Genomic DNA, 68,348 nt, shown 5'->3' on the forward strand with positions numbered 1-68,348 from the left:
AGTGGCTTCTGGAAGATTGTATGGCCTTCTTGTAAAGCATGTGATTTTTCTCTAGAAATGAAGGAGACTCTCTGGGGCAACACAGGCACAGATGTATCATCAGAGATGCTCAGTTGATTAACCACTTCACCTTAAATGACTCTCCCATAGAGGCCCTGGGATACTTGGAAACCAAAGTCCAGGTTGTCCATCCGATGGCTCTGTAGTTATGGCTGCCTTATGAAATATTAACTGCCCACAGAGTTTCAGTTAGTGGATGGCTCTCGGGCCAGCAGGTACCCGGGGAAGGAGCACTGGATGGAGCTTACTGACATGGCGGACTCCATCTTCTTCCTGTCTAAGACTCCCCTCTGGGGCATGGCGGGTGTCAGGACTCTGTGGTAGCTGGCTCTCATGGAGCACTTCCTACTGGCCAGGCTCTGGGAAGACAGTGGTGCAGGGGCTGGAGGTCTGAGCCCTCGCAGTGTGCAGCCCTCAGAAAAAGCCACGGCATGGAGACTCACTTGTGCAACTACCTGTTCTGAGGTCCACCGTGCCAGCTGCTCTGGAGGAGAGGCCCCAGTTACGTTTGCGAGTGTGTCACAGTGTTCTGACACAAGGGGTGACACCTTTCCCACAGCGTCATAGAAACTGACAAGGTTGGGGACCTCCCTGAGCCTCGGGTGCCTGGCACTGCTGAGTGGCCCCCTGCAGAGGGCAGGAACAGGCCAAGGAGTAGGTTGTGGGCAGGAGTCTGGAAGATGGGCAGTGTTCCCAGGGAAGGAGAGGAGGGGCTAGTCAGGCAGAAGTCTGTGGACAGACCCGCGCCCCCACCACTGGATCAGACACTCCAGGACCCTCTACATTCCCTAACTGTGAGACCACCAGGGCTCAGGAGTGCCAGCAGGGCATTTCCCGCTGATGTTGGGGAAGAAGGCAGAATGGGTCTGTGGGGTGAAACATTGGTGTCTGGGTGGCCTGGCTGCTTTGGAAAGCCACTATGACAACGCAGTCCCTGACATTCCCCCAGCTAGGCACAGGAGCCCAGCAGTGCAGCCCCGTGGCCAGAGGCTGATGGTCGTGTAAGCGTGATCTGGCTGGCTTTTTCTGCCCATCCCCGGTATGACAGACCTGGAAAGCAGGACCCGAGGCAGCCCCACTCTTGGGGTCTCAGTCTCAATCCCTGGGAATGGTCTCTGGCTTCAGGTCACCACCTGTGTGAGGCTGCTGCAAAGGTCTTTGGGCAGGGCTTCCTGAGGCCATAGTGGGGCCACTCACCCTTGCCCAGGTGCTCCTGGGACGGCCCTGTCTCTCCCCTCCCCCGAGCGGTTCAGGGTCTGGAGGCCATCATTGCAGTCCACATGTGCCCTTCCAGAGACATTTGCCACTGACCCCGGGAAGGCTTGAGTGCCAGGTCCCAGGGTGAACGGGAGACCAACCGCAAGTTGGGGCGGTTGGGGAGAACTGTTCACGACTCTTCCCGGCTGAGTGACGCAGAGTGCGCTGCGGGTGACTCCGACTGCGCCGGATACAGGGCGCACGCACGCTCGGCGGGGAGATGCGGGTGGCGCGGCAGGGCCCGGGCAGCGGTCCTGCGCCGCGGTGCGAGTGAGGCCGGGACGCCGAGCCTCCGGCAGGTGTGCGTGTGCCCTGGGACTCAGCGCGGCAGGTGCAGGGGCGCGAGCCAGGGGTAGGGAGTGTGGGGCGGGTGGAGGCACGGGCCGGGGAGGGGTTGTCAGGGTGCAAGGGAGCGGGAGGCGGGGGTAGGGCGCAGGGTGCCGGGAATGATGCTCCGGCGCGTTGCAGTCTGGGCGCTGGTGCAGGGGCGCGGGCCTGGGTGGGGGAGGGTGCACCCTTCAGAGACACAGGGCGGGTGAGTTCAGGGGCTGGCGGGCGGGGTCCAGAGGCACCCGCTGCGGTGCGGACCCCGCGCGTGGTCTCAGTGCCCTCCAAGGCCATCTGTCTGCAGACCCTGTGCAGCCCCGGCAGGGGGTTGGTGGGAGGATGAAGGGCACAGTTAATCTGGATTCCTGCTCTGGATCCCCGCGTCCTGTGCCCTCCACCTGTGCTCAGCTATTCCCTGTCCCCCAGTGCTTCTACAGCCAGGTGTTGAGGATGCCCAGAGACCTCCCAGAGAGGGCAAGAGGCCACAGAGTTTACAGTGAAGGGGCCAGTCAGTGCCCCTTCTATGTCCTGGTGACTTTTTTGGGGGTGGGGTAGGAAGCCCTGGGTTTGTATAAGGTCTGTGGTCCCTGATGGTGGGGGTGGTCTCGCAGGCCAGGCTGGGGCTGGGGAGCTGCTGCTCTGTGGCTACTAGGGGAGGATGTGGCAGTGCCCTGCCCCCCAGCAGCTGGGCTCTTTCCTGGGGGCTCCGCCAGCACATGGGCCGTGACCCATGCCTCCCTACTCTAGTATAGCAGCTTCCAGCTCCTGTCAGGCTCTGGCCGGGTGCATTTACTGCTGTTTGTGGAAGGTCCTGAGACCAAGCAGGCATGCTGTTGAATCCCCTGTCTACACAGACACCTGTCCAAGTGCCTACGGAGAAGCTAGCTATCAACCAGGGTGGCGGGGGCTGCTTTCAGGTGGTCCATGAAGAAAGCCTGTGACTCCGAGGACAGAAGAACCCAGAGAAGGGAGCAGAGCTTTCACATGGTTGTTACCAGCCCTGGGTCCAGGGCTCTCCCAGCCCACCCTGCTGCCCTGGTTCCTGTTGGGCAGCGGGAGAGGTGTGCTGCTGGCCGTTACAGTGTGGCTTCTGACCTGGACTGCTGTCGGGGCAGTGAGGCTGGACGTGCCCCAGGGCTGATTGCAGCTGGGGTTGGAGGAATGGGCTTGAGACCCCACAGATGTGCGGGGGTGGCCAGCAGTCTGCAAAGTGGGACAGTGAACGCAGGCCCTCCAGGGTCCTCACAGGCAGGGTCCTCCGTCCTGCGCTCTTCCCACTTCATCTCAGGGAGCGGCCTCTAGTCCAGGCCCTAGGGGCTAGCGCGGATGGGCTGCTTTCCCTCTTTGTCATGCCTCCCTCAGCAGTGGGTTGGGAGGCAGGTGGCTGCTCTGCAGGGGAGCAGGGGGCTCTGAAAAGGCCACCCTGGGAATAGGTGGCTCCTTGATCTCAGAGCTGCACAGGGCACCTGGTGGCTGGCTGCCTTCCCGGGTCCAGGGTTGGGAGTGCAGGGGCCCAGGGGTACCTGGGGAGGAGAAGGCAGAGCCGTGGCCCAGGAGCCTCTGCCACGGTCAGCAACCAGTGGTTGAACCCCCAGACCTGACCCTGAACTGTGGGCCTGGAGAGTGAGGGACTCAGGGAGTAGGGACAAGTAGGGGTCAGCCTGCCCAGGTCACCATGTGTGGTGAAAGTGATGTGTCCAGAAGGGTTCCAGGACAGGGGGGACAAGATTTGTAGCCAGCCCTCCCTCCTGAGGGTAGGGTTGTCTTCACAGATGGCCTTGAGAGGACGCCTGGCGACAGCCTGGCCAGGTGTGGGCACATCTGTTGTGGGAAATGAGGACAGTCACCCAGTGGCCTTCTGGAGCTTTGGCAATGGGACCCCAGCCAGGGAGAAAGGCCTCAAGAAAATGAGACTTGTCCTAGCCAGTGCCCTGTCCCCAGCATGGTCTCTGCAGTGCTTCCTGAACCTGACCTGGGGCCGCAGGGGCTTTCCTTTTAGAAAACGAAAGAGGGATGTCTGGAACACGAGACGCAGGGTGCACCCCAGGGCAGAGGCTCTGACTTCCCCCCGCCACCTTCTGCGCCCCCTGAGTTCACACAGGGAGCAGGGGGATGGAGCTGGACAGGGGTCTGAGGTTGCAATCATCATGAAGGCCCCTGTGAATGGGCCTGGGGAGTCCCGTTGTGTGTGCCCTTCCAGGCCTCCCAGGGACCTGGCTGGGCCACAGAATCGGCAGGCTGGGAAAACGTGTGACCCAGTGAGGGAGAAGCGGATGAGGCTTCCCTGTGAAGAAACATGTGGCTGGGTCCTTTCAGAACATCCGTCTCCTCTTCCTCTTTCTGATCTATTTCAACAGCCTCCCGTGGCGTGTTTCCAGAAACCCCAGCCTTGCAAACCTCCTTAGGGAGGAGGCAGCAGGGTTAAGCCAGAGTCGGGGACCAGGATGGAGCCTTTGGCCCCAAGGAGAGCTGGCTCTGAGCAGGAGGAGGGCTTCGGGGTGCCACCCAGGAGGGTCGCTGATCTGGGTATGCTCCCCCATCTCCGGCGAAGCCACAGCAGCCTTTGCAAGAGCAGAAGACTGCAGTGTCACCTCAGCAGCAGTGAAAAGGTAGGCTTCTGCCTGGCCACCTGCAGCCAGCCTGTGTGACCACAGCAGCAGCCAATATACCACCAGCCGGGTCAGCCAAGCCTCATGTGACCACAGAGATGGCCTGTTTCTTTCCTGGACCGGGGTCTGCTGACCGTGGGGTCAGCCCAGAAACGTGCTTTGGGAGAGGAGAGTCAGGGAGAAGGAGAGGTGGCTAGGCTTACTCACCCTCTGCGATCACACAACCATTTCCCCTTGTCTGCTCCGAGGCCGCTGGGAGAAGGCTGAGCTCCCGACTAGCACCGTGGAGCCCCTGCCTCTCCTTACCCACCCCAGTGATTTCATATCCCTTACCAGGTTGCCTGGGGCAGGGCCCTCGGGTCCTAGGCAGCTCCAGGTATGCACTGTGTTGAAAGCGCTGCTGGAGTTGGGCAGTTGCCACATCAGGCAGGCAGCATGGGGTCTGCCAGTTTCTCCATATCGGGGCCCAAGTCAGGTGCCCAGGCTCTCACCCTCGCGCCTCCCCCATGCGGGGTTCCCAGGTGACGCTGGCCTGTGCACTGGGCAGTGCTGTGCCTACTCGGATGTTCATTCCTCTCTCCTGAACCCACGCCCAGAAGCCCTTGGCAAGGGCACTCCTAACCTTCAGTATGGCCCTGAGTCCTCACAAGCCCTCAGGCAGCAGAGCCATGGTGCACCCGAGGGGGTGAGTGGTCGGTGGGCTCTGGGTCTCAAAGGGTCCTCTTTACCCCCAGCAAGAAAATCTCAGTTCATGGATCCCTGAAAACATCAAGAAGAAAGAATGCCTGTATTTCGTGGAAAGCTCCAAACTGTCCGATGCCGGGTGAGTGCTGTGTTTTGGGACTGAGGCCTCCCTCTCCTTCCTCTGGTCCCATGGAAGGACCCTGTGTCCAGGCCAGGCTGAGAGACCCTGAAGCATCTCCATTTCACCCCTGGAGCCTTTTGGGGGAACAGGCTGAGCCTCATCCTGCTTGGCAGATGGGGAGACCCCAGGGCAGAGGGTTTGGGTGACTTGTCCAGGGTGGTGATGTGGCTGCCCTGGACTGAGGCCCAGGTTGGGGCTTCAGCTCTTGCCCCAGAGCATCTTGTTTCCTTGGAAGAGAGAGCAGTGGCGTCCAGGAATGGGAAAGGGTCCTGGGGGACGTCCACAGTCCAAGTCCCCCTTGGAGGTCGAGGGGGCCAAAGTCTAGAGAGTCCCAGCTGCCACAAGGGCCCCTGCTACCTTCCCCTCTCCCTGCTGGAGCCCACTGCTTGGGTGGGGCCGCCACCCCATGTCCAATGCACTGCTGGGTGGACAACTCCCCAGCAGGGGCTGCCCATGAGTTGGTGAGCAAAGGGCATTGTGAGGCAAACGGCAGGTCCATTCCTGTGCCCAGGACTGCAGAGCACCCGGCAGCACTGCCCACTTGGGGTGCCTCCCTCCAGCCCTGCCCTGCTGTGTGCTCCTCTCCCTCCTCCCTGGGGAATCACACTAGTTCTCGGAGGCTGGTTGCATATGCCAGTTCTGCCATGTGGTCCCCTAGACCACCCAGCTGGGCAGTAGTAGCCCCCGCACATGTGTCCTCTGCTCTTATCTCCGTGGCCACTGCCCTGTGGCTGGGGCTCAGCAGGTGTCAGTCCTGCTAGTTGCAAGCTCTGTTGAGGCTGGGACCAAAGCAGTGTCACTTTCTATGCCAGGTGTCTGGCTGCTACTTACAACTGACTCAGAAGGAGCCATGTCCTGTGGTGGGAAAGAGGAGGAGCAGGGTGCAGAATCAAACGTGACACAATAATGTCACCCCAGGCTCTGTGGTTCGCCCAGGTGTGGTCACTGTGAGTGCCTGTACACCAACCTTGCTCCAGCCTGGCTCCTCTCCAGATAAGAGCCACAATTCTCCCCAGGTGGTGACAGGGACAGGTCCTTGAGGGTGAGAAGTTTGCCACCAAGCTCACCTCATAGCTTTGTGGCCAGTTCCCTGAGTACTCCTGGCGCTTCACAGGCGTGTCCAGTTCACTGCCGCTGGGTCTGATGGTGCGGGGTGGCTTTCCATGGTCCCAGGTCTCTCATCCATTCAACCAACCTCAGACGGAAAACATTTGAAAAAAGACATTCCACCTGTCCTGAACACTGCAGGTTTGTTCTTGTCTACGTCTTAACCGTACAGTGTAACGACTATTTATATAGCGTTTGCATTGTATCAGGTGTCATAAATAACCCGCTGACTTAAAGCACACAGGGGATGGCGAGGTTCTATGCAAATGCTGCCCATTTTGTCAAAGGGACTTGAGTGTCTCTGGTTTTATGGGAGTCCGGGAACCCACCCCCCATGGATACGGGGGCCACTCTGCAGGAGAGGGTAAGGGGTCCCACAGGCAGGGTCCCGACAAACCCAGTGAGGATGCACGGCTGCTCCCAAAAGCTGGCTTTGTCAGAGGTGGAGCAAGAGAAGCCCTCATCCCTCGGGACAGGCGGGTCCCAGAGAGAAGGGCTGTGGATTGGGGCCAAGGAAGGCCGTGTACACTTGCTTCTGGGTCCCCTCGGCCACACCACATGTTCAGTGACCCACTGAGACTCGAGGGCCTCTGTGGTTGTGGTCAGGGCTGAGGTTCGCATCAGCAAAAGCTCCCCGATCCAGAGGTGAGTGGGAGCAACTTGTGGACAGTTGGCCGCAGCCCAGGTGGGCACTGGGCTGGTCAGGTAGCTCTTGCCAGCAACCACCCAAATTGCCGGCTCCCAGAAGGAAATAGGTGTTCCGCATGAACCACGTGGGCTGTGGGAGCAGGCTGGGCCCCATGAACACGGGGGCTGGGGGGCAGGCCCCCTAGAGATGGCCGAAGGCCTGCTGCCTGAGCTCTCTCCTGCAGAGTCTCTCTGCCCTCTCCGTCAGGGGGCCAGGTGCTCTGCACTGCCCTGCCCTAGGAGTGGATCAGAGCTCCCTCTGTTCTGCAGACAGACAGGAGCGGAGGAGCTGTGCCCGTCCTTCCCAGCACGCAGCTGGGGTCGCGTCTATTGATGTGCCTGGAATGTTTCCGCCCCCTTCTGACGGCCCTCAGCTGGGCACCGTGTGTCTCCTGTCCTTCTGCACCTCTGCCCCTCGTCTGCATCTCTCCTTCCTGTTTTGTCACAGTTCCTCTGACCTTGGTCATGCCTCCTGACACCAGCAAACACAGAGGCCGAGGTGGGGCTCTGGAGGGTCTCTGACCACTTAATTTGGTCAACGGTCCTGGTGCAGCTCCCTGCCCTAGCCCCCTGGGGAACACCAGGGATGAGCTCTAACCTCCTCAGAGGCCAAGAGCCTCTGGGTCCTCATCCCAGGGACTTGTTCCGGCCTTGACCAGGACACCCTCCGTAGAATGAGGTCATGTGGGTGTTGGCCAAGATCCTCGCCAGCCTAAACCTGCCCCTTCTACCTTGGTCTCTACATTTTGTAGGGTGGGGGCCAGGAGTGTATTAATTTTAATTGTCATGATGGGGAAATTGAGAGTCAGAAGCGCCCAGGACCCCATAGTGGACAGTGGGCAGGACCTGGTTCTGTTTCTCCTGGTTTAGTTGGTTTAGTCGGCTCGCCCTACACTACGTGGGTCCGGTTTCATCTGGGTTAGGTTTTTTTCTTTGAACTCTGTATTTAGTTAACTAGGTCATTTGTTAGCAGCAAAAGCAGAAATCTAAAATATATGTTGATTCTCAATTTAATGAGATAAAGAGCAGTGAGTCGATCTCTTCTTGCTCCGGAAACCCTAATGAATAGCAGGAAAGGAGTAAAAAGATTCCATCTTAACCTGAAGCTCTCCTGAGGGAGGATCCTGGCCTGGGGGTGGGGGTTGCAGCTCCTGGCTGCTGGCAGGAGGGGTGCAGTTCCCTCCCCGCCGGGCCCTGCTGTTGCTGTCTGGCTGGAGGCAGGGAGCCTCCTTGCTGCTGGCCACGTAAGTCCTGGCCCTCCCTGGGCCCTCTGTCCCCCGGGAGCAGGCGCCTCACTCCTGCTGGTGGCTGTCTTTGCAGAAAGGTGGTATGTGAGTGCGGCTACACACGGGAGCAGCACGTGGAGGAGGCCACCAAGCCCCACATCTTCCAGGGCAAGGAGTGGGACCCAAAGAAGCACGTGCAGGAGATGCCAACCGACGCCTTTGGTGACATCGTCTTCACGGGCCTGGGCCAGAAAGTGGGGAAGGTTGGTTTTGCCACTCTGGTGCACCTCACTGGGTGGAGCAGGTGACACGTGGGTGAGGGTGGGAGCCCACCACACTCCAGGGACGGGACGGGCCAGGAGGCGCAGCTGGAGTGGTGTGGGAGTTAGGGCTGGGTGACCCTGAACGGTGTGTTCGTTAGGGTTTGGAGGCTGTGCGGAGTAAGGAGAGGAACCCAGGATGCAGGCAAACTTGGGGTGTGCTAGTGAATGGTGGTGAGGGCATGGGAGGGCAGGGGAGGCTGGGACTCGGAAGGCCCCGCGTTGGAAGCAGAGGCCCTGGGCAGGGCAGAGAGGAGTCTAGTTGAGCCTTGGGGCCTGCACAGGCCAGGAAGGACTGCTGGGGGCAGCCCTGCCCCGGCCAGGTTCTGCAAGACCTCCACCTCAGTGTGGTGCCCACTGAATCCAGGCTCAGCCATTTGCATTCCAGCAAGGCTTCCGGAAGCTTCTGATGTAGCAGTCACCCCCCTGCCCTGCTGAGATGGATGCTGGTGCCATTTATTTTTTTGCTGGGGTTCTGGAACCCCATGGTTTCTTCATGGTTGGGTGGGTCTTTCCCCTTGAATACCCTGAGTGTCCCTCATGGTGATGTCCGCTTGGCTGAAGATGTTGAGCAGGGGGGGTTCCAGGCCGGGGACCATGCAGCCTGGGCTTCCTGGGCAGCCGCCAGCTCCTTAGCCACCCTGCATCCCAGTGTCACATGTGGGTATTCCCAGTCCCCTGCTCGTCTGTCCTTACGTCACGGGGAAGGCAGTCCTGATGTCTGGCTTCTATGAGGACAAGAGGCATGGAGAGGCCCACCTGTCACTCACAGCCGCGGAGGGCAGCAGCGACAGGGGGTGGATCTGAGCTCAGCTGAGCCTGAGCCAGTGTCCTAACCCAACACCCTCCTGGCTCCAGGCTCCTCCTGGCAGCCTCTAACAGGGACAGTCACCAGCCAGGGACAGTCAGTGATACGAAATGCTGCTTGTGGCAGTGAGTGAGAAGCCTGGAGGTACAGGGGACTTGGACTGAGTGTCCAGAGAGTGGCTCCACAGTCCTCTGGGGCCGTGTGGTTCAAGTTCCAGGAGTGAGTGGCCATGGGCCTGCCCTGGGCCTGCTCTACTCTGTGGGCCAGCTGCCCTGAGGGGTGGCAAGCAGCGACCACTGTGGTGTCCGTTTGAGCTTCAGTTGCAATGTGTGACCTGTTTGCTTTGGGGACACCCTTGGCATCTGTCTGAGTCCCCAACCACTGAGCCCCAGCCCCAGCCCCACCGACCACTTTTCTTGCTGGGTCTGGACCAAGGTGCATGGTGTCCCCTGCTCAGTGGGGCCTCTCAGGCACTGCCTGTGCCAACGGGTGCTCCTGCCCCTCTCGCTGTGCCGTTGGGCCCTGGGGCATGGTCGGGCGGGCCAGGGCAGCCCCATGCCGTGTCCAGTGGGAGGCTGCCACCCCTGCAGCAGGCCCCTCCCGTCCTCTGCTCCCCTGCAGTACGTCCGGGTCTCCCAGGACACACCGTCAAGCGTGATCTACCATCTCATGACCCAGCACTGGGGTCTGGATGTCCCCAACCTTCTCATCTCGGTGACTGGCGGAGCCAAGAACTTCAACATGAAGCTGAGGCTGAAGAGCATCTTCCGGAGAGGCCTGGTCAAGGTGGCCCAGACCACAGGTGGGCACTGAGGCCCCGTCTGCAGGTACTGGGGGTGGGCAGGTCGACAGGGCTGTGCTGGAGGGCCGGGGCCCCGGGGCCAGAAGAGCTCCAGGTGGCTGAGTCCCCATCCCAGGTCAGGTCAACTCCCCACGCCTCAGTTGTCCATATCTCCTCCCTCATGTCCAGCTGCCTCTGGGCTGGCCTTGGGGCCAGGGCTGGCTCCGGGTCATAAGCTGCCAGCGATCAAGGCCTTGGAGTCATGAGTATCCTGAGTGACCGGGAGGGGCCGGGCGAGGCCAGAGCAGGTGGGCTGCCGTGGGAGTGTGGGCGAGGGCCCGTGGGAGTGTGGGCGAGGGCCCGTGGGACTGTGGGCGAGGGCCCGTGGGAGTGTGGGCGAGGGCCCGTGGGACTGTGGGCGAGGGCCCGTGGGAGTTGGGCTGTCACCCAGACTCCCTGCAGTGTTGGGGACGAGGGCTTCCCCCGCCTTTCCTCCCGGAGCCCGGTCACCTCCCAAGAGTGCCCTGAGTGCCAGCCGAGCAGGGCCCAGCCCACCTGGAGGGTGCGAGACACACGGTGCCCTGCCACACCGAGTTCAGGGGCGGGCGGGCCACAGGTCCTCCAGGCTCCCTGGTGCCCTGGGCGAGCAGACACAGCTGTGCCTCCAGAGCTGGGCCCGTCTTGGCCACGGCAGTGTTCACGGGGGACTGGCCAGGGGCTGGGGTGTTCAGGGCACCTCCAGCTGGACAGGCTCTTTCAGCCGGCCCCAGGCCCTGCACGGCTCGCCTCGTCGCCTGCTCTTTAGCTCTCACCACGGCTTCCTTGTCGCCGGCTTCCGGCCCCAGAGCCACAGCCACGTTCTGAAAATATCTTTTTTAGTTGTAGATGGACTCGATATCTTTATTTTTATTTGTTTATTTTTATGTGGTGCTGGGGTGGAACCCAGGACCTCACGCATGTGAGGCAGGTGCTCTACCACGGGCACAGCCCCAGCCCCCACAGACACATTTTAGGGGTGTGTGTGTGTGTATGTGTGTATGAGTGTGTGTGGGGGGGATGAGTGTATATGGGTATGTGTGTATGTGTGTGTTTGTGTGTGGGTGTGGGTATATGTGGGTGTGTGGGGGGATGGGTGTGTGTGGGGGTGTAGGTGTGTTTGTGTGTGTATGAGTGTGTGTGTATTTGGGTATGTGTGTATATGGGTGTGGATGTGTGGGTGTATGTGTGTGTGTGTGTCTGGGTGTGTGTGTGAGTGTGTGGGTGTGTGTGTGTCTGTGTGTGTGTAAGTGTGTGTGGGTGTATGGGTGTGTGTTGGTGTGTGTGGGGGGGATGGGTGTATGTGTGTGTGTGGGTGTGTGGGATTGTGTGTGTGTGTGGTGTGTGGGTTTGTATGTGTGTGTGTATGTGTGTGTGTGTATGTGTGTCTGGGTGTATGTGGGTGTGTGTGTGTCTGTGTGTGTGTGTGTGTGTAAGTGTGTGGGTGAGTGGGTGGGTGAGTGGGTGTGTGTGTGAGGGGATGGGTGTGTGGGGGGATGGGTGTGGGGGGGATGGGTGTGTGTGTGTGTGTAGGGTGTGTGTGTGGGGATGAGTGTATGTGGGGGTGTGTGTCTGTGTGTGTGTTGTGTGGGTGTATGTGGGTGTGTGTGTGTGTAAGTGTGTGGGTGAGTGGGTGGGTGAGTGGGTGTGTGTGTGAGGGGATGGGTGTGGGGGGGGATGGGTGTGGGGGGGATGGGTGTGTGTGTGTGTGTGTAGGGTGTGTGTGTGGGGATGAGTGTATGTGGGGGTGTGTGTCTGTGTGTGTGTTGTGTGGGTGTATGTGGGTGTGTGTGTGTTTGGGTGTGTCTGGGTGTGTGTGTCTGGGTGTGTGTGGGTGTGTGTGTCTGGGTGTGTGTGGGTGTGAACGTGTGTGTGTGTCTGGGTGTTTGTGAGTGTCTGTGTGTGTAAGTGTGTGTGTGTGGGGGGGTGTGGGGGGGATGAGTGTGTGTGGGTGTGTGTCTGGGTGTGTGGGTGTATGTGTGGGTGTATGGGATTGTGTGTGTGTCTGGGTGTTTGTGAGTGTGTGTCTGTGTGTGTGGGTGTGGGGTGTGTGGGGGGGATGAGTGTGTGTGGGTGTGTGTCTGGGTGTGTGGGATTGTGTGTGTGTCTGGGTGTGTGTGTGTGTCTGGGTGTGTGTGTGTGTGTGTATGTCTGAGTGTGTATGTGTGGGGGGTGTGTGGGGGTGTCTGGGTGGGTGGTGTGCGGCAACACCACACCCAGCTTCTCAGCACTGACTTCTGAGGCTCTGGTCAGCACGTCACCCAGCCTGCAGCAGATGGGTCCTGGCTCGCCGTCAGCACTGGGTCCACCCACGGCTGTCTCTATTCCGTCACAGGCTGGGCCAGCAGACCCCGCCTGGGAACTGAGGCTTTTGAGGCACAGCCAGTGTGTGCTCGGGATGCTCATCCTGGTGTCCTTCTACCTGCCTGCATGCAGTGACCAGGCAGCCACCTGGTCAGATGGACAGTGGGCAGGAAGAATGTCCCCTGTAGGTGCCACTGTGAGCCACGTGGCAGTAGGCAGCATGTGTGGTCCTCCAAGGGAACCGGGTGGGGGATCAGGAGCAACCTCACTCCTGTCCCTGCCTGGATACTTGGTCTGCTGATGTGTTGGGGCGCCCCTGAGTGCTGAGGAGCCGGCCTTGCCAGCCCAGAGCACCCTGGGGGTCAGTTTGTGGGTGGTGGGGTATGCATCAGGACTTACGGGGCCTGCCCATGCTGTCTCCTTTCCACAGGAGCCTGGATTATCACGGGGGGCTCGCACACTGGCGTGATGAAGCAGGTGGGCGAGGCGGTGCGGGACTTCAGCCTGAGCAGCAGCTACAAGGAGGGAGAAGTGATCACCATCGGAGTGGCCACGTGGGGCACCATCCACAACCGGGAGGGGCTGGTTCATCCCATGGTGAGCACCTACCTGCTCCTGAGGTGGCCGGCTCGGTGGGAGGGAGGGGCTGTGCGAGATCTCCCCAGACCCTGCAGGGAGCAGGCCACCAGCTGGGCAACAGGGACACTGTGGCCGGAGGGCAGAGACTGGACGGGACGGGAGGCAGGAGGCCGCTCAGACCCCGTGCACACTCTCCGGGTGTTGACCTGGCAAGGTGACGTCCTGCTCTGCCTGCACCTCCTCTCCAGGGGGAAACCCAGACGCAAGTCACTGGACTTGGGCTCCTGGCTGGAGCACTTCGGCCACCTTTCTGCCGGTGCTGAGCTCAGGCTGCCCCTTCTCTGTGGTGGTGGGAAGGTGTGCCTGTGCCCCGAGGCCACCCCTAGATCCCTCCCCTGGGGCTGGTACTGAAGAACAGAAACCTAGCGCCCACAGTCACGCTCTGCAGTCAGGTCCCGTGGCCACAGCCAGGGGCACGGGGCAGCGCCGAGGCTCCGGGGAGGTCCTTCCTGCCGCTTCCAGCTCTGGTGGCTGCTGGGACCCCTGGGCTGGGGGCTTGTGTCGTCGTTCTCTGTGTTCTCTGCAAGAACACTTGTGCTGGCCTTTGGGCTCCACTGAGATAATCTGGGCTCACGACTGTGAAGAGCCCTTTTCCAAGGAAGGTGGCCCTGACCCCTTCCGGGGACGAGAGCTTGGTGCCTTTATGTAGCCTTTATGTCCACCCCACACGCAAAATAGATTCACCCTGTGGTTGGGCCCCCAAATTATCAACCCATTTAGCATCAACTCAAAATTCAGAACCCCGTCTCAATGTCGGCGGCTCACGAATCCCGTCACTGGCCTCGGGCTCCTGGGGTCCGTTGTAGAAATGAACCTGGGCCCAGAGAAGTTAGGTGCCGGCGAGGCCTTTCCTCAGGGACTGCTGCTAGAGCCAGAGGGGAGTCTCCCTAGGGTGTCCAGCTGGCTCCGGCAGGGGACAAGGGCACAGCTCCTGCAGCCTCCTCGGTGGAGGCAGGGGTGCTCCTGGTGTCCCCTCCCGTCCAGGACGCTGTGACCTGCTTCCCTGCTCCCACCCTCTGTGCTCTCCTGTCTCATAGGCCTCCGTCTCCACCCAGGGTGTTCTTTTCCCTGCTGACAGGGTGGGGGGACTCTGGGTCCCTTTGTGAGTGCTCTGCGATGGCCTCCCCCACCACCTGGAGCCCTCCTCTGGGCAGCCTCTGCTATTCCAGGACAGAGTGGACCTGCTCCGTCTGGCTGCAGCTGGCACTTCTGCCCACACGAGGCTCAGAGGGCTGAGCGGACGTCCCAGCCCCCTCCTGGCTGCTGACTTGCTCCCCAGCCTTGAGGATGGTGCACCCTCTAACCCTAATATTCCAGTGTGGCTGCTAACGCCACGCGTCCAGGGGCCGGCCTGGCTGTCTTGTTCCCCCAGACATGTGCCTCGCTCGGTCCTCAGGGTCCCTGACTGTGTCAGTCCCAAATCTCCATGTCCCTCTCAGGTGTGGTGACACTGTGGGATTGGTCCTGGGCAGAGTTCCTCTTCCTGTGAGCGCCTGTGTGGCTAAACAGCCACGGGCTTCCAGACACAGCGGGGGACAGGCATTGTGGTCATCATGGGCTTATTCTAAGGGGGCCATGGAGGGAACAAAGGGACCATAGATCCCAATCAATTCCAAAATCCAGCATGGAAAGCGTACTAGGTTATGAAACCCGGGGAATCCTCCATGCCTGGAGGCTCTGCCCAGGGCCTCGGCTCGGGCTTCACCTGGGCACCATTTTCTCTCCTCCTCCTCCTCCTCCTCCCCCTCCTCCTCCCTCTTTCCTCTTTCCTCTTCCTCTTCCTCTTCCTCTTCTCCTTCTCTTCTTCTTAAATATCTTTTAGTTGTAGATGGACACAATAAACCTACTGTGTATTTGTATGCGGTGCTGAGGTTGGAACCCAGTGCCCACACATGCGAGGCAAGGGCTGCACCCCTGAGCTACAAGCCCAGCCCCTGGACAGCTTCCTGCCCTCGAGAGCTTCGTTTCTCCTTCAGGGCCATCAGCCTCTTTCTGGAGGGTTTGGGGGTCTGACCGCCTTCTTCATGTTGTCCTGCCCTCGTCCTTTCAGGACAGGTTTATTTATTTATTTATTTTTTAAAGAGAGAGAGAGAGAGAGAGAGAGAGAGAGAGAGAGAGAGAGAGAGAGAGAATTTTAATATTTATTTTTTAGTTTTTGGCGGACACAACACCTTTGTTGGTATGTGGTGCTGAGGATCGAACCTGGACCGCACGCATGCCAGGCGAGCGCGCTACCTCCTGAGCCCCATCCCCAGCCCCAGGACAGGTTTTTACTGATGCACATTTGCAGAAGCCTGGGGGTCTCCTGCGCATGTCGCAGGATTTGGCCTCAGATGGTTCCTGGTGATGGCTTCTCTACTCCTGGCTTGTGCTGCATGGTCGTGTGCCCACAGTCACACGCCTGGCCCCTGCACCCATGTAGAAGGCTGGTGGCTCCCCCACCCTCTCCTAACAGGGACTCTCTTAATCCTTGAGCTCTGCATGAAATGGAGATAGACCCAGCATCTCCTGAATCATCAAGTCCTGGTTTTCTGCCTGTCAGTTTTCCCTTCAATTTATCCCCTTTTCTGTGCATTTTATGAGAAGCAGCTAAAAGAAACCAGGCCACACCTTTGACACTTGGCTTGGGGAATTCCTGAGCCACCCGAGGGCATCGTGCACAATGCTGCCTCCCACAGACCCCCAGCGCGGGTGCTGCCGACTCTCTTCCCCCAGTTCTGATAAAAAGCTCTCGTTTCCTTTGGAGGCTCCACGCTTTCATGTTTATCCTTCTATGAAAGTTCAGAGTGCGCTACGTATGTGTTCCCTGAGACAAGGAAGACTCAGGCCACGCTCCTGCTCCCTCCTGAGCGCTGACCGCGTCCTCAGCACCCACGTCCTTACCGATAGACTCTGCAAGGCAGTGAGGCCTTTCCTCCTGTGCCTGGACCCTTCCTTCCTCTGCCCCCCACCCAACTCCAGAGCCACGTGCACCTTTGGGGTATTTTTTGTAGCAGCGCCTCACCTCCTGGTCCCAAAGTCTGTATTAGTTTCGTGTGATGCTAGAACAAGTTACCACAAACCTTAGAGCAGCAGAAAGGATAGAAGGACTCTGAAGTCAGTGCCTTTTGGCCAGAAGCAGTGTGTGGCAGGGACCCCCCAGGCTCAGGGAGAACTGGTTTCTTATCTCTGGCAGGCTCAGGGAGAACTGGTTTCTTATCTCTGGCAGCGCCAGGCTTTCTCTGGCTTGTGGCTGCACCTCTGCCCTTGGCCTCTGTGGCCACATGGCTCCCTCCTGGTCCCTGTGGGTCTCCCTCTGCCCTGCCTTTGAGGAGTGCCAGAGATGGCACTCTGGGTGCACCCAGCAACACAGGTCCGTCTTCTTGGGTTACGTCCTGAGCCGCATCTGCCAGGCCCTTTCTCCAAATTAGGCAGCGTCCACAGGCTCCCGGGATGGGGGCTTGATTTCCCTGGGGGTGCGTCATCCAGCCTGCTGCCCCCACCCCAGCTATCACAGCGTGGGACTTCTGCCAGTCCACCTGATGCTTCCCTGGCCACCCTCAGGGCGGCTTCCCGGCCGAGTATATACTGGACGAGGAAGGTCAAGGGAACCTGACCTGCCTGGACAGCAACCACTCCCACTTCATCCTTGTGGATGACGGGACGCATGGCCAGTACGGGGTGGAGATCCCCCTGAGGACCAAGCTGGAGAAGTTCATATCGGAGCAGACCAAGGAGAGAGGAGGTGAGTGGAGTGGGCTTCCAGGTCTCCCCGGGCAGAGAGCGCCGGCTGGGCAATGCCAGGGACACAGCTGGCCTCACTGGCCGTTGGCCTGCGGGTGCTTGGAGGTGTGATCACGTGGCCTGCATTCCTTCCCCAGCCCCTTCCCTACTCCAGCAGGCTGCCTGCTCTTCTCCTGCCCCCTTCCCCCGGGTGGGGATCCACGCGGGCCCGCAGCTTGTCTGTGTGCTCTCGGGCAGAACGTCCACCCTACGACCCTCAGCACCACGGCAATCTCAGGTTCAGAGTTCAGAAGGGGCAACGGTCAAGATTCAGAGCTTGACTCGGAACTCTCGGGGGTGGGATGGGTGGGCTCCAGGACCTTGGGATGCCTGTGTAGGGTTTTGTGTGAGAGTCGAGGAGGTGCAGAAGGTAATGGGGAGGTCTCGGGCGGGTACCCAGGCGTGTGGGGTGCTTGGAGCAGTGGCTCTCGAGCTTCCTGGTGTACCCAGTGTGCTGGCCCCGCGCAGGGCCTCTGACCTCCCAGGTCTGGTGGGAAGAGAACGTGCTCCTCATGATTTCCCAGGTGATTCTGATGCTGCTGGTCTGGAACACCCATTGAGAATCCCACTTTGACTAAGAGAAGCCCGGGTGGGCGTGTGGTGGCAGGTGGATGGATAGGACTTGCTGTCAGGGAAAGGGATCCCTGTCGTCGCCCCCATCCCCTGGCTGTGGGTGCTGGAGAGCACAGGGACTGGACAGAGGGCTGTGGACAGAGCTCCCTGCCCTGGCCCTGCCCGTGCAGGAGGACGAGGGCCTGCCGGGTGTGCCCTCTGCAGGGTGTGCCTGGACTTCCAGGCACATGGCCGGGCTGCAGAGGAAAGCAGGCAGTCGCAGTGGCCTGCTGGGTAGAGAGGACAGGGCAGCCCAAGGCACCAGCTCTGGTGGCCCCCAGCCTGGCCCTGCCCGCCCACCCGAGAAAGCCAACATGGTGAACTCCCCATGGGTTGGCTGGGTGACATGAGCTGGTGGGGAAGAGTGACCTCAACAGAGGGTCGTGCCCACAGGTTCCCTCATGTGGGCTCCATGCTCTGCCTAGGTGTGGCCATCAAGATCCCCATCGTCTGTGTGGTGCTAGAGGGCGGCCCCGGCACACTGCATGTGAGTACTGGCCGCAGGGCGGGCTGCGGGCCAAGTCCTGCTGCCTGGGAGGACTGGCTGAGGAGTCTTTGCTCCCTCCTGGTGGGATCATTGGTGGGACAGGGCCATGAGCTGTCCCTGGGAGACAGAAAGGGGGAGTTCACCAGGGGCAGGGCCATTTCCAGGTGGAACAGGGGTCACCCAGGGAGGATCCTGGGTGGGAGTGTGACTTGGTGGCCTGGGCAGCAACAGATGCTCCAAAGGGGCCTGGAGCAAGGAGGGGGCCTGCTGGCTCTCTGCTCCCCGGACTCCTCTAGGAGGCCAGGGGTCTGCAAGCTGCGCCCAGACGCCCTGGAGTGTTTCCAAGGTCCTCGCTCCCACCCCAGATCCTGGGCAGCAGCAGGGTAAAGCACATTTGTTAGGTGGCCTTAACAGGTGCTCCTGGACCTTCCTTCCAGAGCCACTCCATGGTGTGTGCTTGGCCTCCTCCATGGACGCTAGCCCACTCCATCTGTGGTAGAAAGGTCTGGATTTGGGGCAAGACTGGGGGGGGTCTGTTCATGGCATCATGGAAGATGCCAGCTTCCATTTAGGACCCCAGGTGAGAACAGAACCCTGGGCTCCTGGCTGGACAGGTTCCTCAGAGCGCCTACCCAGGCTGAGTCCCCTTCCTGGCTCTCTGCCGTCAGGGCCACCCTGTGCTTCTTCACCCAGGGCAGGCCCCGAGTGCAGAAGGCATCCTTCTGGGAGCAGCCTGCGTCAGGCCCTGCCTGCAGCTGAGCTCACCCTGGGCCTCAGGGTCTCCATGTGGTCCTGGCCTCCCCTGGGCCTTTGTAACCAGGGCACATGCAGCTTCCTCTGTGGCTTCATGTCTGAGTGTCCATGGGAAAGTTGTGGAGCCCTCTGATTAAGATGTGGGCCAGAGGCCTCCCTGGGGAGGGGTGCACCCACACTGCTCAGGAGGAGCCTGTCCCTCGAGCCTGGGGACACTCCAGGTACTAAATGCTTCCAGTAAATTCCAGCCCCGTAGTCGTCCCAGCAGCAGGCGAGCCCAGCCTCAGCCAGGGCCCATCAGAAGGCACCGGGGCTGACAAGGACCTTGCCCACCTCGCGTGGGCCTGGGCCTTGCAGACCATCTACAACGCCATCACCAACGGCACGCCCTGCGTGATCGTGGAGGGCTCAGGCCGCGTGGCTGACGTCATCGCCCAGGTGGCCAGCCTGCCGGTCTCGGAGATCACCATCTGCCTGATGCAGCAGAAGCTCAGCCTGTTCTTCCAGGAGATGTTTGAGACCTTCACGGAGAGCAGAGTCGTCGAGTGGACCAAGAAGGTGGGGTGGCAGGCGTGCAGCCCCCAGGCCGACCCCGAGAGGCTGTTGGCCTGGAGGGACCAGGCAGCAAGGGACCCAGAACAGAGTGCAGTGAGTTCGGTGGGTGAAGGATAGAGAGGGAGATCAGTCCGTGGGACGCCGGGCCAAAGGAGGACAGGGCCGAGTCTGCCCTTTGCAGAGAGAGTGTGGGCGGGCAGGGCTCCGCAGGGCTCCAGAGCGCCCTTGCGGCCCCCCGAGCCTGCCGCGCTGTGCTGGGTGCCGGAGGACTGGAGACGGAGACAGAGGGCTGCAAGGCACAGGGTGGGCCTCCGCTGAGATTCAGGCAGCAGAGGAGCCTCCCAGGTGACAGGAGTGGGTGGCTGAGGGGTCCAGTCTCTTGGCCACGTAGGTGAGTGAATGGAGTGAGACTGAGAAGTATCCACATCCCCAGGCCAGAAGCTGGGCCTCGGGTGGACCCTGATGAGCTCTAGGTATGCCTTGGTCCATGGCCACGCTCTGTCCTCCATAGGGGGTATGTGAGACAGATCCTGGCTGGTCACCCCTCCCTACCCAGGAAGCCCCTGACCAGCTGGGTCCCACATTAGAACTCCAGGGCTGGGGCCTCAGGTGATCGACGGTCACCTGTCCTCTGCTTCTTGGTGGGATTCTTGGTAGGGGGTGGAGGGTGTGTCTCAGTTCCCCCCAATACCGTGAGGGCCAAGCCATGCACACCCTCATGTACCCTAGTGAGCCAGGCTGGGAGGGTGCTGGGCCACTCAGGGACAGGTTGCTCTCCAGAGCCTTCCGTGGGGCACCTCGGCTGCACCATGCTTCCTTTGGGTTCTGTGGGCAGCCAGGGCCCACAGGCCACAGACCACGGGACACACTGAGTTGACCATGCCGGGCCCTGACCTGTTGAGCGGGGGTCAGAGAGGACACGTTCCAGGACTTGGGCTCTGGGCTGGTGGTTGGGAAGCAGTGCTCTGACTGGGTGACCTTGCTTTAGCTTTAGCTCACAGTGACCTGGTTCCGTGTGGTGTTCTGCGAGACTGTCTGTCCCACAGGAGGAAGTCATGAGGTCAGGGAGTGGCGAAGCCGCAGGCTCCCCGACCTCGGGCTCCTCCGCTTCTCTCCCCATGGCCACTGGGAACTGTTGGGCAGGACCTGGAGCCTCTTCCCAGCTGGACCATAAATTATTCAGGCAACTCTCAGAACTGAATCAAATTTGCTGCGGCCAGAAGTGCCTATTCTTTAAATCCACTTTCCATCGCTGACTCAAGCCTGAGAGTGGTGTTTTGCACAAACCTGCCTCAGGCCTGGCCACAGGGTCCCTGTCGACAGACTCAGTTCAGGGCCTCGGCATGGGGGTCTGCGCTGCGGGTGGCTGACAGGACGAGGGGACGTGGCACCGACGGTCTGCGTCTGGGGCTCTCTCTGCAGGGGGAGCACCGTCACAGCTGGGGGCCAGGAGGGCTTGCCTTCTGCCCTGCTTGTCTCCTGTGTGACAGAGGGACAGTGGGGCTCACCCTTATGTGTGTCGAGTGCCGGGCCGGCCTACAGGACAGGGCAGCAAGACTGGTTTTGTTCAGGGAACTTTGCTGGGGCTGATGGAGGGGGAGTGTGCTGGGCAGGAAGCCAGGAGGGTTTTGAATTTGCATGAAGACTGGACACACTGGGGCCTTAGAGACAGAGGTTGGGTGTGTGAGGGATGGGGACACACTGAGAGACAGAGGTTGGGTGTGTGAGGGGACCTGGAGTGGGCAGAGTCTGTGCACAGGTGTGGCCAGGCAGTGTGGCCAGGCTGAGAGGGGAGGGCCGGCAGGCACGGCTGGTGTGGCAGTCCTGGGGAGAGGAGGGAGGGACCTCAGGGCTGTGGGGACCTGCAGTCAGATGTGGAGTGCCCACCTGGCTGCAGGGTGGAGGGGTTTTGAGGAGCAACTGGTAGTAGGTGTGGCATCTAGGAGATGTTGGACAGACGAAAGATAAAGATGCTGGTTGGGTGGCTGGGTGTGTGGATGGATGGATGGATGGACACATGGACAGACAGACATTACATAGACGGTTGGCCACACATAGATAGGCACACAAGTTGGTGGATAGACACATGTCTGGAAAGCTACATAGCGAGACAGAGACATGGATAGATGGATTGATACATGGATGTGTGGATAGATGGACAGATAAACAGACAGGTGGATGGGCAGTAGGTAGGATGGATGGTTGAAGAGACAGGGCGGGGAATGGCTGGGGCTCAGACAGGACCAGGAGGAGAAGCCTTGCACAGCGTGCTATATTCTGGAAGACTCTGTGTCATTGAGATGAAGATGCTTCACACTTGAGCCATGTTTTCCACCTAATGGCCACCACACTGCAATGTATTTGGTCCTTATGCATCTTCACCATCACCATCTAAGGTGAGAGGAGGCGAATGGTGGCCCAGCTCACACAGGACAGGCAGGGCTTGTGCTCAGGATTCAGGCTCCCTGTTGGGGACACAATTCCAAGTGTCCTTAAAGGAGATAGGACATTCACTCATTACTTTGTATCTCACTTGGACAATTTTTTTTCTTTTTCTTTTTTTTTTTTTTTTTTTTGCAGATCCAAGACATTGTCCGGAAGCGGCAGCTGCTGACCATCTTCCGGGAAGGCAAGGATGGTCAGCAGGATGTGGATGTGGCCATCCTGCAGGCTTTGCTGAAAGGTGAGGGCCAGGGAAAGTGGGAAATGGGGGAGAGTCCAGATTGCAGGTGCTTGGGATGAGGGACCCCAGTCCCAAGGTGCCATGATGCTCTTCCTCAGTCAGAGGCATGGGCCAGGGAACCGCTGGCTGTGAGCCATGCCACCTCACACTCCTGCCATCGGGAGACTCAGCAAACTCCTGGTGAGGTGACTCAAAGAGACTTACACTGAGACACTTTGCAGTCAAACTTCCAGAAGACAAGACAGAATCTTGAAGTCATCAAGAGAGCAGCAACTTGTCACATACAGGGCTCCTCAGGAGGAGTGTCTGGATCTCTCATCAGGGGCTGGGGTGTGGCTCAGTTGGTGGAGGGCTTGCTGTACATGCACAAGGCCTGGGTTCTAATCCAGCACAAAACAAAAACAAAACCAAAAAACAGATTTCTTATCAGGAGCTACAGAACCAGAAGGAAGTGGAGGGATATAGTCAAAGTACTAAAGATAACGTGTCAGCCAAGAATCCTATACCCAGAAAGCCGTCCTTCACCAGTGAAGGAGAAACTAAGATGTTCCCAGATAAATACAAGCTGAGGGTGTTTGTTACCACTAGATCTGTGGTGTAAGAAATGCTCGGAGAGACCCGCAGAATGGGATGGAAGGACACTGGACAGGGCCTCACGGCCATCTGAAGAAATAAAGATTCCAATAAAGGTCAATACATGGACGATTATAAAAGCCAGCGTTATTGTAATAATGGCTCATAACTTCAGTGACAAAGTTAGAAATCAGTGGCAGAAGTAACACTGGGAAATTCATAGATCTGTGGAAATCAATCAATACACTTTCAAACAACCAGTGAATTGAAAGAGAAATCAAAGGGATATTACAAAATACTTAGAGACCACTGGAAATGAAAATACAACATACTGAAATTCATGGAAAAACAGTGCTAAAGGGGAGATCTTCGTCTCTGAATGTTACATTAAAAAATTAAGGGGATGTGCTCAGTGGTAGAGCGCCTGCCTAGCATATGCGGAATCCTGGGCTCAATCCTCAGGACTGAATAGTCATCTTTAAATAAGAGACCTCTCAAGCCAACAACCTAACTTTAAAACTTAAGCAACTAGGAAAAATAGGACAAACTAAAACCAACCCAAGGTTTGCAGAAGGCAGGCAATCGTAAAAACGAGAACAGAGATCAACGTCACAGAGAACAGAAACAACGGAGAACACCAAGGAGATCGAAAAGAACAACAAAACCAATACTCCTGTAGTCAGGTGGACTAAGGAAAAGAAAGAAGACTCAAATCGCTGAAATCGAAATGAAAGTGAGGACATTATCACCAAGACGAAGGGTCGCATTGGTATGAGCAGACAGACACCAACTGATCGGATGACCTAGATGAAGTGGACACATTCCCGAAAACACGAAACCTACCAACACTAGACCACGAGTAAATAGAAGGCCCGAGTGGACCTATCACCAGAAAGGAGATTGAGCCAGTGACAGAGGTCTCCCCAGGAAGAAAATCCCTGGATTTGGTGGTCTCACTGGTGAGTTAGCCAAACATTTAAAGAAAAACTGACACCAATCCCTCCTAAACTTTTCCAAAAAATTAAAGAGGAGGGAAGTCATCCTAACTCATTCTGTGAGGTCAGCATTACCTCGATCCAACTCCAGACAAAGATGCTGCAAGAAAGAAAAGTACACAACAACAGTCTTCAGCCAGGGTGCTAGGATCCACTCTTGTCATGGACAGACCTTGTCATGTAAGACCCCAACTGTGAGGCTCCTGGAGGAAGTCAGAGCAAAAGTGTCATGGCACCAGATTTGGCAGTGATTTCTCGGAAATGATCCCAACGGCTTAGGAAACAAAAGAAGAACAGACAAACCTAACTCATGAAAACGAGAAACCTGGTGCGTCAAAGGTGACTCTCCACAGTGAGAAGGTGATCCACACATCAGGAAAAATTCTCACATCCTACGTCAATGAGGGACTAATGGCAGGTTACAAAGAGAACTTGTACAACTCAACAATTAAAAAATCCAATTAAAAAAAGAGACAACAGAACAGGGCACGGCGGCACACACCTGTAATCCCAGCAGCTTAGGAGGCTGAGGCAGGAGGACCACAAGTTTAAAGCCAGTCTCAATAACTCTTACTCTCAGGAAAATGACTACATGATCCACCCGACTCAGGAGTCAAAGGTCATTCCTTCCAAAGGCACCCGGCAAAGCTCAGGGCTGAGTCAGGAGTGGACACTGCCCAGGCACACACACGTGCAGAGGGCATGTTCCCAGCACTGGACGAGACCACGTCCACGTGCATGTCTGCATGTCACAGACGCAGGTGGGACGTTCCTGACCCAGCTCAAAATAAAAAATACAGAGGGCTGGCGGTGTGGCTCAATGGTAGAGCACACTTGGGTTTAATCCCTAGTACCAAAAACTAAAAAATAAAAAAAAATAAAGACACTAGACTAGAACGACTGTCTCCACAGAAGGCATGTGTGTGGTCAATAAATATGTGACATGGCGCTTGGCATCTCGGGCCACTAGGGACGTGCACATTCCAAACTTCTGCAAGAGACCATCTTGCATGCTTTAGGATGGTTGCTGTTCAAAACAAAGCAGAAGTGGCTGGGGTTGAGGCTCAGTGGTAGAGCGCTTGCCTTGCATGTGCGAGGCCCTGGGTTCGAGGCCCTGCACCACATAAAACTAAATAAATAAATAAAATAAAGTTAAAAAAAAACCCAACAAAGCAGAAACCAGTGTTGGTGAGGCTGTGGAGATGGAACCCTGTGCCCTGCAGGTGGGTGCAGAGGATGTAGCCGCCATGGAGAGCAATACAGCAGGTCCTCAAAAGGTACCAGGTGCAATTCCAAGCCCTCCAGCGACTGGGGGCACACTCAAAGAACCACAGGAGGCCTTCAGGAGGGAGCCCATGTGCCCACGATCACAGCGGCTCTATCCACAGTAGCTAGGGGGCAGAGACAGCCCAGTGTCCACTCACAAGTGGAAAGATAAGCAGTATGTGGCCCATCTACCCAATGGAACAGTATTCAGCCTCAAAAAGGAAGGCGTTTCTGGCACCTTCTACCACACGCAGGGATCTCAGGGCAGGCTACCAAGGGATGGCAGTCATAAAAGTACAAATGCCACGTGCGTCCAGGTCCATGAGGGAGCTGGACTCAAATCCAGAGTCAGCGGAATGGGTGCCACCCAGAGGGGGTCAGGGAGGGGACAGAGCTGCAGCTTTCAGGGTCAGAGGGTCTGAGGTGGGTGTGTGCGGGTGCCCGGCATCGTGGGTGAGTTGGGCACCACTGAGCCGCACACTCGCAGCACTAGGATGCCAGGCGCTGTCTTGTGTGTTCAGCCACAAGGAGAGCTCGGGCAGCTGGGTGACGCTTCTGTCCTGTCTCGCGCTCTGCTCCGAGCGCCGTTCCTGCGGGCCACCGTGTGCGTGACTGGCTCCTTTCCCGGCGGCGTAGGAACAGGGCTTTTCCGGGGGTTGTGACTACACCACGGTTGCTTTTCCCACTCATTGGTGGGTGGATATTTAGGTGGTCTCCAGTTTGGAGCTGTTGGTTTTCGCTTCCCTGGGCAGAGGGGCCAGGAGAGGGACCCGTCGTCACAGTGTTTTTACTGACAGACGCAGGGGTGGCGTATGGGGTGAGGCGAGGCTCAAACTCCCCTTTCTCCTGTGAATAATGACCCACGCTTCGAGAGTGAAGCAGGACAGAGCAGAGAGTGCTGGGTGGGCGCTGGTCCGGGCTGGCAGCTCTGAGTCTGGGCATTCAGACTCAGACTCTGTGCACCGTGAGCTCTTCCCTCCCGTCCGTCCCTGCCACCTGTCATGAGGGGCGTGGCTGGACTGAGTGGGTGCGCGAGGCCCAGAGCCCAACGTTCTCTGGCTCCAGCCTGGAGTGAAGAGAGCTTCCCGGGGCGTGTCGGGGGGTCCAGGCGGCTGAGTTCACCTCTGAGTCACTGAGAGGCGGTCCACCACCCTGTCCCCAGCTCCCCCTTGAGCCCCAGGTGGAGGATTGACCCCTGCCCCTCACCCGCAGCTTCTCGGAGTCAAGACCATTTTGGCCATGAGAACTGGGACCATCAACTGAAGCTGGCCGTGGCCTGGAACCGCGTGGACATCGCCCGCAGTGAGATCTTCACTGACCAGTGGCAATGGAAGGTGAGTCCCGTGGAGGGACGGGCTGGGCCCATGAGTCCTCCTCAGAAGCCAGACCAATCCCTGGGGCGGGTGGCCTAGGCCGGCTCCGTCCTCTCCAGACTGGAGGCAAGGGCAGCCCGTCAGGTCACTGAGGCTGGCTCCGCCAGGCAGCGACCCGTGTGACGGCCATCCCCGGGCTCCCTCTCAGCCCTCAGATCTGCACCCTACGATGACGGCCGCTCTCATCTCCAACAAGCCCGAGTTCGTTAAGCTGTTCCTGGAGAATGGGGTGCGGCTGAAGGAGTTCGTCACCTGGGACACGCTGCTCTACCTGTACGAGAACCTGGAGCCCTCCTGCCTGTTCCACTGCAAGCTGCACAAGGTCCTGGCCGAGGAGCGCCTGGCCTGCGAGCCCGCCGCCCGGCTGCACATGCACCACGTGGCCCAGGTGCTGCGGGAGCTCCTGGGGGACTCCACTCAGCCGCTGTACCCCAGGCCCCGGCACAGCGACCGGCCGCGGCTCTCGCTGCCTGTGCCTCACATCAAGCTCAACGTGCGTACCGCTGACGCTGCGCCAGGCTCTGCTGGTCCCCAGAGCTCTGGGTGTTTGCAGTGGCTACATGGGCGGCCAGCGGGGTGGGGGGGTGGGTGCGAACCTCAGAAATTAATGTTCTTACAGTCCTGAGGCCAGGAGTGCCAGGTCACAGTGCCCACGGGGCAGGGTGTCCCTTCCTGCTGCAGGTGGCTTCAGGTGGAGACAGGGAGGGTTGGGAGGGAGACACCCATCTCTGGTCTCTTTCTCTTATAAGGAAGCCAGTTCTGTTGAGTAGGGCCCCCTCGGTAATCTCGCTTTATGTCATTACCTTCTTAAAGGCCTTGTGTCCAAATCCCAGGGTCGGTCGCACCCCAGGTTAGGGCTTCCACAGAGAATCTTAGGGGCCCAGCAATGCTCTTAATGCTGCCTTCCTCGAAGTTCCAAGCAGCAGAGAAGGTTGGTCAGGGAAAGGGGCCAACTCTGCTGGAGCCCGGCCTGCCCCCCATGTGCTCTTGGATTTCTTGCAGCTGGGTCAGGAACATCCCACCTGCGTCTGTGACATGCAGACATGCACGTGGACGTGGTCTCGTCCAGTGCTGGGAACATGCCCTCTGCACGTGTGTGTGCCTGGGCAGTGTCCACTCCTGACTCAGCCCTGAGCTTTGCCGGGTGCCTTTGGAAGGAATGACCTTTGACTCCTGAGTCGGGTGGATCATGTAGTCATTTTCCTGAGAGTAGAATGTGCTTCGATTCCTGTTTGGAGCCTCGGCCCAGGTGAAGCCGAGCTGTGCTACGTGGTGCTCTGTGCCCGTATCCTCGGGTTCCTGCAGCACAGGGCACGAGCCTTGGGCTGCAGCTTTGTCTTGGGGCTGTGTTTGCTGTGTCCTGACATTGGCTCATGGTGGCTCTGTGGAAGCCATGGGTTTTCTTTCTCGGCTCTAGAGGCGCCTACGTGGCCGGAGCGAAGTCTTCCTCCCGGCGTGGAAGCCTCCCACGAGTGCGTGTGGCCCAGAGTCCTTTGTGAGCAGGTCTCACGACTCTCTCGGTTTCCTTCTGGCTGTGTCTTGGTCTGGATTCTCTATCTCTTCTAAAATGGCACCTGGCTTTGTCTTCTGTCCACGAGGCGATTTTCTGCCTTCTCCAGGTTTGGCAACCCACCGCTGGCCCTGGCGAGCCATGCCTGACCTGGGGAGACGGGGCGGCTGCTTGGTCGCACAGACCCAGCTCTGCCCTTCTTGATGTGGGGATTGCTCTCCGCCTCTGGGAACTGTTTCCTGGCCATCTGAGAACATGACCATGGGGCTGGGAGTGGGTTCTGGTGCTGCTGAGTGGGCTCAGTGTCGGTGCTGTCACGTGCTGCTCAGATGGGACCCTCGCTGTCCCTGCCTGTCCTGAGTTCCTCTCTGCAGGAGACACCGTGTGGGGTCCCCTCGCAGAGCTCACAGCCACAGTCCTGCTCGGTGACTGCAGGATTCACTCACTGAAAGAGCTAGGGTGCCATCAGATGGGCTTTGAGCGCATGGCATGTTACACGGGTCTCAGAGTGTCCGTAAAGGAGACAGATGGGTACCCCTGTTCCAGAAGTTTCTCCATGTCTCTGGAACAGTGGTCCTTGAACTGCGGTGTGTATAAGAGTGACCTGGGCTGCTGAAAATACAGGCTATGGTCTCAGTCTCTGGGACAGTGACCCTGAGGCTGGGCGAGGGCAGGACGGGTGTTCCGACAGCCCTGGGTTTTGATGCCAGTGGGCCTCGGTGGGACCTGGGCTGTCTGCTGCCCCCAGGTGCAGGGAGTGAGCCTCCGGTCCCTCTACAAGCGCTCATCGGGCCATGTCACCTTCACCATGGACCCGGTTCGGGACCTTCTCATTTGGGCCATCGTCCAGAACCGCCGGGAGCTAGCAGGCATCATCTGGGCACAGGTAGTAAGACTTGCTTCTTGGAACACAACTATAGGCTATTGACCAATGGAAGGAAGCCCATGCCCACAGCAAGTGGGGTCCCCACAGCTTGGAGGGAGGGCAGTGGGGTCTGGTCACAGCAGGACTTAGTGCCCTGTGATGCAGAAATAAGAACTTTGCTCTAGGAAGGAAATCTTTTTATTTTATTTTATTTTTTAAATCCTGCCAATACTAAGGGACACAGCCACATCAATGTTTATAGCAGCACAAATCACAGTAGCTAAAGTGTGGAGCCAACCCAGATGCCCTTTGGTAGATGAATGGATAGGGAGACTGTGGTATATAAACACAGTGGAACATTACTCAGCAATAAAAGAGAATAAAATCATGGCACTTGCAGGTAAATGGGTGAGTTGGAGAGTATCAGGCTCAGTGAAGAAGCCAAACCCCCAAAACCAAAGGCCGAGTGTTTTCTTTGATATGAGGATGCTGACTCATAATGGCGATGGGAGGGCATGGGAGGAACGGAGGGACTCTAGATTGGGCAAAGGGAACGGACGGGATGGGAGGGGGCGTGGGGGTAGGAAAGACGGTGGAGTGAGTCAGACATCCTTACCCCAAGTCCATGTATGAAGACACGAATGGTGTGAAAATACTTTGTGTACAACCAGAGACTTGGAAAATTGTGCTCTGTGTGCCATGTGAAGTGAACTGCATTCTGCCCTCATATATAACAAACTAGAATAAATAAATGATTAAAAAAGGCCTGCCAAGCAAACTTGTCATGTCCAGGGCAAAACAAGGCCTGTGGGAAGACTGTCCTTTGTGGCCCTCCAGGTCCTCATAGGCCAGGGTACGTGCCATGTCGTCTGTCCACTAGGATAGTGCAGGGCAAGCAGATGTCTCTGTAGTTAGTGCAGCAGGTGGCCATCAGCAGTGGTTGCAGGCCATTGTAACAGCCCACACTGTGCCTGGCTGTGCCTGGTCCTGGGCAGGGGTGGCCCTGGCTGGCTCCAGGCCTCACTGCTCCCCTGGTGTCCCCAGAGCCAGGACTGTATTGCCGCAGCCCTGGCGTGCAGCAAGATCCTCAAGGAGCTGTCCAAGGAGGAGGAGGACACAGACAGCTCGGAGGAGATGCTGGCCCTGGCGGACGAGTTTGAACACAGAGCCATCGGTGAGCGCTGAGGGACACTGGGCCCAGACCCTGGCTCACACACCTGCTGTCACCCTGGGGTCCTTGCCTCTTGGCCTGGATGTTTGGGGGCATCAGCTCCACCTGCCTGTTTTGCCATGTGCAAAATCTCAGTCCAGGGTGCCCTCTGGAGGGCTCGCTTTCTGACTGTCCCCAAGGCTTGGTGACTGTCACCTGCTGTTCTGACTCAGATCTTCCTCTGCCCAGGGGTCTTCACCGAGTGCTACCGGAAGGATGAAGAGAGAGCCCAGAAGCTGCTCATCCGCGTGTCGGAGGCCTGGGGGAAGACCACCTGCCTGCAGCTGGCCCTGGAGGCCAAGGACATGAAGTTCGTGTCTCACGGCGGCATCCAGGTGACCGCTGAGGGCCGCCGGCAGTGCCTGGGTGCTCTGGGACGGCCACAGCCTCCAGTTCATGCAGACGGCATAGGCGTTCACTCCTGGTGACAGGGACCCCTCACATGGCCACACGCCCCCCTCCTAGGACGCCGCCTCCCAGCCCGTAGACGAGGAGACCGGTGCCCAGAACAAGCAGCGGTGTGGCCAGGCGCCCTAGCCACCCCGCGGCCCCAGCAGCTGGAGGCTGAGGCAGGAGGGTAGACTCAAGGCCGGCCCCGAGGACTCAGTGAGACTTCCAGCAATTTAGCAAAACCCTGTCCCAAGCAAAAGGGCTGGAGGCGTCACTCAAGGGTAAAGCGCCTCTGTGTCCCATCCCCAGGACCCACAAAGAATGAGAGGGAAAAAAGAGCCAGTGGCTGGCGGTCGGCCGTGGAGGCCGGGGTTCACTCCAAAGTGGGGCTCCTGCCTGGGAGCAGCAGGAGGTCCCCAGGTGGCCCAGCAGCCGGTCAGCCTGTGGGCCTCTAGGCTTCAGGAGGGACGGGGCAGCTCACTGCTGCTGCAGAGCAGGACAGGGGCCACCACAGCCTGGCACAAGGCATGTCCCCAACTCTGGGGGCTCCTCCCAGCACAGTGTCAGGCTGCCACCGTGTCCAGGCGGCTCCATGTGACCTGGGGAGGAGGAGTCCTGGCCCCACCCCCAGGGGCTTAGAGGGCCAGCTGAGTCCCAGTGAGAGCCTGGGACTGTGGGGCCTGGGGACCCTGCGGGGAGGGCACCCTCAGCTCAAGAAGGGAGGACAGATGGATGGAGTCACAGGTGGACCCCCCTGGTGTGAGACCCACTGTCCACCCCTTACCACTGTGGACCACCGCCCAGCTCTGCCCCTCTGGAGCCCGTCCTGCAAGGGCACCTGTCCTGTGCTGGCCACCTGCAGCGGGGGCTCAGAGCGCACTCTGGTGGTCACCGAGGGTGTGGTGTCACCCTTGGGTGGGATGAGAGGTGGGATCAGGGCAGGCTGGGGTGCCCACCATCCCAAGACCCCCGCTGTCCACAGGCCTTCCTGACCAAGGTGTGGTGGGGCCAGCTCTGCGTGGACAACGGGCTGTGGCGGGTGATCCTGTGCATGCTGGCCTTCCCGCTGCTCTTCACTGGCCTCGTCTCCTTCAGGTGCAGCAGGGCCGCAGGCCTCGGAGCTGCGGGTGGTCCTGGGGGCCCTGGGAGCAAGGGGCCTGTGTCCTGCCGCTGTGCCAGGGCCCCAGGGTGGTTGGGATGCACGTGGGCAGGAGGTGGAGGGAGGACCCATAGGCCCCACACCCACGGGCCCCCGCACCCACGGACCCCCACACCCATGCCCCCCACACCCACGGGCCCCTCCACCCACGGGCCCCCCACATCCATGGACCTCCACACTTATGGGCCCCCGCACCCACGGACCCCCACACCCATGCCCCCCACACCCACAGACCCCCCACACCCATGGCCCCCCACACCCACGGACCCCACACCCACGGACCCCACACCCATGGCCCCCCACCCCAGACCCCCCACACTCATGGACCTCCACACCCACAGACCCCCCACACTCATGGACCCCCACACCCATGCCCCCCACACCCATGGCCCCCCACACCCACGCCCCCCACATCCATGGACCTCCACACTCATGGGCCCCCACACCCACGGGCCCCTGCACCCACGCCTCCAAAACCCACGGACCCACACACCCACAGCCCTGTACCCATGGGCCCCACACCCACAGGCCCCACACCCACGGGCCCCAACACCCATGGCCCCCCACACCCACGGACCCCTCATATCCATGGCCCCCCACACCCACGGGCCCCTGCACCCACGGGCCCCCCACATCCATGGACCTCCACACTCATGGGCCCCCGCACCCACGGACCCCCACACCCACGCCCCCCACACCCATGGCCCCCCACACCCACGGACCCCCCACATCCATGGATGTCCACACTCATGGACCCCACACCCATGGCCCCCCACATCCATGGACCTCCACACTCATGGGTCCCCGCACCCACGGGCCCCTGCACCCACGCCTCCAAAACCCACGGACCCCCACACCCACAGCCCTGTACCCATGGGCCCCACACCCACGGGCCCCACACCCACAGCCCTGTACCCACGGGCCCCCACCCCATGGGCCCCCACACCACAGGCCCCCACACCCATGGACCTCCACCCCCACGGACCCCACCCCCACGCCCCCGACACCCCCGAGGGCCACCCACCTGCCAGCCCGTCCCACAGCTGAGCTTCCTGGGGATGGTCAAGGCCCCTGGCACCGACCTGAGCCAGTCCAGGTGGGCCACAGTGCCCCGAGGTCGAGAGGGGACAGTGGTGGCTGATGGTGGCTGCAGGTTCAGGCCTGGCCCAGCATCCCCTGTGGCCTCCCCAGAAGCGTGGCATCCAGTTGAGCTCTCAGCCTCTTTTACTGGGAACTGGATGGGAGCCCAGGGACAGAGCTGGGGCCCCAGCCCGGGTGGCCATCTGGTCCCCCCTTATGGGGGCACCTGAGGTCGAGTGTCCACCTAGCCCCAGGAGAGGCTGGGCTCCTACTGCCCCCCAGTGGGAGTCACCGTGTCCGTGGCCCTGGGCAGATGCGCAGGGGTTGACCTTTGGGTCCGCACTGTGTTGGGCTGAGGGTCCGACCCCTTCTCCTGTGGGGGTAGGTCCTGGGTCCAGAGGGCCAGAAAGACCCAGGCTGGTTGTGAGGGTCTCTCCAGAACCACCATGTGACCTCTGATGCCCGGTGACACTCCCCAACACCTTCCACTCCTGGGTCACATCTCAGGAGAATGGGGCCCTCTGGTGGTGATGGGTGGGACTGTGGCACCCTCGGCCCCTCACGTGCGCCCTCTGGTGTCTGCTGCTGCACCTGCAGGGAGAAGAGGCTGCAGGCCCTGGGCGGCCCGGCCCGCGCCCGTGCCTTCTTCAACGCGCCCGTGGTCATCTTCCACCTGAACATCCTGTCCTACTTTGCCTTCCTCTGCCTCCTGGCCTACGTGCTCATGGTGGACTTCCAGCCCGCGCCCTCCTGGTGCGAGTGCCTCATCTACCTCTGGCTCTTCTCCCTGGTGTGCGAGGAGACGCGGCAGGTGTGCCTGCCCTGCACTCTCAGTCCTTGGACCCCTCCCCACGGTGGCACATGGTGTCCGTCGGGCACTCCCTGCCTGGGAGAGCCAGCCTGGCTGCTTTCTCACAGTGGACCCTTGGCCCATCCCTGAGGAGCCAGTGGGGCCCTGGGCAGAGGAGGCACCCTGGTCGCCCAGGGGGGCCTGGCAGCGGGCACCCCACAGACATCCTCCTTCCTGGCACCAGAGGGGCTTTGGGTGGGTGTTTGGCTCTCACCCCTGAGAAGGGCGTGGCCGGGTGTGGGGTCCTGGGCCACCCAGGCTGCGGGAGCTGGGCTGGCTGAGTCCCCACCCCCCTTCTTCCCAGCCTAAGTGAGATTTGAGCCCAGTAAAGGAAGGGCAGAGGGTCACCCCAGGACAGTCCTGCACCCAGACCTCCTGGGTCCTCCCTGTGCGGCTGTGCAGCACTTCATTCTCATGGGACCATGTCACCAGGGACCCTCCCTGGGGCCTCAGTGCCCAGGGCTTTTACTGGGTCCTGTCACATCGACTGGTTGAGCACCCTTTTGGCTGACCTTGGCCCCTCCAGAGGTCAAGTGATCCTGCACAGCCCACCTGCCCCTCGCCCCGTCTCACTGTTGGACCACCTGGAGTGGCCCAAGCCCAGGTAAACGGAGACGTGCTTGCCTGGCAGCACGTGCCCAGCTCTGCGCTCTGGGGTCACCTTCCAGGACTTCCTGAGGGCCTTTGGGCCCGGTCAGCGTGGAGAGTCCCCACTGCAGATCTAAGATGCCAGCCCCTAGCGGCAGCAGGTGGATGGGCTAGGCTGATGTGTCCCTCAGGGCTGGGCTAGGCCCTATGGAAGAAGGTTCTGTTCAGCATGACCTCTGGTTGCTGACCTTGCAGGCCTCGGAGAGAAGTCATGCTTACCCTGGGTTAACATCCTGCCGGCTGGGGGTCCCTGGGGAGGTCCAGCCCCAGGAAGGAAGCACAGGGCTGGACTGGGCAGGTCGGGAGAGTGCTGGGTCCTGCTTGGCCCGTGGTTTCTCCCAGTGCCTCCTTCTGCAGTTGGAATCTCTCCTCGAGGGGCCGAGGTCCCCATGCTCCCCCAGCCCAGCCTGGCAGGGGGGCCTCAGACGAGGAACGTGCTCTTCTCCCGAGACTCTCCTCAGACCCGGGGACGACATCTGCCACCAGGCGGTGGGGCTCCTCCTGGGCAGCCACAGGGCTCCAGGTCCCCTCCGGCCCCTCCACTCTGGGCTGCCTCAGAGAACAGGCCCAGTTGCTGCCAGGGCAGATCCCGGGGAGCTGCTGGCACAACACGCACACACGCACACACGTGTGCACAGGCACTCACGCGTCTCGCTGGGCAGGTCACGGGTTGGAGGGAGGGCTTCAGCTGGCAGCAGAGCCTGGTGAGAGCCCGCTGCCCCATGCTGCCCGCTCTGCCCTGACCCACTCCCCGCCCCTCTCACCGCCCACTGAGGAAGGGAGTGTGAGGTGCCCGTGTGACGTGGTGACGGCCTCTCGGCCCCCGGCCGCCGTCTCCCGTAGCTCTTCTACGACCCCGACGACTGCGGGCTGAGGAAGATGGCGTCCTTGTACTTCAGCGACTTCTGGAACAAGCTGGATGTGGCTGCCATCCTGCTCTTCATAGTGGGGCTGACCTGCCGGTGAGCCGCCCCAGGCCCTCTGCCCCTCCCTGTGTGGCGCCGTTGTCCCTAGCAGCTCAGCCTCCGCCCAGGGCTGGGCTCTGCTCTGAGCCCCAGACTGCCATCGTCCCTGGGTGATGTGATGGTCCTGCTGTGTCTGCCCTCAGGGGTTGGAGGAACCCACCTTGGATGGCACCCATGTGCAGGGCCACCAACTGCAGCCAGGAGTGCCCCTCCCCAGACCCTGTGCTCCCCACCCCTCCTGCTGGGTCACTCTTAGCCCCTGTGGCCCTGGTCTAGAAGGCTGCGGCACCCTCTCTCCATGACAAGCATCCTGTTTCCCAGGACGTCCCCGCCTGGCTGCCCTGCTGAGGCTGGGCATCTGGACCCTTCTGAAGAGAGTCCCAAGGCTCTGTCTTGACCTCGCCCTCGAGGCTCCCAGAGCCCCCAGTGCTGGACGGGGGCTAGGGGCAGGCTCTGGAGCCACAGGGGTCTGGGGAGCAGAGCCTGAGGCCAGTGTTCCTGCCCTACCCGGCTGCCAGGCTCATCCCGTCCACACTGTACCCGGGGCGCATCATCCTCTCTCTGGCCTTCATCATGTTCTGCCTCCGCCTGATGCACATTTTTACTGTCAGCAAGACTCTGGGGCCCAAGATAATCATCGTGAAGCGGATGGTAAGGGAGGGGCCGCCCGGCCTGGCCTTGCGCCCTAGGCTCCCAAACCCCTCGTATCTCTGCCCCTGCGGCCCCCCCTCCGGTCATCTCGGCTGCTCTTCCCACCTCTGCATTGGCTCCCACCCTGTTCCCCTGCGGTGCATCCCCCCCCGTCGGGGTTGTTGACCCCCCTTGTCCCAGTGGCTCCCCGGGGGGTTGGTGAGCTCTATGGGGATATGGTGGCCCAGAGCTGCTGCCCGAGGAACCTGGCCTCCCGTGTCCCCGTGTGGTGGAGGTGGTCTTCCACCACGGCTGGGCACTGCGGGAATCTCCCCGGGCAGGCCGAGGAGCACGGGGCGCACGGCAGCCGGTGCCTGTCTCTGCAGATGAAGGACGTCTTCTTCTTCCTCTTCCTGCTGGCCGTCTGGGTGGTGTCCTTCGGGGTGGCCAAGCAGGCCATCCTCATCCACAACGAGAGCCGGGTGGACTGGATCTTCCGAGGGGTCGTCTACCACTCCTACCTCACCATCTTCGGCCAGATCCCGGCCTACATTGATGGTAGGCGCTGGGCGCGGCTGGGCCAGGACACGGGAGGGATGGGGACGCTCAGGGGACGGGGAGGGCTGGGGCCACTGCTCCGTCAGCAGCACCATGGCCCAGTTGAGTCACAAGGTGTCACCAGGGAGCCAGGGTGTGGGCGTCAGCCCCAGCCCCAGCCCCAGTGTTAAATGCCACCTGCTGCTCTGTCCCCCCACCCCAGGCAGAAGTCCCCCCATCTGACAGGGAGCCCTGTCTGTAGAGTGGCTGCTCTTTTTAAACAGCGTCCTTTCGCGTGAGCCACGTGCCAGCCACCTGCACCGCGTCCGTGCCAACGGCTCTGAGCGTTTTTAGAGCCTTCACGTCACCTGAGAGACGCCCCTTCCCGTCGGCAGGGCCTCCCTCCCCCTCCCTGCAGCATGGGGCACTGTGGTCTGCTTCCTGTGGACCTGCGTCTGCCTCCCTGAGGTTTCTGTAAATAGGGAAATGGGTCTGATGTGGCGTCTGGCTCCCTCCGCGGGACGCGGTGTGGTGCTTCCTTTCATCGTAGTGTATTGTGCTGCCACCTGGCTCCCGTGAACGATGTGGTCGTGAACACTGATGGCAGTCCCTGTGGCCGCACTCCTACGTGCCCCCGTGAGGTCTGAGGGGGCCAGGCCCCCATCTCTCGCCAGCACCCAGGACTGTCCTTGCTCATCATCGTCACAGTGGGTGGCTGTGGCAGCTTAGGAGGTCTTGACTGGCTTTCCCTTGGGCTCGGTGCCGAGCACCCCTTCCTTGGAGAATGGCTAGTCCTGCCCTTCACCCACTTTCCCTCGGTTCTTTATTGTTTTTCTCTTGTTGAGAAGTGAGAATTGTGACACCAGACCCTCAGCACATAGAGGATTTGCATTCTGTCACCACGTCTTTCACTTTCTTTAGGAAAACACTCTCTTTGAAGCATGCAGATCTTTGATTTGGATGAAGATCAACTGAGCAATCTTTTTTTTAACCATTTGTGCTTTGTGGTCCCGTCTATGAAACCATTGTCTGACCCACGGCCACGGAGATTTTTATGTCTGCTTTTCTTCTAAGACTTTTATAGCTTTGGCTCCTTCTTCAGTCCTTTGACCATTTAAATGACCTTGGTGGGTGGCGTGGTGCCGTTCTTCAGCGTGTGGGTGTTCAGCGGTCAGGGATTGCCTGCTCACAGGACTGTCCTTTCTCACTGAATTGTCTGCCTCCTTGGTGAGAGCCTGTCGACTGAAGGTCAGAGCTGACTTCTGGATGCTCGGCTCTGCCCTGTTGGTCAGCACACCAGTCCCTCAGCAGCCCCTCACTGTCCTGCTTACTATAGCTTTGTAGTAAGTTTGACATGGGGGGCCAGTACCCCAACTTTGTTCCTCCTTTTACAGATTGCTTTGGCCTCTGGACCCTTGGGGTCCACATGAATTTTTGGACCAGCTCATCCATTTCTCTAAAAAAAAAATCTGGAATTTGGCTTGTTACACAGGATGTCTTTTCACTTATTGAGATTTTTAGTTTATTGCAACAACAGTCTGCGGTTTCAGTGTACAAGTCTTATGCTCCTTCTGTTAAATTTATTTCTAAGTATTTGATTTTCTCATGCTGTTGTTAATTTTTTTCTTTTAAAATACTTTTCAACCAAATTGAATTCCCCCAGGGCTGGGACCCGTGTCTCCCCATGACTGTGGCCTCAGAAGTGCCAGGTGGGGGGCTGGATCCTGACGCATGCCAACCTGGGGCATCTCTGGCTCTGGGCTAACCTTGGCATTCACGTGTCCTCCCTGAAGAGGATGCTTGGATGTGGATAGATGCGCTCATTGGACTTGTCCAGGCCTGAGCTGGCGCTGCACTCACTGGGTGTTCAGGTGCCAGGCCTTGGGACCCTTGGCCGTGCCTGGCTGCTGGGTGCCTTCCAGCCACACCTGTGACTCTGTGTTGTCCCTGGCTTTCCCACCCCCTCCCAATGCCAGGCGTGAACTTCAACATGGACCAGTGCAGCCCCAATGGCACAGACCCCTACAAGCCCAAGTGCCCCGAGAGCGACGCAGCGGGGCAGGCACCGGCCTTCCCCGAGTGGCTGACGGTCCTCCTGCTGTGCCTCTACCTGCTCTTCACCAACATCCTGCTGCTCAACCTCCTCATCGCCATGTTCAAGTGAGTGCCAGTGGGCGGGCGCCGTGCCAGGGCCCGCCTGGGCCCCACACTAGCCTGTGTCCTCCCAGAGGGCCGCCCAGGATGCCTGTCCCATGGAGGCACCTCTAACATCCCAGGGCCACACGCATGGCCACAGCTCCCTGGTCACAGCAATACTGGCCTGTCCATGTCGCTGCTCCTGGGGCACCCAGAACACACATGTGTCCTGCTCATCTGGGGGTGCTGACCATGCTGACCGTGCCACCTCAAGTCCGTAGCTCCACCTGGGAACATGTGGTGGCCACTGGCTGCTCAGGGCTGCCCCTTGTCCCCTGAGTGTCCTGCTGTGTCCTCACTTCCTGGGCGTGCTCCTGCGGCCCCTGCTGACCCCTCTGATGGTGTGTGCTGAGGCTTCCTTGAGACCCGTTCCTGGCACTGAGGCCCTGTGCGGCCTGCCTGTCCACCTGTCAGGCTGACCCCCACACATCTCCCCATTTCACAGTGGTTTTGTGTGTCACCCACAGTCATGGGTCAGCTCTTTGTGGGTAGCATCCCCGGGACCCACAGAGCAGAGGTGACCTGCAGCTCCCTAGGGAGGGGCTTGAATAACCCCACCCCAGGATGTCCCCATCTAACCTGAAGAAGCTGTGGCCATGGGGTGGTGAGGGGCCTTCGCAGACGGGATGACGTCCAGGGTCCTGAGATGGGAGATGACCCCGGGTCACCTGGGTGGCCTAACATAGCAGGTCCAGGGGCCTCTGGACCATGGGAACGGCAAGGGACAGACCTTCCCGGAGCCTGCAGGAGGAAGAGCCCTGTGTCGCCTGCAGTGGGCTAGGGAGGTTCTGCCCTCCAGAAGCCCAGGAGCACTATGGGATTGTTTCCAGACACCAAGTTTGTGGCGATTTGTTACAGCAGCCATAGGAAGCTGATACAGTAGCTCTTCCTTCTCTTTGAAAATATCTAGGAGTTAAAAAAAATACTTGGTGTTTTGAAACATTCCATCTTATTAGACCTTTGCTATTTTGTTGGTGAAACAAAAGATACAAAACAGGTGACCTGTCCTGCCGACCTGGGTGGACTGCTCTCATCTCGGCCCCAGGACCTCCCTCTACTGTAGATCTCTGGTTGGTGTAGCAGCTGCTAGCCAGGGTGTGGGGGCCCATTAGGCTTCTGTGGGTCTTAAACCTGGAGCTCAGGGAATGCTGAGATGGCTTAAGAGGAGTCGGAAAGCAGGAGACACTAAGAATGAAGACCCTGGTGCTGGGGCCGGGTCCCAGAACCCCAGGGTGTCTCGGGCTCCCTGATCCGCTGCTGGCCTGAGAGTGAGCAGCCCCGCCAAGGAGAGCTCAGCCCGCCACTGGCACTCCCCGAAATTCAGAAAGCCCTTTGGGCACCCTGCCCTGTCCACCACTGCAGGCACGCTCCAGGGACTCGTGGCCTCTGGAAGTCCTCCCCCTCCTAGCTCGTCAGGTGCCCATCTCCCCTTTCATCGGCTGAGTCCTGGGATGGCCCCCTGTGTTGACATCGAGAGTCCTCCCCACTTGAACTGAGAACTAGAGGCCAGGCTGGCAGGAAGGCCAGTCGTCTGTCTGGGACATCCTCTGCCAGGCCAGCCCAAGACACCTAGATGGTGGTGTCTGCACACAGTTCGGGGTGACACCAGCTGGTGTCAGATCAACAGATCATCCCTCCCAGAGGTCGATGGCAATTGGTGTCTGTCCCCCCTTCTGCCATGTAAGAAGGCTTTTGGCATCTGAGAGCCACGTAGCTTGTCTGCTTTCTCACCGGGCTCTCAGGAGGCTGGTCCACCTCGTGTCATGTCCCACGCTGTCCCCCTGTGCTGGCTGCTTCTGCTGTCCATGGGCACCCACAGGACACCTGCGTCTGTCTCCTGCAGACATACTGACCTGCCCTTCCCCCTCACCTCCCTGCCAGCTACACGTTCCAGCAGGTCCAGGAGCACACGGACCAGATCTGGAAGTTTCAGCGCCATGACCTGATAGAGGAGTACCATGGCCGGCCACCTGCGCCACCCCCCTTCATCCTCCTCAGCCACCTGCAGCTCCTGGTCAAGAGGGTGGTGCTGAAGATCCCAGCCAAGAGGCACAAGCAGCTCAGTGAGTGCCCTCCTGCTGGGCACACGTGCAGCCACCCTGGGCACAGGCGGGGACCTGGGGGTGGGGGTGGCAGCTCCAATTTTTTGGTTCCTAAGAAGACGGGAGACTCAGCAGGCACACTGACTGCTCAGACTGCTGGGCTGCCATGGGGGCAGTGGGGCAGAGGGGGTGACAGACCCAGGGCCCCAGGGCCGGGCCTCAGGTGGGCTCAAGTCCCCTCTGTCTGACCCAGCCTTGTCCCGACAGAGAACAAGCTGGAGAAGAACGAGGAGGCAGCCCTCCTGTCCTGGGAGATGTACCTGAAGGAAAACTACCTGCAGAACCGGCAGTGCCAGCTCCAGCAGCAGCCGGAGCAGAGGATCCAGGACATCAGCAGCAAGTACGGAGGCCCGGTGGCCAGGGGAGCCACTGCCATCCACAGGGACCAAAGGGCCATCTCACCTGGGCAGGCCCAGGCCCGTGCCATGGAGGGAGAACTGGGTGTCACTGTGCCCAGACTCGAGCAGATGGGGCATCTGTGCCCAGCTCACCCAGCGCAGAAGGTAGAAGGGGCTTTGGCTGTCAGCCAGCTCACATCACCAGGACCCTTGCTGCCCTGGGCCCTGGGGGTCCTAGGGAAGCTGGGTGATGGAAGGAAGACCTGGTGGGCTGGAGGAGGAGGCCAGGGAGGAGACTGTTGGTGTACCTCCTTGCTGCAACTCTGCAGGGCCTGGAGCCCAGCCTGGGGACACTTGCACAACTGCACCGTCACCCTCTCCCAATTCCGTCCTCCCTGCTTCTTTCCAGGGTGCGACACCAGTGAAAGACCTTTCTGCCACCAGCCCCTCAGCCCTGTAGCAGCCAGCAGGTCCTGAGTGCCCACGGCAGGTTGCAGGGAGACCTGGCCTCAGGGCTCGGCTTTCAGTGTGTCTCGCTGTGGCCAAGCCCTGCTCCTGGCTGGCCCCAGGTTTCTCATTAAGTGAAGGGGGAGGGGACAAGGTGCCACCCACCTAAGGCAGAGCAACTGTATGGGCAAAAGCAGACTCACCCCAGAGGCAGAGAGCCTCCTCCCCTTCCCAGATGCCTGGAAGTGGGCCACACCTCAGTGTCACTGGTCCCTGGTTGAAATGACTACTCATTTTATTACAAAAATACATTGCTTGGGGCTGGGACTGTGGCTCAGCTGTAGCGCTCCCCTAGCAAGGGCAGGACCCGGGTTCAATCCTCAGCACCACATAAAAATAAAGGCATTGTGTAGTGTCCATCTACACCTAAAAGATAAATGTTAAGAAAGTACATTGCTTGCCGCTGTCACCACAGGCAGCAGAAGCCACCCCAGGCACAGCCAGAGCTCTGGGGATAGGCTGGCCGAGGTCATTTTAACTATGAACACGGAGGCCAAGGTAGGCAGAGGGGCCTGTGTTTTAGCAAAGTTAGGAAAAACCAAACAATCCCCTAACTCAGCACTACCTGCCCCCCAAAACCAACCCAGCTGTTCCCAGTCGCTCATGACCCAGGACTCAGAGAGGGGGGCCGCCGGGGGCAGATCCAGGTGTCCAGCTCAGGTGTGTGCACCCCCTCACCTGCATCTGCCCAGCTCCCTGCTGCTCTCAGACCCGCCCTGTGGCCCTGGCCATGCGTCTGCAGAAGCCGTCCCCTCCGGGGCTCTAGCAGTTCATCCTACACAGAAACACCTGTTAGAAATGCTCTCTAATCAGGAGAGGATGATGGCCAAGCAGGTCAGCGAGAGCCCGGGCTGCTGGCTCTGGTGGGGCCCAGCAAGGGGCACCGTGTCTCCCCCATGTCCCAGGGCCCCGCGCCTGGCTGTGGCTCAGCTGCGTCTTCCTTCAGGGTGGACGCCATGGTGGAGCTGCTGGACATGGACCGTGTGAAGAGATCGAGCTTCATGGAGCAGAGACTGGCCTCCCTGGAGGAACAGGTGGGTCATCACGACTGGAAACGAGGTAGGGAAGATCGGGAGCGGAGGGAAGTCGTTCAGCCAGAAGAGCCCCCTCCTGCCCAGACGCTCTGCGGGGAGCCCTGCCTGTGGGCGAGGTGCTCCCCTGGGGGCCTTGTGCTCGCTCAGGGTCCCAGGAGCAGACTGCTTGTCCCCTGCTCCAGCTGCAGCAGGCTCCCTGAGGGGGAGGACCTGAAGACAGCCCGTGCTGCTTTCCAGCCCACGGAGGCCGAGCTGGGGAGGGAGGGAGAGCCTTGGGGGCTGTGCAGAGATGGCCGTGAGCTTCCGTGGGGACCACCCGGCTGGTGCGAAGCAGCGTCGGGAAGGAACAGGTGCTCTTAGCTGGGGTGGGGCCCTGGCCTTGAAGGGTGTGCTCGGGAGAGTGGGCAAAAGAGCAGCAGGGCCAAGGGGGATGGCTGGCCTGCTCCTGCCTAGTTGTGCGAGCTTCCTGGAGCTGCTGTGACACATGACCCCAGACTGGGCGGCTTCGACTTGGCTCCATCCCCTCTGGAGACTCCAGAGGGGTCCTCCCTGCCTCTTCTGGCTTCCGGTGGTCCCAGGCGTCCCTTGGCCTGTGTCCCCTCGCTCCAGTCCCCGCACCCTGCCTCACACAGCCTCATTCCTGGTGGATGCTGGGCTCCTGTTCTTACAGGGACACCAGTCACTGGACGCAGGGTCCACCCTGATCCATAGTGGGTTAGGGTGCTTAACTAATCGCATCTGCAAAGATTATTTCTACACTAAATGGTACTCTGGGTTCTGGGGGGACATGAGTGTTTGGGGGCACTTCAACCCACGAGATGGGTGCTTGCTCCCCATGTGCCCTGGGACTGCCGAGGTCCTGGCCTGGGGTGTGGTGAGAGTGGAGTGGGTGAGGGAGGTGTGCCAGGATCCTGCTGACCAGGCAGTGCAGGGGACGTCCCGGGCAGTGCTGGCACCCAGGGCATGAGCAGGGGGGCTGTGTGGGGAGACCTGGCTCCCTCGTTTCTGTCTGAGATCCAGGGGACTTAGCAGGGCAGTTCTGGGGTCCACAGCAACTTGGCGCCTGGCATGGACGTCACCAGAGTTTTGTGTGTGTTCTTGCCTTACCATAAAGGGTCATGGCCCACGTTGTCCCCCCCCCCCCGACACCTCCTGTCCTTCAGTCTCCACCACCCCTGGTCAATGTCCGCGGGCCAGGCCCCAGGCTGGAGCTTCTGACAGAGACCTGCAGCCACAGCTGCCTGCCCAGTCAGTGGAGCCCTGCTCCAGGCTCAGGCTGCTGCTCCCCTCCAGCCAGGGGCATGCTGCTGGGGTGTTCAACTTTGGCCAGCCCTGACCAGGCTGCTGACTCCCAGGCCTCCCCAGGGGTCCTGGCCTTGCCGACACCTCCGATCTGGGTGAGCAGTCACTGCTGTTTCACAGACAGCGCCCAGCGACCCCTGTGCCCCGGCTCTTCAGAAGTTCCTGGGGCAGCGCTGGGTCTGCTTCTTGCTTCTGTTCATGGTGCCCCCTCCCCACCCCCGTAGTTCCGATTTGTCCCTCTGGGGACTGCAGGTGGGTCCCCTTGCCTCTGTGTGTCCAGTCCCGTGGTCACTGTCTCTCTTGGCCAAGCAGTGCGGTCTGACACGGGGGTCAGCAGCCAGCCCCCCAGGGCAGCAGGGACTCCAGGCCCTGGCACACCTGAGGTTGGCCGGCTGCCTGGGGAGTGGGACCCTGGCACACCTCCCTGGGCTTTTAACTTTCAAACTGCTCAAGGTGCTAAGAGGCTCAGTCTGCTGAGGGGATGGGGCTTTGGCGGGTGCTGGAGCCGCCTGGGGAGTCAGACCAGGATCCAGCTGCTGGCCTCACCACCAAGGTGGGTGGAGGGCAGGAGGGTGCTGCTGGTGGCAGCAGGTGCCAACCAGACTTGCTTGGGGCATGCCTTCCAGGTGGCCCAGACGACCAGAGCCTTGCAGTGGATCGTGACGACCCTGAAGGACAGCGGCTTTGGCTCAGAAGCAGATGTGCCCACTCTGGGTGAGTGTGAGTGCGTGGCCGCGCTCACAGCTGGTCTCCGCCAGCCTGGGTACATCTGGATCTGGGATCCGTCAGGAGGAGGGGCAGCTGCAGGGGTCTGCCTCCGAGCCCTGCAAGGCCAGCCCCCATGGGAGCAGAGCCCGTCCACCACACAAGCACCCAGGCCCAGCCTGTCCAGGGCAGCCTGGCCAGCTGATTCTGACCATCTCCTAACACCTGGCTACAAAGTTGGGGTGAGAGCGGGCAAGTTATCTGGATGTCAGACTGTCCCATGGCCCAAGTAACAGAAAGCAAAATCATTTTCCTAAATTTGCAGCTGACCCCAAAATGGACATGAGTGAGTGGTTTTCCTTGGTTGTGGCTGGGCCTCAGAGAGCGAGTTTGTCACCACTGACCGGACAGGCCTTTGTAGTGGGCTGTGAGGTCAGCGCACCTCTGAGAGCTCTGTGCAGCTGCAGGGAGACAGGTGTCAGCTGGGGACGTGGTCATGAGCAGGCTGCCCTCCCAGCACAGGGCCCAGGAGAGGGAGCCCACGGCGCTGGTGTCTGAACCTGAGCTGGGCTTTCTGTTGTGACTTGTGTGCTGTTCCCAGCACCCCAGAAGGCCACCGACGAGCCGGACGCTGAGCTGGGCAGCCGGAGGCAGGCAGAGGAAGCAGGAGATGGCTATCATGTGAATGCCCGGCACCTCCTCTACCCCAACTCCCCCGTCACACGCTTCCCTGTGCCCAACGAGAAGGTGCCTTGGAAGGTGAGTGTCCTCCTGCGAGCCAAGGCAGGAGGGCCGGCTCTGGAAGGGGAGGTGGCCCCGCTCTGCCACCTCCTGTGTTCCTCAGGCTCCCCAGCAGGCGGCCTCAGGGCTCTGGACATCTGGTGGCCCTGACTGAGGCGTGTGGGTCAGGTGGGGCACAGAGGGCCTGACAGGTGCTCCGGTCCCTCACAGGGCCGGTGGCCCAGGTGCTGCTGCAGCTTGTCATCATCCCCAGCTGTCCCCAGTGAGCAGCAGCCCCCCCTCCTCAGAGTCAGGCATGAGAGAGACACGCACAGAGACAGGTGACCCTGGCACTGGAGAGCCACCCTGCCCTCTCCCACAGGCCCTCGCCCTTCTGGAACATTCCAGGCGGCGACCTGCTCCCCATTCTGCTGTGAGGAGTCCCTCTCACCCCCAGGGTCCTGATGGGCCCACGCCTCACCCTGGGAAGACCCCTCCTGGGCTGGCATGTCAGTGACAGGGCTGGGGTCCCCAGTGCGGCTGTCCCCTGGGACCCTCCCCAGCCCCACACACCACACCTGCTGGGCACACAGGGCGGATTTGGTCCTGCCTGGGCACAGCCTTGCTGTGGGCACCCCAGGCCCACCCTGGGCCTTGCTGTGGGCGCCCCCAGGCCCACCCTGGTTCTTGCTGTGGCTGCCCCCAGGCCCACCCTGGGCCTTGCTGTGGCTGCCCCAGGCCCACCCTGGTTCTTGCTGTGGGCGCCCCCAGGCCCACCCTGGGCCTTGCTGTGGCTGCCCCCAGGCCCACCCTGGTTCTTGCTGTGGCTGCCCTAGGCCCACCCTGGTTCTTGCTGTGGGCACCCCAGGCCCACCCTGGGCCTTGCTGTGGCTGCCCCCAGGCCCACCCTGGTTCTTGCTGTGGCTGCCCTAGGCCCACCCTGGTTCTTGCTGTGGGCGCCCCCAGGCCCACCCTGGGCCTTGCTGTGGGCGCCCCTAGGCCCACCTGGTTCTTGCTGTGGGCGCCCCCAGGCCCACCCTGGTTCTTGCTGTGGCTGCCCCCAGGCCCACCCTGGTTCTTGCTGTGGGCGCCCCCAGGCCCACCCTGGTTCTTGCTGTGGCTGCCCTAGGCCCACCCTGGTTCTTGCTGTGGGCGCCCCCAGGCCCACCCTGGGCCTTGCTGTGGGCGCCCCTAGGCCCACCTGGTTCTTGCTGTGGGCGCCCCCAGGCCCACCCTGGTTCTTGCTGTGGCTGCCCCCAGGCCCACCCTGGTTCTTGCTGTGGGCGCCCCCAGGCCCACCCTGGTTCTTGCTGTGGCTGCCCTAGGCCCACCCTGGTTCTTGCTGTGGGCGCCCCCAGGCCCACCCTGGGCCTTGCTGTGGGCGCCCCTAGGCCCACCTGGTTCTTGCTGTGGGCGCCCCCAGGCCCACCCTGGTTCTTGCTGTGGCTGCCCCCAGGCCCACCCTGGTTCTTGCTGTGGGCGCCCCCAGGCCCACCCTGGTTCTTGCTGTGGCTGCCCCCAGGTCCACCCTGGTTCTTGCTGTGGGCGCCCCCAGGCCCACCCTGGTTCTTGCTGTGGGCGCCCCCAGGCCCACCCTGGTTCTTGCTGTGGCTGCCCCCAGGCCCACCCTGGTTCTTGCTGTGGGCGCCCCCAGGCCCACCCTGGTTCTTGCTGTGGCTGCCCCCAGGTCCACCCTGGTTCTTGCTGTGGGCGCCCCCAGGCCCACCCTGGTTCTCGCTGTGGGCGCCCCCAGGCCTACCCTGGTGCCTGGGGCCCACTTCTTTCAGGCGAAACCCCGAGAATCTCTCTGTTCTGTGCAGGTGGAGTTTGCAATCTATGACCCTCCCTTTTACACGGCCGAGAGGAAAGACACAGCCCTTGTGGATCCCGTGGGAGAGTGAGTGGCCCTGCTCATCCTCCCTAGAGGACCTCCACAGAGGACCCCAAGAATCCACCCGGGCCAGCCTGGAGGGTCTCCCTGCTCACCCCCCAGCGCCTCCTGGCATGGGGCCATGGCCTGTGGCCAGAGGCCCCTCTGCCACCCAGGGCCTGGTCACCCCTGCGGGCACAGGTGGAGGCTGAGCCCAGGCCCTCTGCCCCCACCCTCCTCTCACGGGGACGTGGGCCCTTGTTTTGCTCCCAGTGCCCCGGAGCCTCTGTCCAGGATCAGTTTCAACACCCTGGATGGACCGAGGGACCGCCGCAGCTTCCACGGGGCCTACGCAGTGCGGGACGGGCTCCCCCTGTGAGTGTGCCCTGCCCCGCTGCCCTCGGTCCACCACCCTTGGGGTCCGCGTCTGGTGCAGGGCCTGCCATTGGCAGATGGGGCACTTTCTGGTGGAGACAGTCCCGGACGTTCAGAGCCCCTGAGCTGCAGTCTGGAGACCTCCTTGGTGCCCTCCCGGGGAAGTTCCATGGGGAGGGCCCAGCTCGGCTCGTCCCTGGGTCCCTGATATGACCTCTGGGGACTTGGGTTTATGGTGGTAAAGTGGGGATGACAAATGTCACATGTGAGAAGATAGCGCTGTGCCCCAGGATGGTGGCTGAGGACTCACGTGCAGGAGGGTGCCTTTCCCAGTGTCCGAGGTTGGCACGTCCCCCTTGTGCAGCAGAGGGGGCCCAGCAGAAGGTTCCTGGTAGCCTGTGCACACCATGTGCCAGGCCAGGGCGGGGGAGCTCTTTCTGCCCCGGCAAGGGGCTGGCAGGAGGGACGGGCAGACCCCGAGGGACGAGCAGACCTGGAGGGACGAGGTCTCTAGGAGGTGGGCAGCAGGGGAGCAGGGGCCCTGGACAGGAGGAGGCAGGGCAAGACCGTGGGGGACATTCTGGAACAGGGCAGGTTTTTGCACCGGGAGCCAGGGGAGGTGGCAGGGGACAGGAGGGCACAGAACAGAGATGTGGCCAGGGCTTCCACACCAGTGTTCCACTCTGGGGACAGGCCACAGAGACGGGGCAAAGTGGGACAGGAAGGAGCAGGTGCTGTTGTGGGAAGGTGACAGGAGAGAGCAGGTAGGTGGCCAGCAGAGGTAGCAGGAGCGGGCATCTGTGCACAGGGCCATGTGGAGAGCATGGGCAATGAGACTCGCACCCCAGGCTCACGGCTCATGGCTCACGGTTCACAGCTCACTGTGGAGTGTAGTCCATACACTTTCCCAGAGATGTCTTCTCTCTGTGGCGGTGTGTTCCAGTCCGTTTGTGTTGGTGGTGATAGGACACAGCAGACTAGGCGAGGTTATAAAGAAAAGAGGTTCGTTTCAGCTTGAGGTTCTGGCCCAAGGTCAAGGCCCGCACTGTTGGGGCTTCTTCCTGAGGCAGTGCAGGACACCCGGTGGCCAGAGGCAGGGAGCAAGAGAGGCCAGGCCACTCTCAAGACAGCCGGTCAGCCCTCACCCACCAACCACCAGGAGGGATGAGCGCTCGTCACCTCTTAGCGGCCCTGCCTTGTCCCAATCCTGAAATCCCACATGGGACTAAATCTTGACGTGTTTGGAGGGAAGGAAACATATTCAAATTGTGCCAACCATAGAGATCCACCTGCCCATTTTCTTCTAATAAGTTTTAAAATGAATTTCTTCCACCGAGCCTTTGGTGCGGTGGGGGGTTCCCTAGGAGTGAGGGCGGGCCGGTGTCCACCAGCTTTCGCCATGAGCAGCACCTGAGGCCATCCACTAGGAAGAGGAGGCTGGTTTGGGCTGGTGGTGCCAGAGGGTCCAACCATGCCGGCTGGCGCTCGGCTGTGGGCCCGTGCGAGGCAGTGCCCAGGGGGCAGTGTGCGTGAGTTCAGCTGCTCTCCGGTGACAGGGAGGGAGGAAGGGGAAGGGCCTGACCTCTGCCCTGTCCAGGGCTCACCCCCATGACCTGAGAGCCCCTTGGGCTCCACCAGTGCCACGTTGGGGGCCAGGCAGTGGGTGGGGTGGGAGCTCGGGGACCTCAGCTGAGGGCTTGGTGGGGGAGGTGGGGCTAATGCGGGGGGCTGCTGGGAGCTCGTGGGTGACCCTGTTCAGAGGAGGCTGGGCTGGGCCTTGGGCAGTTTAGCCAGGTGAGCAGCTGCGGCGCCAGGCTGTGTGGGGGGAGGCTAGCCAGGGGTGGGGTCAGTGGGCTGCTTGAGAGCGGGACAAGGGCTGGGTGGCAGATGTGAGGTTGTGCTATGGCTTGGCGGCTCTGGTGCATGTGTCCCTCCTGGTAGGTGGCCCTTCTGGGGAGTTACCTGGACAGGAACTGGTGTGTGAGAGCAGAGGGATCCTGGCCAGAAGGGGAAGTGCCTGGTGCCCTCTGCTGCCCAGGTTGGTGCCCTGTGCTCAGAGCATAGGACCAGCTGTGTCCATGGCCTTTGTCCCTCTAGACTGGCTCCAAGTGTGGAGACCCATTCTCTGTGGTCAGATCCCCCCTTGCCAAGTGGCCACCTATGAATGGGAAGTCCCTGCCTCACCCCTTGGAGGTGCCTGTGGGATCTCTCTGGGCCAGGCAGGTGTGGGCAGGAGCTGGCACGTGGTCCCTGCTGGCTCCACCTGCTGTAAGCTGCCCCCCCACCCCACAAGCTGCCCAGTTGCCCCCTGCCTCGACTGACTCTCCCAGCAGGGGGTGGCAGGCTGAGCCCCCCCTCCACCCCAGGAACCCCATGGGCCGCACAGGGCTGCGTGGACGCGGGAGCCTCAGCTGCTTTGGACCCAACCATGCGCTGCACCCCGTGGTCACCCGGTGAGTACCAGGTCTGGCCAGACATCAGCACCCCAGGGACGTGGTCACCCACGTGCCCATGGGAGGGGCCGCCAAGACACTCCCTGTGTACTCCAGAGCCAGGAGGACGCTTGGGACCAGGCACTTGGGGCGTGTAGGAGGGGTCCGTGGTTCAACATGGACACACCTGAAATGGGGCAGGAACGTCCAGGCCACCACCCTCCTTGGGAAAAGCCCAAGCTGACCCCCTCTTCCCTAGAGGCTGCCCTCAGTCTGGGAGTCCCCTGTTTAGAGAGCCCCCCGGGAGGCAGGCAGAAACCATGGTCAGGGACCCCCACCAAGGAGCAAAGGTCACAGAAACTGGGGGAAAAGACAGTGAAAACGCACATGACCGGCTCCTGCTGACGCCAACACCTTGGAAGGACCACCCTGACTCAGCTGCAAGGACACGTGCTCTGGATGGCTCACAGCCTCAGACTCCTGTAACTGCCCGCTGCTTGTGACCCCGGTCCTGGGCCACCTTCCAGGGCAGGTGCAGGCCGGCCATGACCTCGAGGACCCCCAGGACCCTGGCCCAGGCTGCACTGGGCTCTCGGCAGAATTTGCAAACTGTCGTGGAGCTGGGGAGCTGGGCAGGCTCTCTTTATTGCTGACGGAGCTGGGGGAGGACATTCCCTCAGTAGCTACAGGCTCAGGGCTTCCTCTGGGACCTGGTGCTTAGGAAAGAAGACAGAAGGGGGGCCGCACGCTGCCCCAGCCCTGAAGGCTGCCCCCGCAGCAGGAGGGTGGGTGCTGCCCACGTCCACAGGTGCCAGCCAGCTCCCTTGCAGGTGGCGGAGGAACCAGGACGGAACCATCTGCAGGAAGAGCATCAAGAAGATGCTGGAGGTGCTGGTGGTAAAGCGTCCTCTCCCAGAGCTCTGGGCCTTGCCAGGGGTAAGCTGGGCAGGTCACAGCAGCGGCTGCTCGGTGGCCTTTCTGTCTTGTCACTGGTCCACTGTCCATCCTCCCACTGACGGAACACCAGTCTCCCGCAGTCCCCAGCAGGGACAGCCAGGCTCTGGCTGCGGCAAAGCCCCCTGTGCTCTCGGCAGGGTTGCCTCCCACCGCCTCGTTCTGCAGCTGTGCCTCTGAGTGCCATGGTGTCCCAGGCCCAGGTCCCTTGCTGGCTTGGGGCCCCTTGCAGTGCTCAAGGCATGGGGGAGACGGCTTGTCACAGGCAAGATCGGCCCTCACCATCTAGCACCTGAGCTGAGCCCCAGAGACAGGACGGTGTTGCGCAGGGGCAGGAGGGACATGGCCTCCCAGCTCGGGGGCGGTTCTTGGTTGTAGGGCTGAAGGCTGGAAGGCACCCCAGAGGCCTCGTGGGGATGGCCAACAGAGGCCAGGACTTTCCTGTCCAAGTGGCTCCAAAGTGCTCCAGTTCTCTCCCAGGCCAGCCACCGGCCCTCCCACCAAGTCCCTCGTTATTGCAGGGCTCAGAGGGGCACGTCCTGCCGGGAGGACTGAGCGTGCTCAGGCCCTGGCCAAGGCACATGGTGTCTGGGATGCAGCCCTGTCCTGCAGGACCCCCTCTGCCCCATTTCCTGGGGAGGCTGTGATCCACCTGAGCAAGAAATCATTGAGTTTTTCTGAGCCTGATCTTACCCCCGCCCAGCAGCTGTTTGCAGGAGGCATGTCCAGGCGCATGCCCAAGGCAGCGGTGCTGCCCGGGTCTTCAGGCTGGGACATACACTCCCGGGCCAGGGCCCAGCAGCAGCACCTGAGCTTTCTGAGTGCCGAGAGCCCAGCCTGTGGCAGCCCAGGGGGAGGTGGACTGGGGAACTCTAGCGAATACCAAGGACCGGCTGGCCTGCCCCTGCTCTGGTGGCCAGGATGTGGGAGGCCATGGCATTCAGCTGCCCTCACGGGGAGCCAGAGGCCCACGCACAGGATCCCAAGGCCTGTCCCTACTCCCAAAGGTTGCAGCCCCACCCAGCGCGGCCCTGCTCAGGCTACCAGGGCTCCGGTGCTGACGTGGACGGTGGTTCTGGGCAGTGTCACTTCATCCCGGAGACAGCTGACTCCAGACTGCCAGGCACTTGGCTGCTTTGGCTCCTGGGGGGCTGGCCGGCTGCCTATACTGGGCAGGTGGCCAGTGGAGATGGGCCCCAGGGCCTGGCATCCTGCTTGGATGTCCTGCTGACCAGTCTTCGCCTCCCTCCCTCCCAGGGGTCCCGGGAGCCAGGGGAGAAGCTGCCGCAGAAGCTGAAGCAGATTCTCCGGCGAGAGTCCTGGCCGGCCGTTGAGGACCTGCTGCAGCAGGGGGTGGAGGTCAGGCTGGCCCTGCTGCCCGCCGCCTGTGTGCATGCTGGCCCCTGTGCTCCGTGTGGTTTCAAGGGTGCAGAAGAGGCACACGGGATGCTGGGGACCTGCCCAGCCCTGCCGGGTGACAGGCGGCTCCACTCCCATCCCATGGCAGGCCACTGTGTCCATTCCTCAGAAGCCTCGGTCCCTCTTCACCCTCCGGCTCTCCCTGTGTGCAGATGTGTGCACACTTCTGAAAACATGGGCCATGGCCTCTAAGGCTCGCTTTCCCCGTGACCCGCGATGGTCCTGCTTTTACGTGAGGATTTGCCCTGACCTCACCCTCTCGAGCACCCAGGAGCATTTTCTGGACTCGTGTCTGTCTGCCACTCGCTAGAGCAGTGCTCCTGGGCAGGTGACACCAGCAGCTCCGCGTGGCTTTGCACACAGTACCTGGGATGCGGGGCCTGCCTCCTTTATTTTTTTTACTATTTAAAAATAATTTATTGTCACTGAAGTGACATCCACGTGACTATTGGAACACTAACTATGCAATGCCCTGGCACTTAGCACACTCAGTGCTGGGTGGCATCACCATCATCTAGTTCCACAACAGTCCACCACCCCAAACGGAACCCCACGCCCTCTCGCTGGCAGCCCAGGGCCCAGCCCTGACCACTGCGGCCACCTCTGCCTCTGGCTGCCTGCTCTGGACATGTGTTATGGGTGGGCGCTGCAGCCTGCGGCCCTGGGGTCTGGCCTCTCTCTGAGCAGAGCGTTTTCCTGACTTTCTAGCCTTGAATTCTTCCTAGGCCTCTGGAGGCCCAGCTCAGGCAGGGGACTGATGTCTGGGAGCCTCAGTGCTCGAGGCTGGGAGTGGGCTGGGGAACAGTGAACCCCAAGATGGTGGTCAAGGAGGACACCTGTGCTGGGCAACCCTGCGGGCGGCCCTGAGTAGGCAGCACAGGCAGGCCAGCCAGGCGGGGGTTGCTCAGGGCGGATGGCGGTGCCCAGCGCCTGTCCCGGGAGGCCCCTCTCCCTAGATCTGAGCCCCACAGTGGTGGGCTGGGGTGCCTGGGGTCCACTCACCCAGCTTCTCTGCTGTGCCACAGGTGTACAAAGGGTACGTGGACGACCCGAGGAACACGGACAACGCCTGGATCGAGACAGTGGCCATCAGCGTCCACTTCCAGGACCACAATGACGTAGAGCTGAAGAGGCTGAATTCTGTACGAGGCTGGGCTCCTGCAGCGTGGGGGGTCCCGGCCAGGGTGTGCCCCGGAGTGCCCCCAGGGCTTACAGGGGAGGGGTCTGCCCAGGCCCAGGGCCAGAGTGGAGGCTGCGGGGGTCAGAGTCTTGTCTGGAAGGAACCAAGGGGCACCAGGGAGGCCAGAGAGCCTTAGCAGATGGCCAGAGCTGAGGGGCTGGACAGGTGGCCACAGAGTCCCATCTTGGGACCTGAGTCTTTTGGTGGCAGGAGCCCAGTGACGCTTGAGGATCGTGTCTGGGGTGAGGCTGGCGTAGAGCCCTCCTGTGGGGTCACCGTCCCCTGCACTTGGCTTAGTCCTGCCTATTCCTGACAGGATGAGATTCCTGCCCGTGGGCGGCGTGGTGACCCCTCACGCAGAGTCCCCAGGCCTGGCAGGGGCCGCCCACCTGTGGCCACGCGATGGTTGAGAGTCCCCTGCAGCCGGGTGTGGGGTGCTGGTGCCCCTGGCCAGCTGGGGAGGGACTGACGGCGTGTCTGTCTTTCCAGTACCTGCATGCCCACGACCCCGGGGTGTCCATCCGCTGGCAGGTGGTGGATAGGCGCATCCCGCTGTACGCGAACCACAAGACCATCCTCCAGAAGGCCGCCGCTCTGTTCGGAGCTCACTACTGACCGGCCGCAGGTGGGGCCGGTCCATGGATGGCCCCGTCTCTTGGTGGCCTGTGTGGGCCAACACCTGCTGTCTGAGGCACACGCAGCCCTGGACCTCAGGGTGGGGAGCAGGGCTCCAGTGGGGTCGACCCCCCCAAGGCCACTGTGAGTGGCAGCCAGGGGAGCTCCTGAGCTGGAGGCCCCAGGCCCGAGAGCAGCGAGGCGGACTCGGGGTCCAGGAGCCCCTGCACCCTGTCGGCCATGGTTGCCTCTCCTGGGCTGCCGGCAGCCGGGACACAGGCCCTTCTGGCCACATCACCACGAGGGCACGTCCACCCTGCAGGGCATCAGCCCAGCTGAGCTTCCTGAAGATATGGGGTCCCTGAGCCTCCTCCTGCCAATGCCTGTGAGGACTCAGGTCTACCACGCGGCCTGCGCAGTGGTTTCATTAATGAGGTTCTAGGCATAAAGTTAGTTAGAAGAGATCGAAATAAAACACACAGACCAGTTACCTTATTTATATTGCTAGGTCCGAGACGGCTCACCTCTCTGTTTCCCACCTCTAGCCGCCCAGCAGGGCAGCGAGGATTACTCAGGACTAGCAGGAGAGAGAGAGAGAGCGAACACGCCTGGGAGTAGCCCTTTATTGGGGAACAAGAGATTCAGGGGAGAATTCCATCCAATGAAGGTTGAGGGGGGGGCTGCACTCCAAGGTCAGGGTCAGTGATTGGGTCCCCGGGGTCAGTGGTCAGGCACACCCCCACACGGATGGGCTCTCTCATCAGGAAAGGGTCGGGAAAGCTCCGACACAGCCAAAGCGCCTCAGGCCCTTAACGGGAGTCACCCAATCACATGTCAGAATGGCTTCCCACATATCCCCCCTTTCTTTTCTTAACAATGAGGCCACGGTTCACTCTCTGGAGTTCCTGGATTCTTGATTGGAAGAATCGCCATCCTATAGTTACAATACAAAAGAGAATTAACAGCAAAGAGAATAATCCAATAATGTACCAAGCAGAGTGTTTAAGAATATTTCCAGGGTTGAATCCATTTAACTCCTTCAATATTTGGTTAGCCAAAGAAGAAGGATCTGAAAAATCAACTCTATTATTTTGAATGTCTTGGATATGGTGATGAAGTTCCAGAATATCCAAGCTATTATTACTATTTTGCCAAATACCTAATAAATGGTTTTTAACCTTCTCCCAATCCCAGAGAGAAGCATTGTACTTGGCAGCTGTAACACACACATATTTATAATTAGCATGGCATTTAAGCCTTTCCTTAAATTTTATGGCTGAAAGTTCATTACCTATGTTTATAACAGTCGTCTCTAAGGCGTTTATTTTAGTTTCAATCCTCTCATCAATATTTACTTGATTACGCAGAGCCTTGGAAGTATTTTGAGCTAAATTATTAAGAAATTTTGCATGCTGAATATTCTGAGACAATGTCAGAGATGCAGAGACGGTTGAGGCAATAAATGAGACTAGTGCTAAGACACCAACAATTATGACTCCAATAGCACATTTAGGTCTTGTTAGCTGGGCATGAATTTGCTGCAAGACTTGTAAACCAGCATCAGCATACCATGGCTCTGAAATATTAGCAGGTAATAAAACAAAAGAGGGCTGATGAAGTATCAGCACTCCTTTTTCTCTATTATACCTAGTAATACAATTGGTTAGGTTGCACTTATTACAAGTAACAGCATATCTGTCATCTATCCATCTAACTTTTACATTTCCAATAATTAAAACATAAGGAGATTGGACACAAGCTCGTAAGCCATAGCAAGATCCCTCTTTACAGTTCTTGCCGACAAATTTTGGTAAAGGTTTATCTGTAAAATATAAATACTCTGAGGCAGCAATTAAATGCCAAATATCTCTTTGAACACCTCCTTCACTATAAGTCAAAATATTACTAACAAATCCTGCAGGTGTCATAGCAGAATTTCTTCATAATTGTCTCTTATGAATTTTTGGAGACCAGTCTAAAATATACCCACTATCTTTAGACACCTTATGTTGTACAGGAAAGGTATTTACACAATCCATCCATCTAGGAAAGGTGCCAATCTCAATTGTAGAACTATTTGGACAGTGGGGCATCGGTGGAGGTTTTGCAGAAATGACTGGCCTGTTATGGGAAGGTCCCATCTTAATTACTGATCTAGTATTAGGTTTTAAGTCCCCATAAATAGAATTATTTGTCAGTCTAGGCCTACCAATCGCTGTCTTTTCTTCGAATGATACTTTCAGACAGCCAGCATGTTTATCATGTGACCAACACAAAGGTAATTGGGCACTGTAGCCAGAATAATTAAATCTAGTCACATGATTGGGAGTAATATGAGTATCTGTAAATCCTCCCATCATGAATGAGTCATTAGTAAATACTGGAATAGATTCTCCTGTCCACACAGCTGGGTGTACCAGGGGTGGATCTGGGAAATATGTCCAATAAGTGTCTACTTGATTCCCTTTTACCTGACAGCCCAGTAGGGCAATTACTGTTGTTACCATCAAGACTGGGGTCCTGTTCTTTCCTAGGCGTTGAAGTATTTGGGAAGCCTGGGTTGTTAGCTTCTTCACATCTTTCCATGAAGTCAGCTTCTCGGCTGGTTCAATCTGGTCTTTCTTCATCTTTTTCCGATATCTCCTCCTTCTGGGTAGTGGCTCCTCCGGGTCGATCCTCAGTCGCTTGAATCTGGGTTCTATCTCCTCCATGTCTGATAGCACGTTCAGGCACCCAAATAGGACGGAAAGCACCTTCTGGGAAGATACAAGCATGGCCTTTTCCCCACATTATTACGGGGTCCAGACCCTTCCACTGACCAGTCTGTAAATCTTTCCACAGAACTCTGCCTAAGAGGCCTGTTACTGAGGGAGACATTTGTCTCTCAGCAGCAGTGTGACCTTCTGCATCACAGTTTAAAAAATTTAAAACAAACAAGGCATGATTAAGGCTATTTTGGGGAGTCACAATCCTATTCCCCCTTTTTAATTTTTGTAATTGAAGCTTGATAGATAAATGAGCTCGTTCCACAATGGCTTGACCTTGGGGGTTATAAGGAATTCCTGTTTTATGATTAATTTTAAACTCTTGGCAAAATTGTTGAAAAGAAGAGCCTACATAAGCTGGAGCATTATCTGTTTTAATCTTCATAGGGCACCCTAAAATGGAAAAAGTTGCTAAGCAATGAGAAATTACATGTTGAGTATTTTCCTTAGTACGTGCTGTGGCAAAAATAAATCTAGAATAAGTGTCCACTATGACATGTACATAACATTGCTTACCAAATTGAGGAATATGAGTTACATCCATTTGCCGTATCTGATTTGGTTTTAATCCATTGGGATTTACCCCTGGTGGCAGGGATGGAGTGTGAATAACACACTTAGGGCATTGGCTTACAATCTGACGAGCTTGTTCTCTAGTAATATTAAATTTTTTACGTAAGCTAGAAGCATTTTGATCATGTAAGGAATGGGAAGTTAGTGCACAGTCATACAAAGACATCGGTAGACAAAAAGCTACTAACTTATCAATTTTGTCATTACCTGAAACTAGAGGTTCAGGAAGATTAGTATGGGCACGTATGTGTCCTATGAAGCATGGGTACTTTTGCATTAGTACTGTCTTTTGTAAATTATGAAATAATTCAAATAACTCCTGTGATGAAGTAAACCCAATAACTGAGGTTTCAATATTTTTGGTAACTCCGACTGCATATAAGCTGTCAGAATAGATATTAATAGGCTCATTTGAAAAGTAATCTAAGGCACATATCAGAGCTTGAAGCTCTGTTCTTTGGGCAGAAGTATAAGAAGTTTGTATTACCTCTGTGTGAACACGGCTGAAGAAACCTGCCTTACCGGAGTTGGAACCATCCGTGAACACCGATAAAGCTTCCTCTATTGGATAAGCTCGTACAATTTTTGGAAAAATAAGTGACGTTAATGATGCAAATTGTACAATCTTATCACGAGGATAATGGCTATCTATCTGTCCAGGAAAATCTGCAAAGGCTATCTGTCATGAGCTAGAAGTTTGAAAAAGCCAATTAGTCTGTTGAACAGAAAATGGAATAATTATAATATCAGGCTCAGATCCAATTAACTGTAATATCCTAGTTCTACCTTTAATTACTAATTGAGCTATAGAATCATGAAAAGGAATTAATGTTTTTTGAGGGGAGTGGGATAAATAAATCCACTCAATAACTCCTAATCTTTGCCATATGGCTCCTGTTGGGGTATGTTCAGTTGGAAATATTAATAAATACATTATTTCTTTAGGATCTATTCTAGTAAGTTGTGCATTTTTAATTGCAATTTCAACTTTTCTTAAGGCTGTTTTGGCTTTTAAAGTTAGCTGCTGTGGAGAGGTTGGAGAAGGATTTCCTTGTAATATCTGAAATAAAGGACTTAACTCAGAAGTAGTTAGTTTTAAGGATGGTCTTAGCCAGTTAATATCTCCTAATAGTTTTTGAAAGTCATTAAGGGTATGTAACTCCTTGACTCTTATCTGAAGATTTTGAGGACAGACTGTATGTCCTTGAATTATCTGACCTAGATATTGAAAAGGAGATTCCTTTTGAATTTTTTGAGGAGCTATACATAAACCCATTGCTGTAAGCGAAGTCTCTAACTGAGTAAAAATTTCTGAAAGTACCTCTGGATTAGCATGAGCCAATAATATATCATCCATAAAATGAATAATATATGCATCAGGAAAGCTATTTCTAATGGGATCTATTGTCTGGTCAACATATTTTTGGCACAGTGTAGGACTATTACGCATTCCCTGAGGAAGTACCTTCCAGCAATATCTTTTAACAGGTTCCTTAAAATTAATTGCTGGGACAGTGAAAGCAAATCTTTCACAATCTTCAGGATGTAACCTTATAGAGAAAAAACAGTCTTTTAAATCTATTACCATCAAGCTATAATCTAAAGGAATGGCTGTGGGGGAGGGAAGTCCTGGCTGTAATGATCCCATAGGCTGAATTGCATGATTTATCACCCTTAAATCCTGTAGTAATCTCCAATTTCCTGACTTTTTTTTAATAACAAAAATAGGTGTGTTCCAAGGACTAAGCGTTGGTTCAATATGACCAGCCTGAAGTTGTTCCTCAACTAATCTATGAATTATTTTAAGCTTTTCCCCTGAGATGGGCCACTGAGAAATCCATATAGGCTCCTCTGTGAGCCACGTGATTTTTTTCAGCTGTCTTAGGGATCAGGGAAGTACTCAGGGCCCCTAGTAAAAATTTTGGTTTGGAGTATTTACTAATCTTTGTCGTGGAGACTGGCTTGTAAACAGATATTCTTCCTGAAAGGTCTCCTTATCATCTCCAGGAAAATACCTCTGATTAACTTCTTCAACTGACCTTATAGAATTTGGAGTAACTAATAACAATCCCATTTTGGCTAAAATATCTCTTCCCCATAGATTAGCTGGTAAAGACTCTAACACATAAGGCTTAAATACTTCACTGTTCCCATTGTAATCTTCCCAATGGAGATAGTTGGCACTTTGAGCAGGCTGTGAAACCTGTCCTATTCCCTCTAGGTTAGCTGGTGCTACATGTAAAGGCCAGTTCCTAGGCCAAAACCTACTGGACAATACCGAGATATTAGCCCCTGTGTCTATTATTTCTAGGAAATTTTTATTATTAATTCTAAGTTTTAATAAAGGGTGTTCTTGCCGTACTAACTGTGACCAGTATACTCTGTCCGGCGGTTTAGAAACTGAATCTACCGACAGGTGCCTTTCTGAGATACAAGGCAACAATATTAATTGAGCAAAAATATCCTTTGGGGTGAGCCTTAGGGCATAATTGGATTTTACAGTAACATATAACTGTCCTTTAAATTCTGAATCTATCACACCAGGTATTACCTCAATGGCTCCCTTTAATTCATTATGTCCCAAAATCAAACCCACAGTATTATCAGGAAGCGGCCCGAAAATCCCAGTAGGAATTTGTTCTGGCCCCGTTTCAGGATCTAATTCAACTGTCTTTGAAGGTCCTAAAAAAACTGTCTGTGATCTCTGTCCTTGTCCCGGTAAAAATCGCGGACTGTCCTGGTCGGCGCCAGTGACGTCACACTGTGCGACCTCTCCTGGAATTCCCCGGCTCCCGCTAGGAGGGAACGATGGCGGCGAGAAGGCGGGCTGATCCGCGCCATCTGAATCCTCTGCATGGGGCTGCGAGTTTAAGTTCACATTTTTAACCTTTGGCTTGGCCCCTAGTGCCTTTGGTTTTAAAGGGCTTAAGGGAAAGGGAATTAACTTAGCCTCAGGCTGATTCTCCATTTGAATAGACTTAATAGCTCTTTGAATGCCTTTTAAAAGGTCCTCAGGGGGCCACGAACTTTGGCCCATATATTCAAAAAGACAAACTTCTAGGGCCGTCCAAGTTTTCTGTATATTTTCTATGCCTCCAGGTAGTTCATTAGAAAGACAGACTCTCTGTAACTTCCTTCCTAATTTCTCCCAAGTAAGTAAATTTGGAGACTCTTGGTCACAAAACCAAGGACAATATTCACCTACAATCTTTAAGAATTGTAATAACTGAGTTTTCTTTATCTGTTTTCCTTTCTGATTAATTATACTGTCTAAAATAGTCAGATACATTTCCTTATCCGTAGAAGTAGAATTTCCCATTTTAAGTAATTTAACGTCTCTTTCCTTCAATATCTCCAGGTACTTTTGTGACTCAAATTGTCACCTCTTCCTTTATCTTTATTTTTATTCCTTATCTTCCTTTATCTTTATTTTTTTCCTTATCTTTATAGCGCGCTCCCACTCAATCTAACTAATCTAGAATGCCCCCCTCGTGGGCGCCAATTCTACCACGCGGCCTGTGCAGTGGTTTCATTAATGAGGTTCTAGGCATAAAGTTAGTTAGAAGAGATCGAAATAAAACACACAGACCAGTTACCTTATTTATATTGCTAGGTCCGAGACGGCTCACCTCTCTGTTTCCCACCTCTAGCCGCCCAGCAGGGCAGCGAGGATTACTCAGGGCTAGCAGGAGAGAGAGAGAGAGAGCGAACACGCCTGGGAGTAGCCCTTTATTGGGGAACAAGAGATTCAGGGGAGAATTCCATCCAATGAAGGTTGAGGGGGGCTGCACTCCAAGGTCAGGGTCAGTGATTGGGTCCCCGGGGTCAGTGGTCAGGCACACCCCCACATGGATGGGCTCTCTCATCAGGAAAGGGTCGGGAAAGCTTCAACAGAGCCAAAGCGCCTCAGGTCCTTAACGGGAGTCACCCAATCACGCGTCAGAATGGCTTCCCACACTCAGGGAGGGCAGCCAGCCCCCAGATGGCCTCTCATGCTGAGACGGGCCTGACCCAGACCCCCACCTGGCCAGAGGCAGGGACAGCGTGTGAGCCGACAAGCCAGGAGTCCTCCGGGAGCCTGGGGCCCACAGAAGCACAGAAGACCCAGAACTGCGTCCACCCCCCTGGGAGCCGAGGACCGGCTATGGCAGGAAGGAGATGTGGGTGGGTGGGGGCTGTGGGGCCCTGGTTTGGTCACTGAAAAAGAAACTGTCAGGCGCCCTCGGAGGGGAACGGTGTGGAACCCGGGCGTTCAGTCCTGTGGAGCTGCGGGCTGGCCTGGCCAGCGCCTTTCCCAATAAAGTCACCGACACCTCCCGTGGTGGGGCCGTGGCTGGGGAACCTCTCTCCTGGCTCACAGAGCGCTTCCTGCTGTCCACAGGTCTCCCCTGGCCCCTCCATAGATGCCCACAGGCCCCTCGGGCCCACACCTGGCTTTCTCTGCTGACTCCTCCTCCCTCTTTCATTTCCAGACCCCGGTGCAGCGTCTCCCTGAGCCCCAGCCGGGGTCAGCACCCACACGCCTCCCACCGGCTTCCCCTCGTAGGAGCCCAGGCCCCTGCAGGGGCTGACCCACGCAGGGTCTCTGGGCAGCGCCCGCCCTGGCTTCAGAGCCCTGGTCTGGCCTGGTCTCCCCCCCTGCCCACAGGTGGTGCCCAGACACCCTGGGCCAGGCCTCTGTCTTCCACCTGGGCGGAACTTTCCAGCCACGTCCTCCCATCCCCACTCCCAGAGCCACGGCAGATCCCTGCCTGTCACACCCGTCACAGGCTCTGACACACTCCACCTCCAGGCCTGCCTCCCGGTCAGGGGCAGCACGGGCCTGGGGACTTGTCTGCCATCAGCCCAGGGCTCTGAGCAGCATCTGAGACAGGCCTGTGCCTTGGTCCCAAACTTGTCCCCGTGTGCCAGTGGGAGGGGCCTGCTCAGCCCACTCCCTCGTCGCGCTGCCCCATCCGCGGCTGTCCGGGTCTGAGCCCTGCCATTGCTGGGTGCCGGGCACCCTGCGCTCTGGCTCCTGCAGGCCAGGGGCGGGCACCCCTCCAGTCCGTGGGGCCCAGAGACATCTGTGCTGGCGGAGGCGTCCAGGGACCGGCAGGGGCCATGCCGGGAGTTCAGCCAGAGGGTGGTGACAAGAGACGCCCACTCTGCCCACTCTACTCCCGGGCGATGGTTTTAAACGCACAGCTGGAGGCCGCCGCCCGCCCGCCCTGTCCACCCTGCCCACCCTGTGCTCCTGCAGACGCAGCTCTGGACCAAGGGGCTGCTCCCCTGGGCAGGCAGCAGGCTGGGCGCTGGGCGGGACTGTGGGCGGGGCGCTGGGTTGGGCCGCAGGACTGAGCCCACCTCAGGCATTGCTCTGCCCCACAGTGGGCCAGCAGCCCCCCTGCACAAGGAAGCTGGTCCTGCTGGGGCAGGGGCTTGGGCCCCTCGGCAGCAGCTGGAGGAGCCAAGCCTGGAACCCGTCCTTGTCTGCTGGGCTGCCCCGGGCACCCAGGTGGTGTTCCTTACGGACGGCGTGTCCTTGACAGCCGGCCATGAGTCTGCTTATTCACTTACTCTCAGCGAGAAGCAGCTGAATGCTGTGTCTCCCTGGGTCCAGGAAGGGGGACAGAGAAGTACACCCACAGCAGTCGGCCAGCTGAGAGCAGGGTCAGCGCAGGGTCAGCGCTGGGAGATGAAAGGGCATTTGAGTGTGGTCATCAAGGAGGCTCCCGGGATGAGGTGGCACAAGGCTTGGGACTTGAAGGTCAGAGCAGATAGTGAACAGGAGACAGGCAGATGTGGACAAACCTGTTGTGGGCAGTAAGTAGCACCCAGGGTGCTGTGTGGCATCAAGGGAAGTGAGAGTGTCACGAGTAGGGACAGTTTCCTCCAGGGCAGAACTCACAGCAAGCTGAATCTGGGGGAGGGCTGATGAGAGGGCAGGAGGAAGCTGACTGAATGCAGACCAGATGGCTGGAGCCCCAGCAGCCATGTGAAGCCACAAAGATGAGGAACACGCCTGGTGTGGTGAAGGGGGAGGCAAGAGGGACATCAAGGGATGGTCACAGGGCCCTCTTGAGTCTCACCTCTGGGAAGGAAAACATGGCTGTGTTAAAGCTACTGATTCTAACCTAGAATCAGTTAAACGCACAGCCAACCAATTCTAACTGAATCACTGGCGATCTAGAACCATAAGGTATTTGAAGAAAACCAAGATTAACAAAAAGAAGCATCAAAGTCAAAAAACGGAACTGGCCTTGAGGGAGCAGAGTGGGCGGCTCTCTGTGGAGAAGCTGCCACCGTGTTGGAGAGGACGCAGTCAGGAGGCCGAAGAGCTGGGCACAGGAGACACACGGATGTCCAGAAGTGGGGACGCGCTCAGTGGGAGGCGAGGGGCAGCGCCCAGAGCCGTCGATGCCAGAGGCCCAGGCAGCGCTGCCTCGCGGGAGGGCCCGGCTTCCCTCTACACGGTGGTGCTTTTTTGTGTCCTTGTAGGTGAATTTGGAGACCCCAAGGTCTTCTCTGTGCACAGCACAAAAACCTGAGCAGCCCCGAGACAGGAGGCCAGAGGTCCCCGGGCTCCCTAGGTACTGGAGAAGAGCATTGCTGAGAGGGAAGAAACAGGAGGACCCACCTGCCCCCGGGTTCCTGTCTCAGGACAGCCCTCCACGACCCCACTGAGGGGGCGACTCGCTGGGGAGGGCCGATGAGGTGGAACCCAGACACGTCCTCACGAGATTCAGAGCAAGGGCCAAGAAAATCTTAAAAGGTAAAACAGAAAACCACCAAAGTCAGGCCCTTGCCCCCTGCAGGGCAGGATGGGAGGCCAGCAGAGCTGTCCTCCTGGAGGCACAGGCCACCCCCGGAGCACGGAACGAGACTCTGAACTGCAAGGCACAGGCAGGGTGTGACGTGGTGACCTGTGAGCCAGGCAGCGTTCTCCGGAAGAGGGTGTGACAGGAGACCCCAGGCTCAGCCGCGGAGCCAGAGGACGTGGCCCAGGTGGAGGGACATGGCCTCCTTCCTGGAGGCCACCCGACAGGACCCAGAGCCTACAAGTGGGTGACGGGAGACTGGTGGGGGTGCAAGGGGGGCTGGGCCGAGCTCTGGGTCCCACCGGCCCCGAGGCTGAGAGCCAGGAGTAGGGGCAGAGCCGGGCAGAACCTGCACCGCACAGCAGAGCAGGCAGCTGAGCACACGGGTGTGAGCGAGCCGTGGGTGTGAGGGAGACATGGGTGTGAGTGAACCACGGGTGTGAGCGAGCCGCAGGTGTGAGCGAGCGGCGGGTATGAGTGTGCCTGCAGGCGCTATCCCATGCTCACTGGGTCATTACACGTCACACACGAGTTACGTGTCTTCTAAACATGCCAACACGTGTGAGCTCACGTTGCGTGTGCGAGCAGCAGGACAATCGCTCTGTGCGGGGGGTTGGCTCTGCCTCCCCTGGAGACCCTGCCACAGGCCCTCCTGAGGACACTGTCCTCACCATTGACAGCGTCACTCCATCGAGGAGTCTCACGGTGTCCCGGGGCACCCCCACCCTGTGGGCCACTCTGCCACAGCACCACACTAGGACACGTAGCTAGAAGATGGGACACACGGGGAGCGATGGCCCCACATCCTCTTGGCCGCCTTGGCCCTGGCCGACAGCGTCCACTGCTGTGCGAGGTCTGCTCCAGGGCTACCCTCTTGGCTCTCTGTCCTCCACGGGGCACAGGTGTGGCCTTCTGTTCCCCAAGCAGGGAGATGATGGGGAGGCTGGGCCTCTGTCGGGAGGAGACACCATCCCTGGACCCTGTCCAGCACTCAGCCACCCGCCCTGGGGAGGCAGCGAGGGCACTGAGTGGGGCGGGTGGCTGCCCACAAGGAACCAGGGCTCCCTCTGGAAGGGCCCCGGCTGCAGCCCCAGCAACCAAGCTAGGCACCGTCTTGTCCGTGGAATGTGCTAGAAGGAGAAGACCAGGAGGAGCACAGGCCCTGACCGCAGGGATGGCTGGAGTCTCCCGAGGGGCATTTGGAACCTTCAGTGCAGGCATCTGAAAACAAAGAGGCGGAAACAGAGGGTTGAGCCTATGACTCAGGGGGCTCAGAGCTGCAGAATGACCAGAGGCTGAGGCAGGGGCCCAGCCAGCCCTGAGAGCTGGGAGCAAACCTTCTCAGAATCAGCCCTGGAAGACCCAGCCCGCCCCTTGGCCTGGCTGGAGCAAAAGAAAGTGGTGGTGGGACAACTCCAGAGACCACTGTGCTGACACCAGGGAGGGACTGGGCCGGCAGGGGCAGCCTGGGTCCCTGGGTGGGGGTAAGGAGCTGGAGCCAGGGCGGGGGTGGGGGTCCCTCAGCCTCTTCTGCTGGCAGCTCTGCGGGGCGCGGACGGGCTGGGCGCAGAGGACTTGCTGCGCAGGCCCTGCGAGGAAGGAGCCGGCAGCCGGGGAGGGGCGACTGCAGGGAGCCCACGGGCAGCAGGGCCGCGGCCTGGGAAGGGGCCATGCAAGGCCACTGTGCGGTCTTCCCAGTGCAGGAGGGCAGTGCTGGCCTCATGGAGTCTAATTCAGCTGTCTGACTCCATCGCAGCCCTTCTGGACGCCGCAGCCCGGCTCCTGCACTGATCCCTGGGGAGAGGCATTCAGCTCGCGCCTGCTGATGCGGACAGCAATTAACTGGTGCTGCGTTTCGTCCCCGAGACCACAAGGCCTGGATTCCGGGCAGATAGTGGGCAGATCGTCAGCCCTGAGCCCACTTACAGTCACGAGGGAGGTTCTAGCGGCCAGACCACGTGGCCAGGATCTCATTAGAGGACTTCTGTTGTTCTGAAAGCTCAGGCGCGGCATCCACAGGGTCTTTGGGGGCCTGGATGTCATCACACGGAGGCAGGAGGACCCAGAGGGAAGGGTTCCCCGAGAGTGTGCACCTGCCCTGCCCAACTCCCCAGCCAGCGCGCCCACCAGCCCACCAGTTTGTCCTGACCACCACGGTTCTGCACGCCAGGAGCCTGAGTGTGAGCATCAGGTGTTGACCAATAGCATCCTGGTCAAGACTCTAGCTCCCCGCCACCCGCCCTCCCCAGGCAGGAGTCCTAGGACTTCCCAGATGGGGCCACATGGAGTGTGCTGTGTGTGTCTGTTGCCTCTGATGCGCCGTGATGTCTGTGGATTCATCCGGCTCTGCCTTGTGGGGCTTGGAGGTAACTGCATTAACTTGCTGAATTTAAATATTAAAAGTATTCCATGATATTGACTCACCCCACGTCTCCAAAATCTGATACATCAGCCTCACAGCTTGGATGCTTTTAGTCTCTTTAAAAGTAATAACCATGGGGCCGGGGCTGGGGCTCAGTGGTGGAGCACTTGCCTGGCACGTGTGAGGCACTGGCTTCGATCCTCAGCACTGCATAGAGATAAATAAAATAAAGGTCCATGGACAACTAAAAAATATTAAAAAAAAAAGTAATAACAATGTACCGCAGGCTTGAAACAATGTGGAAGTAAAGCATGTGACAAAGGCAAACAGGTGGGTGGCGATGTGACAGGTAGCAGTGCTCTGGCAAGACTTGAGGGAGGACTGGCAGGCCTCTGCTGTGCCCTGAATCGCACAGCAGCCACCGAGGTCACATGCGCAGGAGGCAGAGGGGGAGGTGGAAGGGTGCAGAACAGTGTATCAGCTTCTGCACGGCACAATGTCCCCGAGGCCACTCATGCCACAGAGAAACGGCTCACTGGGCTCGCAGCGTTGGAGCTTCAGAGTCCAGGGAGGTGCAGGCTGGGTGAGGGGCCCTCGGCCTCGCTTCACGGGAGGCACCAGTGGCAGGGAGCGCGGGGGCCAGCGCTCCTCCCCACACAGACACGCCTCCAAAGACCTCCAGACCTGCACGAGGCCGGCTCCGGAAGGTTCCACTCCCTCCACTAGTATCACCCTCAGGCTGAGTGGAAGGGGGGGGGGAGGGGGAGGGGGGGACACGACATTCAGATTATCTACCCAACAAACACCAGTCCAAACAAAGGGGGAAGGGACACAGGACAGAGGTCAGGTGAGACAAGCAGGAAAGAACAGTAAGGATTCAGGCCAGTGAGCACTCGCCCTTCAGAGTGCCAGGTGCCCGGGCCAGGACCCTGCCAGGGCAACAGCCGGACTGCGGGCTGCACTCGGTCCTGCCGATTTCCCAGTAGCGTCCTTTGTCAGCTCCAGGACCTGCATGGCCCTGAGCTGGTATCCCACAGCCTTCCCAGTCTGAAACGGCCACTTGGTCTCCTGCCTTCAGTGGCCCCTTCGCTTTTGAAGGACCAGGCCACTGTGCACTGTCCCACGGTTCGGTGCATATGATGCCTGCTTTGGGCTGGAATGAGGGGACACAGGCCGGGTGCCACAGGGCGAGGCTGCACCCTTGGCAGTTCCTTCCATGGAGGGTCCCTGTGTCAACCTGCCTGGTCACTGACGACCCCATCCTTGTCACATAAATATAGCGTTTTCCCACTGAGAAGTGACACGTTCCCTTTGGAGTTATAAATATCTCGAGAGAGGTCCCTTGACACCATGGAAACCCTGAGGGAAACTACTTTAGGCCTCAAGACCCATGAGGTCAGAGCGCAGGGGTGGAAGCTACCCCTCCCAGACCCGGGGGAAGGAGGCTGGGTGGCATCAACACAAGCCAAGCAGGCTTCACGGGAAGAAAGGGCCTAGAGCAGCATTTCACAATGACAACGGGGTCAACAATCAAGAGCTGAATGACAGCAGCCTTTCAAAGGTACCAAAGACGGATGGGTCTGATCCCAACACCTCAGTGACAAGAAGTCGGTAACAGCAGGCGACCAGCAGCCTCGACCTCATCCTGTGTCTGGGAACAAGCACCCAGGGCACGCCCAGCCTCCTCTGGGCCTCCAGACGAGCCTCCACCAAATCAAAAGGACCCCAAACATCCGGACGATGTTCTTTGACAACATGGATTTAAATTAATAATCAGTAACAGAAAGATGTGGGAAGTCCCCAAAGGTCTGGAAAGTAAACTCTTCTAAACTCAGGGGCAGATAAAGGAATCAAAAGGTGATTACAGAGTGTTGTGAACTCACTGATAACAGAAATACGACACATCCAAATTCCTGGGAGCAGCCAAGGCAGCACTCAGAGGGAAACTCATAGCACTAGATGCCTTCAGTAGAAAAGAAAAGTGTTGCAAATGGGTGGCCTTGGAGCCTAGCTTCCGAAACAGAGAAAGAAGAGAGAGTTAAACTGATGTAAGCAAAAAAAGAACACAGATCAGAATGGAGATCAATGAAAGAGTAAAACAACGGAGAAATCAATGACTTAAAAAATTGGTTCTTTGAAAAAATTAACAACATTCATAATTTTCTATCCT

At 58.7% G+C, this 68,348-nt stretch overlaps 1 protein-coding gene and 1 long non-coding RNA gene across 3 annotated transcripts; one reads left to right on the forward strand and one right to left on the reverse strand.

Moving 5' to 3' along the window:
- The first annotated feature begins 1,532 nt into the window (after positions 1-1,532).
- Positions 1,533-53,688, forward strand: TRPM2 (transient receptor potential cation channel subfamily M member 2). Of its 2 annotated transcripts, XM_081301314.1 has the most exons (33): positions 1,533-1,648; positions 4,002-4,253; positions 4,988-5,076; positions 8,233-8,401; positions 9,888-10,068; positions 12,818-12,984; positions 16,570-16,750; positions 17,826-17,887; positions 18,998-19,198; positions 21,776-21,878; positions 25,925-26,046; positions 26,234-26,578; positions 28,344-28,481; positions 29,505-29,634; positions 29,860-30,005; positions 31,043-31,155; positions 32,897-33,110; positions 34,641-34,759; positions 35,281-35,413; positions 35,779-35,950; positions 37,906-38,089; positions 40,007-40,188; positions 40,435-40,567; positions 42,019-42,106; positions 44,035-44,122; positions 44,715-44,872; positions 46,654-46,730; positions 46,977-47,078; positions 49,445-49,531; positions 50,341-50,446; positions 51,722-51,823; positions 52,909-53,025; positions 53,553-53,688. In XM_081301314.1, the coding sequence occupies exons 2-33, from the start codon at positions 4,089-4,091 to the stop codon at positions 53,676-53,678; spliced, it is 4,500 nt and encodes a 1,499-aa protein (XP_081157440.1). In that variant the 5' UTR covers positions 1,533-1,648; positions 4,002-4,088; the 3' UTR covers positions 53,679-53,688. The 2 variants fall into 2 exon arrangements, with proteins under 2 accessions (XP_081157440.1, XP_081157441.1); XM_081301315.1 differs by lacking the exons at positions 1,533-1,648; positions 4,002-4,253; positions 4,988-5,076; ... (1 more) ...; positions 9,888-10,068; positions 12,818-12,984 and having other exon boundaries at positions 16,628-16,750; positions 17,794-17,887.
- LOC308653030 lies at positions 47,933-51,686 on the reverse strand. Its single transcript, XR_014022973.1, has 2 exons — positions 51,158-51,686; positions 47,933-48,055 (listed from the first exon to the last, which is right to left on the reverse strand). It is a non-coding gene; the product is annotated as an uncharacterized lncRNA (long non-coding RNA).
- Positions 53,689-68,348: the final 14,660 nt, after the last annotated feature.

Source organism: Spermophilus citellus, assembly GCF_964194105.1.
Source record: "Spermophilus citellus genome assembly, chromosome: 7".
In the NCBI taxonomy this organism is placed as follows: Eukaryota; Metazoa; Chordata; class Mammalia; order Rodentia; family Sciuridae; genus Spermophilus; species Spermophilus citellus.

Coding starts and splice junctions, on each gene's coding strand:
- TRPM2 (XM_081301314.1), top strand. CDS start 4,089: ATGGAGCCTTTGGCCCCAAGGAGAGCTGGCTCTGAGCAGGAGGAGGGC. Junction 5,077..8,232: donor TCCAAACTGTCCGATGCCGG/GTGAGTGCTGTG, acceptor CTGTCTTTGCAG/AAAGGTGGTATGTGAGTGCG. Junction 16,751..17,825: donor GCAGACCAAGGAGAGAGGAG/GTGAGTGGAGTG, acceptor TGCTCTGCCTAG/GTGTGGCCATCAAGATCCCC.